The sequence below is a fragment of the Lontra canadensis genome, unplaced genomic scaffold (genome assembly GCF_010015895.1).
Source record: "Lontra canadensis isolate GAN:19392208 unplaced genomic scaffold, GSC_riverotter_1.0 scaffold88, whole genome shotgun sequence".
Lineage (NCBI taxonomy): Eukaryota > Metazoa > Chordata > Mammalia > Carnivora > Mustelidae > Lontra > Lontra canadensis.
In genome coordinates this window covers 5,983,885-6,044,832 of record NW_022631082.1, presented here as the reverse complement: position 1 = coordinate 6,044,832, position 60,948 = coordinate 5,983,885, and the positions used below count along the sequence as shown (strand labels likewise).

General features: G+C 56.7%; 3 protein-coding genes across 8 annotated transcripts in view; 2 read left to right on the top strand and 1 right to left on the bottom strand.

The window, feature by feature from the left end:
• The first annotated feature begins 13,030 nt into the window (after positions 1–13,030).
• Positions 13,031–54,888, top strand: DOCK6 (dedicator of cytokinesis 6). 6 transcript variants are annotated; one of them, XM_032884048.1, is made up of 50 exons: positions 13,031–13,096; positions 19,865–19,952; positions 20,503–20,678; positions 20,948–21,016; positions 21,230–21,359; positions 22,214–22,426; positions 24,490–24,575; positions 25,905–25,971; positions 26,073–26,222; positions 27,087–27,167; positions 27,288–27,441; positions 27,600–27,727; positions 27,835–27,928; positions 28,555–28,717; positions 31,741–31,858; positions 31,946–32,016; positions 32,217–32,355; positions 32,451–32,552; positions 33,323–33,409; positions 33,843–34,074; positions 34,347–34,508; positions 35,173–35,336; positions 35,882–35,986; positions 38,031–38,123; positions 38,369–38,464; positions 38,895–39,035; positions 41,743–41,856; positions 41,964–42,134; positions 42,479–42,618; positions 42,717–42,886; positions 44,718–44,878; positions 45,241–45,423; positions 45,740–45,866; positions 46,195–46,279; positions 46,400–46,496; positions 46,636–46,770; positions 47,069–47,221; positions 47,401–47,559; positions 47,723–47,823; positions 48,364–48,556; positions 48,648–48,791; positions 50,941–51,072; positions 51,165–51,179; positions 52,460–52,585; positions 52,686–52,775; positions 53,099–53,335; positions 53,568–53,711; positions 53,794–53,900; positions 54,150–54,311; positions 54,715–54,888. In XM_032884048.1, exons 1-50 carry the CDS (start codon positions 13,053–13,055, stop codon positions 54,755–54,757), a joined length of 6,342 nt encoding a protein of 2,113 aa, XP_032739939.1. In that variant the 5' UTR covers positions 13,031–13,052; the 3' UTR covers positions 54,758–54,888. The 6 variants fall into 6 exon arrangements, 5 of the variants coding, with proteins under 5 accessions (XP_032739939.1, XP_032739941.1, XP_032739940.1 ...); XM_032884050.1 differs by lacking the exon at positions 35,882–35,986; XM_032884049.1 differs by lacking the exon at positions 38,031–38,123.
• Positions 28,814–30,672, bottom strand: ANGPTL8 (angiopoietin like 8). Its single transcript, XM_032884053.1, has 4 exons — positions 30,178–30,672; positions 29,835–29,996; positions 29,196–29,305; positions 28,814–29,091 (listed from the first exon to the last, which is right to left on the bottom strand). Exons 1-4 carry the CDS (start codon positions 30,472–30,474, stop codon positions 29,064–29,066), a joined length of 597 nt encoding a protein of 198 aa, XP_032739944.1. The 5' UTR covers positions 30,475–30,672; the 3' UTR covers positions 28,814–29,063.
• Positions 54,889–57,232: 2,344 nt separating the features above from the next.
• Positions 57,233–60,948, top strand: part of KANK2 (KN motif and ankyrin repeat domains 2) — a 22,432-nt gene continuing 18,716 nt past the window's right edge. Inside the window, exons 1-3 of the mRNA XM_032884046.1 lie at positions 57,233–57,382; positions 58,331–58,445; positions 58,886–60,097. Of these exons, the coding sequence (XP_032739937.1) occupies positions 58,409–58,445; positions 58,886–60,097 (1,249 nt within the window). The 5' untranslated portion in view covers positions 57,233–57,382; positions 58,331–58,408. The remainder of the gene's footprint in view (positions 57,383–58,330; positions 58,446–58,885; positions 60,098–60,948) is intronic.

Genomic DNA, 60,948 nt, shown 5'->3' with positions numbered 1-60,948 from the left:
GTGGGGGGGCAGCCTTGCGTTCCAGGCCACACTACTAAGATCTGAAGCTGTCTTCTGAGCCCAAAGTGAGGGGTTCCTTCCCGATGGGTGGAATCTGCCTGTTCACTAATGCATTCAACTTTTCATTCAGGGACATCCATTGAGGCCCAGTAGATACCAACCGTTGTACCAAACCAAACAGTCGCTATCCCTCCCGTCACAGACTCAGATACTCGAGGGACACAGACGTGTAAACAGAAATGACAACATTGGATCGGGGACGACAAGGATCTCACTACCCAACAAAGCAACCTGGTCCATTATTGGTGGACCCCAGTGTAAGCCCCTTATTCCTTGGGCCTGGAAGTCCTCAGACATCCATGAGCCAAAGGGGACTTTGACCTTCCAGCTGTCCCCTTGGAATTCTGGCCTTATATCCACATTGCTGTCTCCTTCTCCTGGGCCTGGCTTCTGGAGTCTGCCCTCGGTGGCCTCTGACCCTTCATCCTCAGTCCTTCTAACACCTGAAGACCATCAAGACATCACTTGATACTTTTTAAAAATTATTTTATTTATGTATTTGGGAGAGAGAGAGTGTGCACAAGTGGGGGCCGGGGCAGGGGCAGAGGGAGAGGGAGAAGCCAGCTCCCCCTTGAGCAAGGAGCCCGATGCGGGGCTCTATCCCAGGACCTTGGGATCATATGCTGAGCAGAAAGCAGATGCTTAACAAACTGAGCCACCCAGGTGCCCTAACCTGACACTTTTATGTGTTTAATGTGGGCAGGTGTGGCAGCTGGCACCAATGCCTAGCTTCTTTTTATTTTTAAAATTTTTTAAATTTTTTCAGTGTTCCAAGATTCATTGTTTATGCACCACACCCAGTGCTCCATGCAATACGTGCCCTCCTTGATACCGACACCAGGGCCAGCTTCTTTTGTTAAAAAACAAAATGAAGGGAAGCCTGGGTGGCTCAGTGGGTTAAGCCTCTGCCTTTGGCTCAGGTCATGGTCTCAGGGTCCAGGGATCGAGCTCTGCATCAGGCTCCTTGCTCAACAGGGAGCTTGCTTTCCCCCCACCCCTGCCTGCCCTTCTGCCTGCTCGTGATCTTTCTCTGTCAAATAAATAAATAAAATCTTAAAAAAAAAAAAAAGAAGAAGAAGAAGAAGTAGAAGTAGGGGTCCCTGGCTTGCTCAGTGGGTTAAGCGTCCAACTCTTGGTTTTGGCTCAGGTCATGAGCTTGGGGTCCAAGGATCGAGCCACACATCAGACACTGTGTTGCTGGCCCTGGAGCCTGCTTGGGATTCTCTCTCTCCATCTCCCTCTGTCCCTCCCCAGCTTGCTTGCACTCTCTCTCTAACAAAAGAAAAAAAAAAAAAAAAGATTTAAAAACCAAAACGAAGTCTGGCCATTTTTCTTCACACAAGTAGGCTGTGCTTTATACTGTCACAGATATGAATACCTAGAAGAGGCTGGCTTACAGAGACAGGGTAGAAGAGAGGGGGAGCGCAGAGAATGGGAAGTCATTGCTACAGGAGAGCAGAACTGCTTGGGGCAATGAAAAATTTTGGAAACGGGGTGTGGTGGCACAGCTCTGTGAATGTAATTAACGCCACGGAATTACTTAAAATTAGTTAAAATGGCCAATTTTATCTGATATATACTTTACCAAGATTTTAAAAGAGCGTTAAAAGTAACCTACGCTGAGTGTAAAAACATCCAGACGTCATAGAAATTGATTGCAACCTAGTACAAGTCCCTTAGTCCCGCACAGTCTTCCAGATTTGTCTACCTTACTTTAAGCTTTATAACTTCTTATTTTGAACCATCTGAGTCCTCTCCATGCCCACCTCACAATCACAAGTTTTTCTGTCTACTCTGTTTAGTGCTTGGTACACAGCAGGAACTCGAAAAATACCCATGACTCTTCATTCGAGCGTCTGGCTGTGGGACCGTGATCCATTGCTTGGCCTCAAGATACCAAAGTCTTATCTGCAAAATGAGCTCAGGAAGTGTTTTCACATGAGGGTGTGGAGAAGTTCCCGCATTCACTGCTGGACAGGTTGTGCACTGGGGCAGCCCCCAGGAAAGCGGTCCTGCGTTTCCTCAAGGCATTAAGTCTAGAATTACCATAGGGCCTGTCTGGATATGCACCCACACATACACCACAAATACCTGTACTTGAATATTCTGAGCACTATTATTCATAACCAACAAAGGGAGAAACAATCCAGAGGTGTTTGGGTAGCTCAGTGGGTTAAGCATCCAACTCTCTTTTTTTTTTTTTTTTTTAGATCTTATTTATTCATTTGCGAGAGAGACAAACAGAGAGAGCGCGAGGATGGGGGAGGAGTGAGGGACAGAGGGAGAAAGAGACTCCCCGCTGAGCTGGGAGCCTGACACCGGACTCCATCCCACCACCTGGAGATCATGAACGGAGCCAAAGGCAGACACCCAACATCTGAGCCACCAGGCGCCCCAAACATCCAACTCTTGATTTCGGCTCAGGTCATGGTATTGGGATCATGAGATGGAGCCCCACATTGGGCTCCATGCCCAGTAGAGAGTCTGCTTGAGATTCTGTCCCTCTGCTCCTCCCCCTCCACCCATCCCCACCCCCATTCTCTCAAATAAATAAAATAATAAATAAATCGTTAAAAAAAAAGGTGGAAAAGGTGGAAACAACCCAAATGTCCCTCCATGGATGATGGAACGTGATTTAGCCACAAGAAGGAAGGAAGCTCCCGCACAGTGAGAGTGAGTCTTGAAAACATGACACTAAGTGAAAGGAGTCAGACGCAAAACACCACATATAACACCGTAGTCTTACAGGAGTCCAAAATAGCGGGCTAGGGGTAGCCTAGAGCTCAAGGGACAGGGGATAGGAGAATGACAGCTAATGGGTACAGGACATTTTTCTTTCTTTCTTTCTTTCTTTTTTTAAGATTTTATTTATTTATTTGACAGAGAGAGAGATCACAAGTTGGCAGAGAGGCAGGCACAGGGAGAGGGGGATGCAGGCTCCCTGCCGAGCAGAGAGCCCTATGTGGGGCTCGATTCCAGGACCCTGAGATCATGACCTGAGCCGAAGGCAGAGGCTTAACCCACTGAGCCACGCAGGTGTCCCTCAATAAAGCTATTTTTAAAACGATCTTGTTTATTTCTTCGAGAGCTAGAGAGAGAACATGAGCAGTGGGGAGGGGCAGATGGAGAAGGATCACAGATTCTCCACTGAGCAGAGGAAGCCCAAAGTGGGGCTGGATCTCTAGGATTCTGAGATCATGACCTGAGCCGAAGGCAGAGGCTTAACACCAGCCACCCAGGCGTCCCTTAATAAAGTTATCTTTAAAAGGAATTGTGTTTTGCTTCTGAGCTGGGTGTCAAGAGAGGCTGCGCGATGAAGACGGCCAAGGTCAGCTCTCCGTCCGTGGGAATAAATCAGAAAGACCCACGAAGGAGGAGACGCCCGGAGGCGCTTAACGCCCGCCTGCTCAGCCCAGATGGCTGAGGTCAAGCCCGCCCAGCCCCGAACCAGTAACCAGTAACCGTTTCCTTTGTGGCTGGGAAGAAATGGGCTGCAACCTTCCTTTGTGGCCTGAAACCGCAGAGGAGGCTTCTGGGGTGGCATCGCCCCGCCCACATCCGAAGCTTCTCTTCATGGGTTTTTGGGGCAAACACTGCGGCTTCCGTGGCTCTGAGGTCTGGCCGCAACCGGGCAGAGCACCCTATCTTCTCTCTGCATGGCTGGCAGGGGACCTCTAATCCCAGATGGCCAAGACTCTCTACCTGTACCATCTTCTGTACCCTGAGAGGGTTTTGTCTTAATGTGACCTTGTTTTAGCTTAATTACCTCTTTAAGCACCCTATCTCCAAATACAGTCTGATTCCGAGTTACGGGGGGTGGGTTACGCTTCAACATACAAATTTGGAGTGACATAATTCAGTCTGTGAAAGGAAATGAGACTGAGAAGGGGAGGCAGCCTGTAAGGGGGGGTGTTTAAAGCAGGTTAGCCCAGCAAGCAACTGGGGGTTCAGTCCCCCTGGGGACCACTGCGAGACAACACAGGACACACATCTTGGTCATCTCACCTGTGGGCAAGGGAGTGGGGGTGTTTATCCATCCACCCCCACTGGCTGAAGGCGACTCCCAGGGGGTGTTTGTTCTGAAACCCCACCCCCCCCCCCGGTTCTGTGCACCCTCCAGAGAGAAGTCTCCAACAAAGGCATCTGGATTTTGGAGTCGTGTTTGCCAGGATCTCAACTACAAGGTCCACATCTACCATGCTCCTTTTCATCCCGCAGCCTCTAGGGTCACCTCCACAGGCAGGCTTCCTGGACTTTCCCACCCTTTTTACATGCTCAGCAAACCTGGACCTGTCTGATCCAGAATCTGAGTGATTAATCCTGTGCAAAAGTTGTCCTCAAGGTCACATCAGGTGATAAAGGACCTCTTCTCTGAGGGTGGGTTTCCTCGTCTGGAAAATGGGCATGGTTGCGATTACTGGGTCATCATCATCTGCTGTCCTGCTGGCTCCAAAACTCCACACTATCCCTAAACTCCCTCACGCTGCCCCTTTGTGTCAGCCCCTCCCCCCAGCCCCAGCCCAACACCGATCTGCGCTCCCACACTAGAGTTCTGTCTTTCTGAGAATGTTCTATAAATGGAATCATACAATATATAGTCTTTTGAGTCTGGCCTCTTTCACTGCAGCATAAAGCATTTAAGCCCAAAGCTTTGTGGCCTGTATCAATAGTTCGTTCCTTTTTGTTACTGAAGAATATTCCATTGTACCCATGGACGCCTGTTTGTTCCACATTCGCCTGTTGAGGGACAATTGGATTGTTGCCAGCTATTGGTGATCATGAATAAAGTTCTATAAATAATCATGTATAGGTTTTTATGTGGACATAAATTTTCTCTTGGGTTTTATTATTTTTAAAGATTTTTTGTAAAGATTTTATTTATTTATTTGACAGAGAGAGAGATCACAAGTAGGCAGAGAGGCAAGCAGAGAGAGAAAGAGGAGGAAGCAGGCTCCCCACTGAGCAGAGAGCTGATGCAGGACTCAATCCCAGGACCCCGAGATCATGACCTGAACTGAAGGCAGAGGCTCAACCCACTGAGCCGCCCAGGCGCCCCAAGATTTTATTTTTAAGTCATCTACAGCCAACACGGGGCTCGAACCCACAACCCCAAGATCAAGACTTGTGTGCTCTACTGACTGAGCCAGCCAGGCACCCCTGAAATCTTCATTTATTTTTTAAGATTTTATTTTTTTATTTGACAGGAAGGAACCACAAGTAGGCAGAGGGCGGGGGGGGGGGGGGGGGGGAAAGCAGGCCCCCTGCTGAGCAGAGAGCTGGATGCGGCTGGATCCCAGGACCCCTGGGATCATGACCTGAGCCGAAGGCAGAGGCTTTAACCCACTGAGTCACCCAGGCGCCCCTTCATTTTTATTTTTTGCTTTTTAAATATTTTTTAAAGATTTTATTTATTTGAGAGAGAAAGAGAGAGAGAGTGGGCACAGGGGCAGAGGGGGGAGATGAGAAGAAGAGAGACTCTCAAGCAGACTCTGTGATGAGCTCAAAGCCCTATGCAGGGCTCGATCCCATGACCCTGAGATCATGACCTGAGCTGAAACCAAGAGCTGGACGCTCAACCGACTGAGCCACTTAGGTGCTCCTCAGTTTTCATTTTCAAGTATGTGGCAGTGGGATGGTTGGGTCATGTGATGACTGCCCGTTTAGTGTTTTAAGAACCACCAAACTTTTCCAGAAGGGTTGCAGCATCTTGCATCGCCACCCGCAGCCTCTGAGACGTCCAGTTTCTCTGCATCCTTGTCAGCATTTGGTATTGTCGGTATTTTCAGTTTAGTTGTTCTCATAAGCATAAAACAAAAATCGTTTAAGCCTGGTGCCAGGAGTGGGAGTGCAGGATTCGAACTCAAGCATCTGAGCATCTAACCTCCTTTTCTTGGCACAGCTGGTCTCTGAAGATAAAGGAACAGTCTGGGCTGAGAGAATTGGGTCCCTCTAGAAGATGGGTTCAAACCCATTGTGTCCCACTCGTCAGCTGGGTCGCTGGAACCTTGCAGAACCCCAGCTGTGTTACCTGGTGAATGCGTCTCGGAAGTCCCATGTCACAGAGGCGAGGTGTCCCCTGGAGCCCTGGGAAGCCAGGGACAAAGTTCCTGCAGAGTTCATCCTACACACGGGACCCACACTTGGGCTTCAATGGTGAAAGAGATGGCACAGGAAACTCAGGCAGAGAAAAAGTCCTTTAGGGACCAGCCCAGGGGAAGGAGGACAGCCTGAGGGCTCTGGGGACTTGGGGCAGCTCGCTCAGTCTCAGTGTCCCCACTACCAAAGGGATCGAGAATCTGAGCCCAGACTGCGGCTGAAGTAATGATGGACGTCAGGCAAAAGTGCCTGTCCCTGGAATTTTTTTTTTCTCCCTGGTAACCGCCCCGGAATATTATTTAGCAAGAAACAAATGCAGTTTCAAACCATGAAAAGACAGGGAGGCTGCCTGTGATTAAGTGCAAGAAGCCAGACTGAAAAGACCACGTATGGTATGATCCCAAACATGTGACATTCTGGAAAAGGCAAAACTAGGGAGACGCTAAGAAGATCGGTGGTTGCCAGGGGTGGGAGGGAGGGTGGGGTGAGCCGCGGAGCACAGAGGATTTTCAGGGCGGTGGAACCATTCCGTATGATCCTGTTAGGGTAGATACGTGTCATTCTGTCAATCCAGACCCACAGATTGTAGGACACGCAGGGTGTATCCTAATGGGGACTACTGGACTTCAGTGCATAATGACCTCTCCGTTGCAACAAACGTGGCTCACTAAAGCGAGATGTTACTAATGGAGGAAACTGGGTGGGGCGCGGGGAACACACGGGAACTCTCTGCACTATTTGCTGATTTGCTGTTTCCTGTGAACTGAAACCTCTTTTAAAGAAATAAAATCTACTGGGGGGTGGGGGAGACTGGATGGCTTGGATGGCTCAATCGGTTAAAAGGCTGAGGTCGTGATCTCAGGGTCGTGAGATCGAGTCCCGTGGGGGGGCTCCGCACAGGGCGGGGAGCCCGCGTGAGATTCTCTTTCACCCTCTCCCTCTGCCCCTCCCCCCACCCACCAAAATAAATAAATAAATCAAGTCTGTTAATTTAAAAAAGAAGAAGAAGAAGAAAAGCGTCCTTCCTGCCCTCTACCCCAGCCCCGCCAGTTTCTTGGAATTTTTTTTTAAAGATTTTATTTTTATTTATTTGACAGATAGAGATCACAAGTAGACAGAGAGGCAGGCAGAGAGAGAGGAGGAAGCAGGCTCCCCGCCGAGCAGAGAGCCCGATGTGGGGCTGGATCCCAGGACTCTGGGATCATGACCTGAGCCGAAGGCAGAGGCTTTAACTCACTGAGCCACCCAGGCGCCCCTCTTGGAATTTTTTTAAGAGAGTATCTAGTAAATCAAGTAAAGATGGTTATACACATACATTTTTCCTTAACATTTGACGCCCAAGGCAGCTTTCTGTACACCCTGATCTGCACCCTGCTTTTCTCGTTCCAGGCCATTCTTTGCACTGCATAGATGCCCCTCCTCACTGTGTCTTTTATTGAAAGAGAATTCCCACTCTCCGTAAGGCCGTGCCCTACTCCGCTGCGCATGCGCCGTGGACCCAGACCCTTGGGGATCGTTATTTCCAACCTTGACTGTTCCGTCAACCTCGTTTAGTCATGTGTGTCCTCGTCATTTCCAATGTAAAGACTGGATTTCTAGGAAGGGACTTGCTGAGTCTGAGGGTTCGCAGGTTTGTAATTTTTAAATACCCAGCCAATTTGTCCTCCGTTTGGCATTTACCTAAAGACACCTCCGCCAGTGATGGACAGGAAGGTTGGCTTTTCTGGAAACAAACCCCAGGGTGTCCTTGCGGGGCTCTGCGCCCTTCCACGGCTCCCCACTGCTTGAAGGGCTATGCCCGGGCTCCCACTGGGAGGCCTTGGAAACCCACCACCCTCTCCCCCTTGTCCTCCACACAGGTGACTTCTACTTCTCCTCCCAGTCTCTGCTTTGCTGGTCCCTCTGCCTGGAACTCCCTCCCTCCCTAACTCAGCCTGGCCAACACCCTCTTGACATGCCCTTCAGCACTGACATCACCTCCTTCCGGAAGTGCCCCATGCCTGGCACACAGCAGGCACTCAGCAAATGCTGCTGGCACAAATGAATGGATGAAGGAATGAGGTGGGAAAAGGGAGGGGGCGGGCTTATAGAGCAGCTGAGGGGTCTATAGGTCACAGGGAGGAACAGGGCTCACTCCTGGGGTAATGGGGAGCCAGAGCAGGCTTTGAGCAGGGGAAGGCAAGTTGAGAAAATGTCTCTTATTTGCAGGGGCACCTTTTTGGGCCATGAGCCCTTATTAGCAGAAGTTTTTAAGGTCACAAGATCACACACCTAGGATGGTGAAGGAAGCCCATCAGAAACCCATTACACTGGGATACAGTTATCAAAACCTGTTTTAATTAGGATGGAAGGTGGGCATTTTTTTTAAAGATTTTATTTATTTATTTGACAGACAGAGATCACAAGTAGGCAGAGAGGCAGGCAGAGAGAGAAGAGGAAGCAGGCTCCCCACTGAGCAGAGAGCCTGATGCGGGGCTCGATCCCAGGACCCTGGGATCATGACCTGAGCTGAAGGCAGAGGCTTAACCCACTGAGCCACCCAGGCGCCCCGAAGGTGGGCATCTTTCTTAACACATTAAATAGGAAGGCGCAGGGCAGTTCCAATGAGTAGAAGCAGGGGGAGCAAGTGCGATTCACGTTTTTCCTTCTAAGGAAGAGCTCCGGAATTCTATTTGCAAACCCCTTGGGTGTCTGGGGACCCTGGTGAATCCCTCCCCCAGATGTGGGGATGTGGTAAGAGCACCGGAAGGTGAGCAAACTCCACAGAGGTGTCACTGAGAGAGACAGGAGTGATTTCCAGGGATGATGGACAAGCATCCAGACAGACAAGCATCCGGCGGCTGGGCCATCTGTTCAAAGAAAAACAGGAAGACTGCGCTTTGCCCTTCTGGCCTCTCTGGGCCCAGCCCAGCCTTTGTCTTTGTGACTTTAACTCCCAAAGGCAGGCCGGGAGCCCCTGAGCAGGCTTCCAACTTCCTTCCCAGCTCCAGAAGCAGCAGGCAAAACAGCCTGACCAGGCGGCATCACCCAGGTTCTGTGCTGTCCTGACAACACTTCATGGTTCCCCATCACAGCCCCTTAGGGCCAGCTCTGAAGGTAATATCCCATTTCACAGGTGAGGAGACTGAGGGCCATAGAGGCCCCAGGTCAAGGTCACCCAGTCTGGGTGTGGCCAAGCTGGGACTGGAATTCAGGTCTCTTTGGATTCTGAGTCCTGCCTGTGGTCGTTCCTGCTTGGAGTTCACCACCTGCTTCAGGACACCTCTGCATTCATTCAACAAGCGATTCACCAAGTTGCCAAAATCATCTGAAGAGCCAGGGTAGAGAGTTCCTTAAATACAACAGACTCAGTTTCGAGTTTTATGACTCAAATGTGTGCTTTGAGAGGGTGGCTGCTTCTCTTAGCCTCAGTTTCCTGCACCTGCAGGCTGATGACCTCGTGTGATGAGACCACCCCTCCCCCACGAGGTGGGGGCTGGTTAGTAGGAGCCTGCATACAGCAGGTGCTCAGGAGATGCCTGTTGAACAGATGGCCTTTGCATCCTGGGCCCACCACCCGGGCTTACCCGCACACTACCCCCTCCCCCACCTACCTCTCCTTGTGGCAAGAGGAGGGCTTTCCTTGTGCCTGTGGGCAGAAGAGCTGAGGGCAGGGCGAGGGTCCTGAGCGGGCTGAGCCTGTCATTCCTGTTATCGGCACCAGGGGGCAGTGGGTTCCCACGTTCAGCTTTCCTCTACCCGCCCCCGGCACCCCTCACTCAGCTGGGGAGGTTGAGACATTTATCCTCCTGCTACGGGGCTGGCTTCTCCCACCACACTGATGGTGGACATAGTAGGCACTAGGGGACAGGGAGGTGTCAGAGTCCCCTGACCACCAGACCCCTGTACCACTCTGCCTCATTCATTCTCTTATTGAGCACCTAGTATGCACACAGCCCTATGCTGGGTGCTGGGGACATAACCAGGAATAAGGCAGAGAAAAGTCCTCGTTCCTTGTGCACGAGCTGACATTTGAGTGAGACAGATGGGACACCAGGGAAACAGGGATTTACAACTGAGTGTAGTCGGGGCTGTGATGGGGAACCCCAGGGGTTGGAGGCAAGAGGACCCAGAGGAGCCCCTGAGCCAGCTTGGGCAGGGAAGGGAGGGGGTCGGGGAAGACCTAAGAACCAATAGAAGTTCGTTCAGGTAAAGAGCAGGGGAACCAGCATTCCAGGCCAAGGGTATGCTGTGCCAAGGGCTGGAGGCAGCTGCTCCTTGCCCCCACACAGAAAGACAGGCAAGCATACCAATAATGCTGCACAGACTCAGACGGTGAGATTCTAGAACAAGCACTGAGCAGCCACTCAGGGGAATGGAGGAGAGAGAGGCCGGAAACAGATCTTCATGGAGTGCCAGAAATCAGAGGAGGGAGGGAGTGGAACAGCATTCTGGGCAGTGGGAATAGCAGGGGTGCTGGTGTGAAGAGAAGCTATCTTGGGCTCCACTCCATCTCTCACGGGAAGGGAGGCTCAGCCCCTGCCCGCCTCCTCAGCCCCACCCCCACCCGGCCCAGCCATGTCCCACCTGGACAAGGGCAGTCCCTCCTCCCTGGTACACAGGCACTGTCCCCATATCCTATAGTTTATTCCTCCATGCAGCCAGAGGAGGCCAAAGTCCCCGCCAAGCTTGGCCTCTGAGCAGCTGCCGGGTCACCCTCACCCCGCCTGGCTGAGTCAGGCCTCGCGTGCCCTGAAGAGGAACTGTCTCACCAATCAGGTCTGGTAGGCACCAGGGCAGGTAGCAAGCTCCAGGCGGCGGGGGCAGGGCCTTTCTTTGGAGGGATCTTTGAAGCAGGCCTTCCACCCAGATGGAGCTTGGAGTCACGGGGCTCGCAGCCCCCACCGGCTCCTGGGAGGAATCAGTTCCCACAAGGGCCAGGAGCTTGGCACTCCCAAGCCAGGTCTGTGTCTAGTGCTAGGACGGGCCTCAAGCCCCCCGTGGAGAAGATGAGGAAATGGAAACTCGGAGATGTTGAAAGATCGTCCCTGGGCCCCACAGCCTGGCCCGGGCTGGGGCTCTGGGGGTATTTGGAAACACACATTTCAGGATCAGGCTCCCCCAGTAACAAATCTGCAATCACAGATCGGACTCTGGCTTGCCGGGTAAAATTGGGCAAGTCGCTCTGCCTCTCTGGGCCTCAGTTTTCTCATCTGCAAAAGTGGGGTGGTAATGGCAGCCCCGTGTGGGAAGGGGAACAGCATGTGCGAAGCGGGAGCTGTGCTCTAGGGCTCAGAGGACACTGAGGATGTGAGCAGCTGGAGAGGTGGGGGAGGAGGGAGGGGACGAGGGCGGATCATGCAAAGTCTTGTGGGCCTTGGGGAGGACTTTGGCTTTTACCCTGAATGAGGTGGGAGCCAGGGAGGATTCTAAGCAGAGGAGGGACCTGACCTGGTTCAGGTGTTTCTGGGCTCTTTCTGGACACTGAGGGGAGAACAAACTGTAAGGGCCAAGAGCAGGAGCCGGGAGACCCGCCATGATGGGGTGTGGGCTGGAACGAGGCAGAGCGGAGGGGAGAAACCCACCAATTTTTGCTCATCTTCATGTTTCTTGCCCAGCCTGGCTCCCAGGAGCCCAAAGGTGAGGCAGGGACTTTAGCCCAGGATGGCTGCTGGCTGGGGTGAGGGTGACATGGGGTGGGGCACAGCAGAGGGATGGGCGGGGTTACACCTGGAGTCTCCTGGTGGAAGTGGCTGGACCACTCAGACAAGTGCAAGTGCGTGGGCTGCTGATAGATACACATGTCACATGCCAGGCTGGGAAACAGCCCTGCTGTGCCCTCTAGAGCTTGGGGTTGAGTGGCAGGGTATGAGGGCTCCCGGGGAAATCCAAGCCTCCCTTCTCTGGGCTCAGGATCTCATACTGATCCACTTGCTTAGGTAGGGCAAGTTCCTCTGCTTCTCTGCCTCAGTTTACTCACCTCTAAGAAGGAGGAGAATGCTAACACATCCATGAGAAAAAGAGCAGCATATCCAAAGCCCTGAGGTAGAGCTGTGCCCTCGTATCAATCAGTCCCCAATTCTGCCTGGGACATTTTCTGACCAGGGCTGGAAGGGCCGTCGGGAGGAGGAACCCGCCCCTTGCAAAGGCTTGGGGATGAGCAAGGGGTTGGCACATCCGGGGTACGAGTGAGGGCTGGAGAATTCTCGAAGACCGCTGCACTGGAGCTGGGAGAGGAACCACTGGGGAGAGATTTGAGACCACAAGTAAACTAAGACATCCCCACATCCTCCTTCCAGTGGAGGCAGCCAGGCCAGTCCAGCCTCCCGGACTGGCTTGCTCAAGCCCCAGTTAAATCACCCGGCATCTCGGAGCCCAGCTGGACCCCTCTGCTTCCCTCGTCCTTTACTGGGGAACATCCCACAGTGGCCTTAGAGACCCCCCGTGATCCCTCAGGCCTAGACAAGCGTCTGAGCAGCTCTGTGCCTCAGTTTACCCATCTGCAAAATGGGAAACCGGTCGTTCCTTCCGCACCTGTGAATTGCAGGGCCGTGCTTCATAAACGCTTGACATTATACTTATTACGGATGGTCGTGGTGATTAATCAGAGGGCAGAAAGAGCATCCCCCGGAGTCTGAAACCCCCGGCCTCGGTCCCGGCGTCTCTCTTCCCCTGCCCCCTGCAGAGCCTCAGTTTCCCCACCGCAGACCCGAGGGGCGCGCGGAGGTGGCCCGGGGTCCCCGCGCCCCTCCGGCCGGCAGGGGCAGCACGGAGCCGCCCCGCACACCCGGAAGGGCCCCGCCTCCGGCCCCGGCCCCGCCCAGCCCGGGCAGCCCAGAACCGGGAGGCGGCGGCGGTGGCGGCCACCACAGCGGGGACGGTGCGCGCGGCGGCATCGGCGGGACCCGCGCGGCGCCATGGCGGCCGCCGAGCGCCGCGCCTTCGCGCACAAGATCAACAGGTAGCTCGGCCGCCGGGCCCCTCCCGGGGACACCCGCACGTGTCCGGGCCCCGCCCCGGGGTGGCCCGGCCCTCCCCGGCCCCGGCGTCCCCCTCACCGTTCAAGCCCCTTCCGCCGGCTCCGGCCCGCTTCCTCTGGCGGGGTCCGGGGGCGGCGGGAGGCGGGGAGGGCGGCGGGGGTCCCCGCTGGGGCCGCGGCGGGGCTGCGAGTGCGATGGCGGCTGAGCGGAGGTCCGCCCTGGGCGCCGCTGGGGGACGCGTGGGGGCGTGTCCGGGGGCCTTCCTGGAGGCGGTGGCGCGGGGAGAGCAGGTATCGGGAGCCCTCCGCGTTCCTCGCCATCTCCGGGTCCTTCCTGGGTCCCCGAGTCCGAGGGCTAGGGCGCAGGAGGGGCTTTGGCGACCCATCCTCTTGCCTGGTGCGGGGCTGGGATGCTCCTGGGGCCGGGATCTGGGAACAGGGATGGTACTCTTGGAGGCCTTGGGAGGCCCCTCGGGAAGGTTCCCGTGCTCTTCCCCCACTGCCAGGGTCCCGTGCCCAGCTGTCTGGGGAGCAGGGGACAGCTGTGGATGGCCCCCCGCCCCCCGCCCTGCTTCAGGCTCTCCCAGCACCGGCTGGACGCGCTGGAGATGGATGGGTGATTGAATGGAGGGAGTGGGGGCTGGGGACCCAACCAGCTGGTGGGCAGACGGGGGAGGGGACAGGCGCCAGGCGCTGGGGGATCCATTTCCGTGGCCACTGGAGATTGTAAGAGACTCAGCCTGGAAGGGGGAGGTCAGACCAGGGCTGAAGAGTCTCTCCCCTGTCTTTGCCTCCATGGCCAGTCGGAGTTGGCCCCCCGGCGGGTCCTCTCCTCAGGGGGCTTGTGCTGGCCACGCCCAAGTGAAAGAGCTCCCTGTCCGTCCAGAGCTGGCCTGATGGAGACACAAGGAAAGATCCACCCTTGGTGGCAGATACAATGGGGTAGACAGAGGAGTAGCACAATCAAGTAGATTATATATTAATGATAAGTGCCAGTGCTATGGGGACACACATGGTAAGGAAAGGAAATGGGTAGGATGGGGACCATTTTAGATATGGGAGGCAGATCAGGAAGGCCTGGATGCTAAGGTGACATTTGAGCAAAGTTCCGAAGAGGTGATGGAGGCATCTGTGCCCATATGTGGGGGAAAAGCAATCCCAAAATGGGGGAAGGGCAAGTGCAAAGGCACTGAGGCAGAAGCAGACATAGTGTATTTACAAATAAATCATCTGACTGTCTGGAGCAGAGTGAGGAAGGGGACAGTTGGAGCAGATCCCTCAGGGTCTTGTGGGTTGTGGGGAAGACCTTAACTGGTATCCTGAGTGAGGTGGGAGCCATGAGGAGTTCTGAACAGAGGTCACACATGTGACCATGTGTCTGGAGCATAACAGTCGGGAAATTTTTATGTTCTTTTATTTTTATGTTCCCGAATTGCCTCTCTATCTTGGACCTTTGGCTTCTCTGAACCTGTTTCTTTGCCACTCAGTCTCTGTGTTCTTGGTTCCTGGCTTCCACTCCAGTAAAAAAGAGAGGTCCTAGGGTCCTGCCCTGGGGAACAGATACTATAGAGCCCAAGGTAAGAAGAGCAGAGAATGTTCCTGGGACCCCAGTGAACCACAAGCAAAAGGTTCAAGTCTTCCAGCCATCCTCTGCCAGGGCCTCCGTAACGGCCTGTTGGACACCCAGGTGTCTACATGCTCAGATCTGGGCCTGAATTCATCTAGTCAATCATTCAGTCATTCATTCCGCAGTGCCATATTGACCCGGATATTAAACAGCCCCCCAGTTTCCTAATGAACAGATTCTTAAAAAAAAAAAAAAAGATTGGGGGGACAACTTAAAACTACAAACTCTTATAAATGTAAATAACATGGACAAACATTACTGTAGTGATATAATGTGCTCATTTTTTCACAAATAAAATACAATATGGAATGGCAGTAATGGCCAGCACTCACAGTATGTTTATGGCTGGCTTGTTCCCAGTGGAAATGCCATTTGTGTGTCACCAGAGCCTGTCGACATAGGTATAACTATGGAAAGTGGGACTCAACAGTGGTTAGGTGGCTGTCGAGCATCTCTCGTGGGGAAGTGAGCCCAGAAGCGTGGGGCCACAGACTTCAGAACAGTCTCAGCAACCGTGTCACTCTTCCTGTCCTCACGTATCCCCCGTTCTTCCAGGCATCTGATTGTGGCATCTTCTCTCGCCACCCCCTCCCCCCCACCCCCCGGTATCTGATGCGGGGCCGGTGGCATTTTTCACTCAAGGAAATAGTGACTTCGTTGGAGGCGTAGGAGGACAGAGACGTGTATTAACCAAATTCCAAAGGTGCCTCTGGGATTTCAAGGAAATGGCTCCCTCCCACCCCTGTCCCCAAATATATCTGCAAACTTGAGCACACACACGTATTATTATTTTCAACCTTCATTTTTTAAAAAGATTTTTTTATGTATTTGAGAGAGAGAGAGAGAGAGAGAGAGAATGAGAGTGAGTTAGCATGAGAGGGAGAGGGTCAGAGGGAGAAGCAGATCCCTCCTGAGCAGGGAGCCCCATGCAGGACCTGAACCCGGGCCTCCAGGATCTCGACTTGAGCCAAAGGCAGTTGCTCAACCAACTGAGCCACCCAGGCGCCACTATTTTCTGCCTTTAAAATAATGGTGACATTTGACATGCATCTAGAAAAGTCCAAAGTTTAAAGAGTAGTTATAGAACCAATGCCAGGGTTCAGCCAACCGAACCAACCTGGCTGGCTCGGTTAGTGAAGCATGGGATTCTTGATCTCGGGGTCATGGGTTCGAGCCCCACACTGGGGGTAGAGTTTATTTTTAAAAGAATTAAAAAAGCAGGGGCATCTGGGGGGCTTAGCTGGTTAAGTGTCTGCCTTTGGCTCAGGTCATGATCCCAGACTCCTGGGATCAAGCCCTGCATCGTTCTCCTCACTCAGCAGGGACTCTGCTTCTCTCTCTGCCCCTCCCCCTGCTCATGTTCTCTCTCTCTCTCTCTCTCTCTCTCTCATTCTCTCCCTCAAATAAATAAGTAGACTCTTTTTTTAAAAATTAAAAAACAAGGGGCACCTGCTTCCCCCTGCCTCACTCTGCCTGCCTCTCTGCCTACTTGTGATCTCTGTCTGTCAAATAAATAAATAAAATCTTTAAAAAAAATTAAAAAACAAAACAACAACAATAAAACAACAAATGTCAGGGGAAAAGTCCCTCGGGTCAAGACAAAGGAAGTCTCGATCTCCTGGGCCACCCAACCTAGCTGCCTCTCCTGATCTGCACCTAGTTCTGTCCCTTAGCCAACTGCACACTGATGGTGGCTACCCTCTCTTCCTCACTTGAGTTATGATGTCTCCTGCTGAGCTGGGTCCCTCTGTGCCATGGGCTACTCTTGCCTGTTTAGAACGTCTCATCAATGGAATCACGTTGGGTGTCGAGGCTTGTGTGGCCCAAGTCTCTCACCTAAGCCATTGCCTGCGGCCGGGTGCATCCTTTTTCATTGCTGCATACTATTCCTCCCACTCACATTGTCTCCGTCTTTGGTCAAGGAACATGTGCGTCTTTTCCTTTGGGGTTGTCATGACCGGGCTGCCAGGAACATTCCCAGCCACGTGTTTTATCCCGAGTGTCTACGCCTCTGAGTGGAATTGCTGGACTGGTTTATCTTCAACTTTGCTCCGTCATTCCAGACGATTGTCCAAAGGGCTTTCCCCAGCAGCAGATGAGAGTTCCTCTTGCTGACAGGCAGATCATTTGTCTTTAAAATGTGCAGCCAATCCAGGAGGGCTTGGGTGGGATATAAAGAGAAATCTCCATGGTTTTATATGGACTCATCTTACCTCACTTTTTTATCCAAGTGGGAACACATAGCATCAGAGCCTTATGTCATTATCATTTCTGGTTTTATTGTCCTCCTCCCCTGGAGGGTGTAGACCTCTGTTAATCTGCCCAGCCTTGGGGTGAGGTCTGCAGTCTCACATGAATTCCCAGTGATGCCACTGCTTCATCTTTCCCCTCCGAGTGTCTGTGTAGTGTCCCATAGGATTGCTGACTTTCAGCTTAGGAGGATTTGTTTCCCTAGTAGCTCTAACCCACCACCTGATCTCAGCAGTTTCTCTCATTGCAATCCCAAGATCACTTCCTGAGGAAAACCAGTATATTTAGACCCACATTTTGCCTCCTTCTAAAAAATGTGCTCCCTGGGGGTGTCTGAAGCAGATCTGATGTGGGCATGAGAAGGAGAGTGGAAGTGGGGATGGCTCCCAGGCATGGGTCCTGAGCAGGGCTGCCCTTAGGCTGCCCTTAGGGAGCTGGGGAAGATGGCAGGAGGGCAGGTTATGTTCAGGGTACATGCCTGCATGACCCCACATGGGCATGCAAAGGAGGCAGCTGCCACCCAGAAGGGATCCAAGGATTGTCTTTGTTTGGGTGCTCCTGAAACCTGGAGGCTGCATGGGACCACTGTGGGGGATGGTAAGTGTGGACATGGGAGAGATAGGTTCTAGGACCCCTGTTCTTGGCCCTGCTTCCCGTCATGGGCAATGTGGAGTACCGTGTGCTGGGGGGGCACAGACTCACTTCTGGCCCACAGGGGTTTGATTCTGGGCACCTAACCACGTTCAGCTCTGTGAGCCCAGATGCCTCCTGCCCCTCTCTGAGCCTCGCTCACCTCCTGGGCCCCTTCCGGCCCAGCAGAAAAAGCAAGGCCAGAAATTCCAGTTTCCCAGGATCCTTTTAAGACAACTTAGTGACAGCAAGCCTTAATCGAGCACTTACTGTGTGCCAAGCCTTAAACTCAGAACAGTTCGATAAGATGTGAGTACCGCATTGAGCCCAGAGGTCCAGAGAGGGGATGGCACTCATCCCTGCTTGCCCAGGTCCAACTGCAGAGCCTGGTGACACAGGAAAGTGGCTCCTGTGGCCACAGTGGCGAGGACCTAGCCTTTTCCCACTCAGGGGCCATCTCTCCAAGGCCAAAGACAAAATGAAGTGGGAGGCCCTGCCCTCCCTCCTCCCCTCTCCCTGCTCTGGGGCCGCAACTGCAGAACAGCTGGGACCAGGGCACCGATGGGTGCCCTGTCCCGGCATTTTCATAAATCATCCCCCAAGACCCTGTGTGCCCAGGCTTCCAGAGGAGGCAGCCCCAACTTTGGGAATTTGAGGACAAATAGCTTATTTGGGACGCCCTTTGAATTTCCTGGAAGATCCTCCATTCACTCGCCCCAGACCCCCAAAACAATAGAAGCAAGACTGGGACAGTTGAGAGAGGAAGTAAATAGAATACAGAGGCAGAAGAATGAGGCTGAGGTCTCAGCTGGAGGCCCCCACGTTGGATCAGGGTCATGGTCAAGTTTTGTTTGACTTCAGAGGCTTCCAGATGACCCGCCTTAGCCCCAGTCTCCCCGACCCTGACCTGTCTTCCCCTGAGCGCACCACACACATTAATTTCATCCATGGTCCGTGGTTTGCAGTCAGCATAGCACTTTTGAGGGGGGGTTACAACTTTTCATTATGAAACTTCCAAGCACACAGAAAAGTGGAAAATGGAAGGGAATAATACCCAAACACCCAGACAGTTGCCTTCTCAATTTTAAGAGGGATTGAAGCCCAGAAGGGGTAGCCTACCTGCCCAGAGCCACACAGCTTAAAGGTCTGGGACTTCTAACTCACGATGGATTTAGGCAAGTTGAACCAGGAGGGAAATTGGGAGGGATTTGTTTCCTAAGAAAAATGTATTGGGTACCTCCTGGGGGTGGGGGATGCTGGTGTTTGGGCCTCCGTGGGGACCACATAGCCCTATTCCTGCTGTCATAGAGACCCGGGGAAGCGGGAATCTCCATGCTCCGAGCACAGAGCCTGGCCACAGGATCTTTGCACTTGCTGTATCCTTTGCCTGGGATCCTCTTCTCCAAATAACAGTGCAGCTCTCTCTCTCTTTCCCCTCCTTCCAAGCTCAGTGGAAGGAATTGAGGGCCTGGGGGTACCAAGTCCCAGTTTCCTCTGCTGGCCCCCTCCACTGTGGGTCTTACCTCTTCAGCCTCCTCCTCCCTGAATTGCAAGACCAGCACAGATGCAGGTGGCCCAGGAAAGCCACAGCCCAGATTTTGGCTACTGGGTGTGCTCTGTGAGTCATGCTGGCCTCTTAACACGTGCTCAGCCTGGTCTCTGGCTCCCTGAGAATGAGGTACGGAGTGCCCCCCTAACGCCAAGCCCCCTGCTCGGCTCCCCACTGCAAGGCTCGTGAGGTCACTTTAAGTACAGTTGGGTAAACTGAGTCTCAGAGGCAGGAGTAACTTGCCCAAAACCCCATAGCAAGGAAGGGACACATATTCTGGATGGAAGGTAGGGTGGGTAGAGGTCCCCAGATGAGGAAACCAAGGCAGGGACAAGGGGGAAGGCCAGTCGGACTCGGACCTAGGCTGGGCATCTGGGATAAAGAAGGATTTGTGACCCTCATGCCCTGCAGGGACCAAATCCTTCCATCTGTGCTTGGTGGGGGTTGGAAGGGCCCCAGGCCCAGCTTGGGGGGTGGGTCCTGGGATCTCTGTATCAGCCACAGCCCTGGGACCCCAAGCCTGAGATCTGCAGATCCTGAACCCAGGGTTCTCCCAGTCCGTGGCTTGGGGTTTTCCCTTCCATGACCAGGATTTTCCTCTCTGAGGATGAATTTATGGGCCTGAAGTGAAGTTCTCAGGGCCCCACTGCCCAAGTTGTCATGTCCTCAGTGACCCCTTCCCCTGTCCCCTCAGGACGGTGGCTGCGGAGGTGCGGAAGCAGGTGTCCCGGGAGCGCAGCGGCTCTCCCCACTCCAGCCGGCGCAGTAGCAGCTCCCTGGGGGTATGTGTTTGGGGGGTGCCCCCTCCAGGACCCTGCTCTCTAGCAGATGTGGGGTTCCCCTCTTCCCTGGCCTGGGTGGGAGTGTCCCCACTCCTCTCTCCCTGTGGGTAGGAAGGGTTGTCCCCTTCCTGCAGTGCCTAGCGGTTGGGGGTGCTCAGTGGCAGCCCCGTGGGTGGTCAACCTGATGTCACCCCACCTCCTGCTGCTGGGACCACCCAGACTCTGGGGGGGGGATGGGAGGTTCTCCCAGCTGCAGCGGAGAGGGAGTGGGGCCTGAGCAATTGTCTTTCTCTGCTGCGCTGGCCTTTCCTTCCAGCCTAACCCTGCCCCTCCAGGCACAGGGTGTGATTTCCTGCCTGGAAAGAGGGGCGGGGCAGCCCTGCGGGGAGGGGTAGAGAGTCTGAGGTCACTGTCCTCCCTGGCTCCTCACAGCTCCAACATTCTCCATGGCTCCCACCGCCCTCTTACTCGAGCCCAAGCCCATGCTCCCACCCCCTCGCCCCTCCTCAGCCCCCAGGGCACGGCCCATAGTCACCTTGCTCCAACCCAGGTCCCACTGACTGAAGTCATTGAGCCCCTGGACTTCGAGGATGTGCTCCTGAGCAGGCCACCAGACGCTGAGCCCGGGCCCCTCCGGGACCTGGCTGAGTTTCCAGCTGATGACCTAGAGCTCCTGCTACAGCCCCGGGAATGCCGGACCACGGAGCCTGGGATCCCCGAGGATGGGTGGGTTCAGCTCCCTGCCCTCCTCGTCTATAACCCCGATCTCCCTCCATGCTCCTCATCCACACCTTCTTTCCATCAAGCTCCCAACAGCCCCCAGTTCAACTCCTGGCTTGGCTGTGTGACCTTGGACAAGTTACCCTCCCTCTCTGAGCTTCCATCTCCACATCTCCAAAACAGGCAGACGGGCATGCCTCCCCCGCCCCCGCAGGCCACTGGAAAGATGAACACTCTTGCCCTGCCTCTGTTTACCCTGATTTTATATTGTACAGAAAGCTGGATGCCCAGGTGAGGGCTGCGGTGGAGATGTACACGGAGGATTGGCTCATCGCCCACAGGAGGTGGGTCTGGCTCAGGGGCAGCTCTGGGCAGAGGGTTGAGAGGCCAGGTCTGAGCCCTTTGGGCCACTCCTCCTGCTTATCTGCCCGCGCTCCCTGCAAGGGCAGCTGGACTTTCCTGGTGGGTCACAGGGAGGGCGGGTGGCCGTGCAGGCATCACATGCACCTGTGGGTGTGCCTTGATCCCTGCCGCCAGCCAGCCCTGCTCCCTCCTAGGTACCAGCATCTGAGTGCAGCATACAGCCCCATCACCGCGGAGACCCAGCGAGAGCGGCAGAAGGGCTTCACCCGCCAGGTCTTTGAACAGGACACTTCGGGGGATGAGAGGTCCGGCCCAGAGGACTCGGTGAGGGAGCCCGGGGCACGTGTGTGGGGGTGTGTGTGTGGGCTCTGGCCCCAGCTCTTGGTCACATGGGACGGGAAGCGACCCCAATGGCCTTGGACCCGAAAGGAAATGTGTCAGCCCAGTGAGCTAAAAGTTCAGGGTCATGATTATGCACATTTATTAAGGGCTTAGCGTGTACGCAAGGCTTTATACTTGTCCTCGTCTTTTATCCTGGGAGGCAGGGCCACACCCATTTTGCAGATAAACTGAGGCACAGCAAGGTGATTAGAGGAGCTTCACAGGCCCACTGGGTCTTGAGCCAGTATTCACCGGGCTCCTACTTTATGCCCACAATAATCCTACCGAGAATTATTGTTATCGCTTCCATTGTTACTATTTTTGGATGGAGATGAGGTTCCCGAGGCCCCTCCTGCTGGATTCAGGGACACAGGGTCACGGAGCTGAGTCGGAGTTTGGACCACGGTGGTCTGCCTCTGACCATATAGCTGAGTCGGGGCGGGGAGGTCAGGCGGGATACCCAGAGCCAGCGACAGTCCCACTGGGAAAAACTCTCCCTCCCCTGGTGACAGTAAGCAAAGCCCCACAGAAGGTTCTCACCCGCCCAGCCCACACATGTCCTGACCTTGGTGCCAGGAGTAGCCTCCCTGAACGGTAATAAAGGAGGGCCACCCCTCCCAGGCAGAAGGTTCTAGAAAGAGTCTCAGCAAAGCCTTAAAGTGACCCTTGTAACGGTGAGCCCGCCCCACGCGCCTCAGCTTTCCCATCTATGGATTGGGCATGAGGACAGTCTCACTGGAGCGGGATTGAAGGTGCATTTAGCTGACGCTCCGTGTTTGTACCTTCTCCACCGGCAGGATGACCCCCGGCACTCCTCGGGCTCCCCAGAGGACACCCCGCGAAGCAGCGGTGCCTCCAGCATCTTTGACCTGAGGAACTTGGCAGCTGACTCACTGCTACCCTCGCTGCTAGAGCGCACGGCCCCTGAGGATGTGGACCGGCGGAACGAGGCTGCGCGGCGGCAGCACCGGCCCCGCGCCCTGCTGGCCCTCTACCCGGCACCTGATGAGGTGGGAGCCCACAAGCCCACCCGGGGCCCATACCCACGCACCTGACCCTATGGTACCCCACAACATTCGCTGGGTGCCTACTGTATACCCTGGGGTTTTTCTTTTGTTTTTGTTTGGGGGTGGTTAAAGATATTTATTTATTAGAGCGCATGTGCACATAGAGGGGAGGGGCGGAGGGAGAGGGAGAGAGAATCTCAAGTAGACTCCCGCTGAGTGCAGAGCCCATCCCACAGCCCTGAGATCTTGAGCTGAACCGAAATCAAGAGTGGGAGGCTCAACCAACTGAGCCACCCACGCACCCCTGTACACCTCATTTTTTTATTCAGTTCCTTTTATTGAATGTCGACTATATGCCCTTGGATTTATCCCAGTAGTGTTTATTAGATACCTAGCGTTTTTTTGTTTTGTTTTTTTTTTTTTTATTTGACAGACAGAGATCACAAGTAGGCAGAGAGGCAGGCAGAGAGAGAGAGGAGGAAGCAGGAGGAAGCTCTCTGCTCTGCAGGGAGCCTGATGCGGGGCTCCATCCCAGAACCCTGGGATCATGACCTGAGCCGAAGGCAGAGGCTTTAACCCTCTGAGCCATCCAGGCGCCCCTAGATACCTAGCGTATACTCCTGTAGTCTTTCGACTGATACTTAATGTATGCGTGTGTATAGTCTCCTTAATCAAACAACTTAATCAACTGATATTAATTGAGAACCTCCTATATATGCCTATATTGACCCATATAACATTTATTGGACACCTAGTATATACTCTGTGCTTTTTTTTTTTTTTTAAGATTTTATTTATTTATTTGACAGAAATCACAAGTAGGCAGAGAGGCAGGCAGAGAGAGAAGAGGAAGCAGGCTCCCCACAGAGCAGAGAGCCCGATGCAGGGCTCAATCCCAGGACACCAGGATCATGACCTGAGCCAAAGACAGAGGCTTTAACCCACTGAGCCACCCAGGCACCCCTGCTCTATGCTTTTATCCAGTAGATTTTATTTTATTTATTTATTTATTTATTTATTTTTTGCAATCACATGAGGGTTTATTTGACAAGCTTAAGCTTGGGCCCAAGTATACCCGACACAGCGGAATAGGGACTTGGACCCAGTAGATTTTATTTTATATACACTCCTGTATTTATCCACTAGCATTTTGGGGGCACCTATTATATACTACTCTGGTCAACCAACATTAATTATGTGCCTATTGTATAATCCTTTATTTAATCAAACAACATTGAAGCAACTCAAATATCTTGAGTACTTACGTTTACCCAACCAAGTTTTTTTAAAGTAATGTCTGTGCCCAACACGGAGCTTGAACACACAACTCTGAGATCAAGGATCATGGGCTCTACCAACTTAGCCAGCCAGGCACCCCTACCCAGCCAACTTTTATTGGAGACCGCTGTTTTCATTCAGCCATTTATTGAGTGCTTGCTGTATACCCATATGTTTATTCAATCCATACTTACTGGGGGCCTAGAATATATCCCTCTGTATGTCCAGTCAGCCTTAATCAAATGTTTTCTGTAGATAGCTACGTTTATCTAACCACCTCTTAGTAGGTACCTACTGTGTACCTCTGTACTTATTTGACCAACATGCATGGCAAGACTTGGAGGTACAGCCATGAACAGGATAGACTTGGTCCTCCTCGCCTTCAGAGCTTACAGTGTAGTGGGGGAGAGGCCCTCCTACCAAGAAATCGCAACCCAGGCCGAGTGGTGCCGCAGTGAGTTGCCGAATATTGGCCTTCACGTGGCCCTCTGGGTCCCAGCCATGTGGCCCTTTGCAATAGGGCATGGAGAGCACCTGGATGAGGAGCCTGCTCAGGCCTCAGGAAGTCAGGGAGGGCTTCCTGGAGGAAGTGCCAGCTAAGCTGTGACCTGAACAGGGCAAAGGGAGAAGGAGGGGCTTCCAGGCAGGGGGACTAGTGTACACCAAAGCACAGAGACAAGGAGCTGCAAGAAACTTAAGTCAGGCTGGGGGTAGAGCTGGTCTCACGCCACGCATTCCAAGCCCTTCTTGAAGGATGTGTCCCAGCTGCCCTCCCTGGCTCTTGGCAGGACGAGGCCGTGGAACGCTGCAGCCGCCCGGAGCCGCCCCGTGAACACTTTGGACAGAGGATCCTGGTCAAGTGTCTGTCGCTGAAGTGAGTGTGCATGCTGCCCCACCCCTCCCTTCAGACGTGTGAGGCCCCACGTATGTTCCGGTGCTTACGTGCACTGGGCGCTCACCGCCCAAGCCAGGCCATGACTTTGTGCGGCCCTGAGACCGATGAGGCCATCCAGGCACTTTTAGGTGGGAAATAAGACTTCCTTTTCTCGTTCTTCAAAGCCACCAGGCCTTAAGCACCAACTGTGTGCCAGGCTCTGTTCTCAGCCCTTCACATGCATTACCCCTCATCTTCACGACGTTGTGAGACAGGCACAGGTGGGGGGAAACTGAGGCACAGAGCGGCAGTCATTGTGCCCGGGATCACATGACTTGGGAGGTCAGAATCTGGCCCTCGCTCTGCTAGGACCCAGGCTGGAGGGGGCGCTGGTGACCCTGGACCTGGCTTCCAGCTGCCCAAGGCCCTCTCCGCATCAGTCCCTGGGAGCAGCCAGAAGTGCGTGGGAATGGAGTTGAACAGGATGTGGCCTTGGACCTAAGCCCAGCCCCTCCCCTCCCCACCCTGAGTTCCTGCCTGGATGGGGGCAGGAAAGGGAGGCCCTGCTCTGGCCTGAGGCCCGGGTGGGCTGCCTGCCCCAAGCACTAGGGATGGGAACCAGCTCTGCAAGTATCCAGTCATTCAACAAACACTCATTGAGCACCTACTATGTACAGGACATGTAACCGTGGGATGACCACACAGGGCTCTCTAGGTGGGGGGACATGACATACCCAAAGCCTGAGATGTGTCTGAAGAGGGAAAAATGAGGCCAAGGGGTAGGCAGGGCTGGACCATGTAGAATTTTGTTCTGGGCACACTGGGGAGCCTCAAATTGTAAGTTTTAAGATGCTTTCCTTAGGACTTGCAGGATGAGTGGGGGATAGCAGGGCAGAGTGAGATGGGGAGGTGGTTACAGGGACTGTCAGGTGAGTGAAGATGGGACTCAGCACAGGGAGGCAGAGGACACCCCAGAAAGGGGGGCAGGAAAGCCCAGGAGTTGAGAACTTCAAGATTGGGGGCATTGTTGTGCCAAAAGCTTCTCTTATATCAGCTAAACAAGGGGCATAGTTTCAGGGGAAGGGCTCTGTGGGAGTTATATGGCTGAGGGTGGGGGGAGGCTCTCTGTGCCTCAGTTTCCCCTTTTGCAAAATGGGTCAGGCCTTTCCTGCAAGCCCTTCAGTAGGAATTTTGTGTGGCCCAATGGAAATTAGTCCCCACCACCATCACAATGCACCATGTCTGGGCTGGGTCTCAAGAGGGAGTGGGGTGTGTGGGTGGTGGGAGTGTTAGGGACGGCCTCTGCCAGGAAGTCCCCATTCACTGTAGGTTTGAGATCGAAATTGAGCCCATCTTTGGCATCTTGGCCCTGTACGATGTGCGGGAGAAAAAGAAGGTAGGAGCCCCTTTCTTCCCTTTCCTACCCCAACCTTCCTCCTTGTTGCAGGGCAGTGGGCTTCCTGGAGGTGGTGGCCCAGCTGCCTTTCGTGTCCCCAGATCTCAGAAAACTTCTACTTTGACCTGAACTCGGACTCCATGAAGGGGCTGCTGCGGGCCCATGGCACCCACCCTGCCATCTCCACCCTGGCCCGCTCTGCCATCTTCTCCGTGACCTACCCTTCACCTGACATCTTCCTGGTCATCAAGGTGCCCGCTGGGGCTGGGTCAGGGGGTGATAATGGTAAACGCCAGAAGTGTGGTCCCTGCTTTCATGGAAGAGGATGGGCAGGTCACCAAGAAGGGTGATAAAGTCTGGTCACGGAAGCACAGGCAGTGGGGCAAGCCCAGAGGAGGCTCCTGACCCAACCTAGGTGATGAGAAATCATGGAGGGCTTCCGTGGAGAAGCGATAGCTAAGCTGAGGCCCATGAGTGGGCGGCCTGGCATGTGCAAATGGACATTTAGAATGTTCTTTAAGTTGAGAGTTTTTCAGTTTATTAGGGGAAGAAAGACCTAGTTGGCACATTTGTGTGAGATTTTCTAGTTCTAGGACTGAGCTCAAATTTCCTTCCCCCAGACATTCAGTTCGGTTACATTAGAGACATTGACCTGCAGGCAGGCACTGCTCACGGTCAGTCAGACTACACAGAGATTCCCACCTTTAACCTCACAGCAGCCTCAGGAGGTGGGGGTTGCCATGGCCTCCATTTTACAGATGGGGAAAACTGAGGTACAGAATAGGTTAGGGACCTATTTAGGCTCCCACAGCCCGCGAGTGGTAGGATTGGCCTCCGGCCATGCTTGGAGTAGCCTCTTTGTATACTAACAAAAATATAAATGTAGAGAAAATATGGAGACTTGGGTTTGGAGTGGGCTCAAAGGGTGGGGGAGGGAGCAGCTGGCTGGGCAATCCAATGGCTAGCGCTCAATCCCGAGGACAGTGGGAGCCAGAGTGTTGGAGCGAGAGCCCTAGCTGGATGGAGTGTCTGAGGACCGACGAGGGGGCCAGACAGTTGGAAATGGGGTGGGATTGGGGTCCCAGCAGCGCCTCACGATCCTGCCTGCCCCTCAGCTGGAGAAAGTATTGCAGCAGGGGGACATCAGCGAGTGCTGCGAGCCCTACATGGTGATGAAGGAGGTGGACACGGCCAAGGTAAGCATATGGAGGCTGAGTGAGGTGGTGAAGGGGTCACTGAGCAGAACATATCCTGGGATCCGTAGGTCTGGGGCACTGAGCTTGTGGGGTGTGCTGGGGGTGGGTTCTCCCCCACAGAACAAAGAGAAGCTGGAGAAGCTGCGCCTGGCGGCCGAGCAGTTCTGCACCCGCCTGGGCCGCTACCGCATGCCCTTCGCCTGGACCGCGGTCCACCTGGCCAACATCGTGAGCAGTGCGGGGCATCCGGACCGGGACTCCGACTCCGAGGGAGGTGAGGAGGCGGGGCTGACCAGTCAGGGGAGGGGCTACTGGAGAGGGCGCGCCCTCTGCTGGCCGGACTTGGTACAAGGTTGACTCTTTCTGTCCCTCTGGCCTTCCCCGCCTCCCTTTCATCTCCGCCCCCTCCATCACCATCACTGCCTCCCCTAGAGCGCAGACCTGCCTGGACTGACCGCCGCCGGCGTGGACCCCAAGATCGGACAAGTAGTGGGGATGACACCTGCAGCTTCTCCGGATTCCGCCCAGCCACGCTGACTGTCACCAACTTCTTTAAGCAGGTGTCATGGCCGTGGGGCTGGGGGAGGGTTTCCCAGGGACAGATCGTTACCCCACTGTGGGTACACGGGACCCAGGGACCCAGTTTACGTGGGTATGTCCTGTGCAGGAGGCCGAGCGGCTCAGTGATGAGGACCTGTTCAAGTTCCTGGCTGACATGCGGCGCCCGTCTTCTCTCCTGCGGCGCCTGCGGCCCGTGACTGGTGCGTGGTGTGCCCCGTAAATGAAAGCTTGCCCTTCCATGCAGTGGCTCAGCAAACCCACCCTGAGGACCTGCTGGGCCAGGCCCCGGGGACCCGCTGGTGACCGTGATGCATAAATCCCCTGACGTTAGGGGTGGATCTTTTTTCTTTTTTAAGATTTTATTTATTTATTTGATAGACACAGCGAGAGAGGGAACACAAGCAGGGGGAGTGGGAGAGGGAGAAGCAGGCTTCCCACAGAGCAGGGAGCCCCATGCACTACTCGGTCTCGGTCTTGGTCTCGGTCTCGGTCTCGGGATCGTGACCTGAGCTGAAGGCAGACCCCTAACGACTGAGCCACCCAGGCGCCCCAGGGATTGGATCTTTAATGGGCGTCACAGACAAGAAACATAAGACAGTGGGTGAGATGGAGGACACGGTGTCAGTGGGGACGTGGGTCCCGAGGGTGGAGCTGATCAAATGTGGAGGCAAGATACAGCAAGCAGGGGTGACTTCTGGCCTTAGCTCCTGAAGGACAGCCACTAGAGGGCATCATGGAGACATCAGAGCCCCCGCCCTAAAGCCCAGAGGGTGGGGCCGGGGTTGGAAGCTCCCAGGCCCTTGCAAACACTCCCCTCTCTCTCCAGCCCAGCTCAAGATCGACATTTCCCCGGCCCCTGAGAATCCACACTTCTGCCTCTCCCCGGAGCTGCTTCATGTCAAGCCCTACCCAGACCCCAGAGGCCGGCCCACCAAGGAGATCCTGGAGTTCCCTGCCCGTGAGGTCTATGCCCCCCACACGAGCTACAGGTACAGCCCCTGAGGCCCAGCTGGGCATTTGAATGAGGGATAGTCGTGGCCTCTTACAGAGCAAGGTACTTTTTCTCCCAGACACTCACAGACAGCCAAAGTATCTACTCCGCTTTAATGGAGGGGTGTATACATGGGAAGGGTCCCATGTCCTGCCCCCGTCTCCTCAACAGCGCCATGTCCTCTGCCTGTGTCCCCGCCTGCTTCTGTCTCTTCTCCAGGCCAGAAGCAGGGCCCAGCGCCCTGGCGACCCCAAGGGGCAGGCAGCTCCTCCTTGTGTGGGGGCCACGGCCATGGCAGCGTCCCTCAGTGTAGACTGGTCCTCAGTTCCGCCCCCCAGGCGGACTCAAGCCGGGAGTGCCGCTGTATGGAGTCTGGAAGGGAGACAAGGCTCAGCCAAGGCAAAGGGACCCCCATCTGGGTGCCCTGCATACCTCCTCCCCAGCGGCCCCGCCCATCTGACCCCCTCCAGCCTCACCTCTCCTGGATCTGTCGTAGTCGATGCTGCTGGGCCACCATCTCCCGCCTCTGTTGCTGCACGTGGCCTGTGAGCGCCCATATGATGTGGCTCTGCTTGTCTGCGTGGGCCTGTGGGGTCGGGACAGAAACCTCAGCTGGGGCTGACTCACCTCCTGTCCCCTGGCCCTGCCCAGGGCTGGCCACCCCCCAGCTGCATCTGTGTGCCCTAATATGTCACTGCTGCTCCGTGGCCTCAACTTCCCCATCTGTTAAATGGGGATGACAGGACTTGTGCCATGGGAGGGCTGTAAGCATGATACGGATTATTAAGAGGCATGGCTGGGGTAGTTCCTGGGCACTCAAGAAATACTACCAGTTACTCTGATAGTATGTATACACTTATTAACTTCCATATCCCCTGCCCCATACAGAGTATTTTATCTGTGTTGAGTCCCTGTCTCTACTCTGAGATTGTTGTCCTTATTTGCAAATGGGGAAACTGAGGCACAGGAAAGGATAAGGGTTTTGTCCAGGGTCACCTAGGTCAGAGGCCATGGCCCTGCGAGGCTGATCCAGAGATGCCCTGGGACTCAAGGCTGAGAAGTGAGTTCTTTGTGGGAAATCGGTCTCCACTCCACCAGGGTTGGGAACTTCTTACCTTTAAAGCCTCAAATTCCTGCTGGGCATGGCCCAGCCAAGCTCCTCTCAGCCGGACTTCCAGCCGTTGCATGCTCTCCCGTAGCACCTGCTGTCCCTGGGTCACCTCCCCTAGTGCCCGGGCTGTGGCCTCTGCTTGCTGCTTTAGGGCATCCTCCTCCATCTGTTCGAGAAATAGCGGATGTTAATAGGATGACCAGCTTGTCTTTGTTGGCCTATATAAAGTCCTATATTCCAGGGACACCTGCCACCAAATTCCTGGGCAAACCCAGACAGTTGGTTACCCTAGACAACTCTATTGCAAACTCCTATCCACCCCACAGTGCCCAAGCTGCAGTGCCCACCTGCATCTCCAGCAGGCTTGTGCGTAGCTCCTGGGCTGCATCCCGGCCCCGGCTGACCTCCTGCCCCAGAAGGCCCAGCACACGGCCATAGAGGCCCAGGCTGTGCCCAGCCTTTGTCAGCCGTGCCTCCGTGGCCCGGTACACACTGTTGAGGGCCTGACCCAGCTGCAGGGCACCGTGGAAGAGGAGGGTCAGTTCCTCGTGTTGGGCTGGCTCCAGGCCCCTAACAGGAGCTGCAGAGGCAGGCCGGGCGGCCGTGGCCAGAACGCATAGTAGGCACAGGGTGAGCGTGGGCATGGCTGAGGCTCTGAGGGTACGGCCACGGCGCCACTGCTGCCACCTTTTATGCCCCAGCGCCCTGTTAACCCCCGGTCAATCGTTAACCGGCCAGCTGGGCGCCCCGGGTTGTGCAAGGGCCTGGCGGTGGCGCGAGAGTTGCATCAGGCAAGTGTCCGGTGAGGCCACGCTGAGATCACGCCGGCTAGGGTTTGGGCCAGCTGTGGACTGGTGGGGGGCACAGGTTGAGGACAGGCCCAGGCCCTGCTGAGGGGAACCTGAAGCTCAGAGCCTCAGTTTCCCCACCCGTGGAAGGGACAACCACAGTAACAGTGACCACAGCAGCAAGGGTCGTGAGTGTCTTAGTGCTGGTGGTTTGCCTGGCTGGCTTTGAGCGCTCTGGCAGTAGCTGGTTTCCTTCCCACAAGCCTGCGATGCTGGGGTCTGTGCTAGCCTGGTTGAAAGCTGGGGAGTGGGGCCAGGACCCATGTGTGGCACGGATCAGTGCTAGCTGTCATTTCTGCTGCTGGATTAATGTGGGAAAGTGTGCCTCTATCCCCCCCCCCCATAAAATGGGAGGAACGTTCACCCCCTCTCTTCAGCTGCTTGGAGAGGTAGATGAGTTGTTTCGTGCTGAGCGCTTAGAACAAAGCTGGGCCTGCAGTAGGTTCCATGTTAACATTCGGGCCAATCCTTGTCACTCCCCTGTTTCTCGTGACTGGCATTAAGCTGCAAAGGCTGAGCCAGGAGGCTCGATGGCCCCATTATATAGATAGGAAAGCTGAGGCCCAGAAGGAGTATTGGGCTTGCTGGGAGAGACAGGCAGAACTCTGACTTCAGCCCAGCCCCACTTCTGATGCTGGCCTCAGGTTCTCCACCTGAGACACAGGCCTCATAACTCTAGTGGCGTCTCCTGGGGGAAGGGTAGTCAGGCCCCTGAGCCAGGAGAGGGGCGGGTCAGCCCCAGTGGGGCTCGGGCTTGACTACTGGCCACCTGGGCCACCTTCTTGGAACCCCAACCCTGAGCACCCATCTGTCCCTGCTCAGCACCTCCCCATGCCTCATTAGTGACCCCAAAGCCCCTCTGTGTCCCCACCCTCTGCTATACTGTTCCCCCATCTGTGCTCCGAGGGCGCCCACCTGTCCCGCATCTCTCCCAGTCACACCTGGTGCCTGTAATAGCTGCATCCACCGCCCTCAGTGCCCCAGCTGTGTGGCCATCACCGCCCCCCCCCAACCCCTGGTCTCCCAGTCCCACCGGTTCCTCTGATGCCCCCGCCCCCACAGGAACCTCCTGTACGTGTACCCGCATTGCCTGAACTTCAGCAGCCGTCAGGGCTCCGTGCGCAACCTCACTGTGCGCGTGCAGTATATGGCGGGCGAGGACCCCAGCCAGGCCCTGCCGGTCAGTGACTGCGCGTGGGGAGGGGGGTGAGGGGCGGTCCTCGGGGGTGTGTCCCAGGGGGGCCCCCTCATGCACACCATCCCCCAGGTCATCTTTGGCAAGTCCAGCTGTAGTGAGTTCACCCGCGAGGCCTTCACCCCGGTGGTCTACCACAACAAGTATGCAGGGTGGCGGGACGGGGCCGGTGGTGGGGACACGGTAGGGCAGCAAGAGGGGAGGAGGCTGCCCCCTGGGAGAGCCGGCAGGGACCCCGAGGCAGAGAGCAGACCATGGGGCCAGGCAGTGCTGGGGTCTGACTTGCAAGAGGGGGCGGGGAGGGCTGGGGGGGCGCCACACCCCCAGCAGAGTCCCCTCCTAGGTCCCCAGAGTTCTATGAGGAGTTCAAGCTTCGTCTTCCAGCCTGTGTGACCGAGAACCACCACCTGCTGTTCACCTTCTACCATGTCAGCTGCCAGCCCAGGCCGGGCACAGCCCTGGAGACTCCCGTGGGCTTCACTGTGAGACTCCCGCCAGCCCTCACCCCCACCCTGAGTCCTGCTGACAGCCCCCCACCCCCGTCTGGCCCCAGACCTAACCCCCCGGCTCTCCCCAGTGGATCCCACTGCTGCAGCACGGCCGCCTGAGGACCGGCCCCTTCTGCCTCCCTGTGTCCGTGGACCAGCCCCCGCCCAGCTACTCCGTGCTCACACCAGACGTATGTGCCCTGGCCCCCTGCCTCCCCTCCCAGTGCCTGGTCCCCCCCCGACAGCACTCCCCGGGCTCCTGCCTCATCGTCCCCCATCTGCGCTGTGCCCTCCTTTCTCATCAATACCCTTGGGAGCCTTGTTGCCCTCTGTTAGGGTCCCTGGCTGCTCTGTCTCCCCCATTACTGCCTTTATGTGTCCTACTATCCCGACGTGTCCCTTCCTGTACCCCACTAGCCTGGCCTCATTACCCCCCCCACCAGCCCTTGCGCTCACCATTCCCCGCTGCCTTTCTGCTCCAGTCCTCCGTTTGCAGCCCTGCCTGCATCCCTGACCACGATCCCCCCAGTAATTCTTCCAGGGCCCGTCACCCCCATTAATACTGTCACCCTCCCACTTACCCTTGAGCTGCCGTGAATGCCCTGGGCCCCTCAAGTTCTCCCACCGTGCTCTTGCCCCATTCATTTCCTTTAGTCATGTATACCCCAGGCTTCCATTGTCTGCTTCTCTGTTTGTACCCCAGGCTTCCAGCCTGCCCAGGGGAGCCCCATAGTACTCCCTCCCGTCTGCATCCCCCTGGGGTTGGTGCCCTGCTGTGCAACCCCTCCCCCCCCACCCCACTACTATGTTGCACCCTAGTTGCAATGGCAGAGAGCAGACCATGGGGCCAGGCAGTGCTGGGGTTACTACTATGTTGCACCCTAGTTGCAATGGGGGGCACCGGTGGTGCGATCAGTGCAGGGCAGGTGGGCCAGTGCCCCCTGGCGTGTCCCTCCTGCAGGTGGCGCTGCCAGGCATGCGCTGGGTGGACGGCCACAAGGGCGTGTTCAGCGTGGAGCTCACTGCCGTGTCCTCTGTGCACCCACAGGTAGGGGGCAGGGGGTGGGGGGAACCCAGGAGTCTGGCCCTGGGGTTGAGCAACAGTGTCCGCTGACCGGGAGGCCTGGCCTCGGGCCACGGACGTGACTTTGATCAGCGAGGCCCTGCCACCCAGGGAAGCTGCTGACTCAGGCGGGGGCGGCTGTGCGAGTGGCCATCCTGGCTGGGGCTTTGGCCTTCTACGTGGTCTTCTCCTCCCCGCGCGTTCCCCTTGCTGCTTCTGTGGTCACTCCCCCTATCCCTCTCTCCTCCCTCCAGCTCCTGGCTCATCCTTTCCTCCTTGGTAGTCAGTTCTTTGATCCCCGACCTTGGTTTTCTGCCCACTGAGCACCACCCCCCAACCCTCCAGGGTCTTCCCAGCCATGGAACCCTGGCTCCCCCCCAATACACCCCCGCTCACCCCAGGTCCCCCCCACCCTCAGGACCCTCACCTGGACAAGTTCTTCACTCTGGTGCACGTCCTGGAGGAGGGGGCCTTCCCATTCCGCCTCAAGGACACTGTGCTGAGTGAGAACACCGTGGAGCAGGAGCTGCGGGCCAGCCTAGCAGCCCTGCGCCTCGCCAGCCCTGAGCCCCTTGTCGCCTTCTCCCACCACGTGCTGGACAAGCTTGTCCGTCTAGTTGTGCGGCCTCCAATCATTGGTGGCCAGATCGGTGAGCAGGCATACAGCCTCAGACCTCAGTTTCCCTATCTGGAAGGGGGGCCCCTGGTCCCCTGGTCCTGGGTGACCTCCTCTAACCCACTCATCTTTCTGGCCTCAGTTTTCCTTTCTGAAAAATGGCTCCCAACCCCCCTGGGCCCAGAGCAGGTGTGCTGTGACCTTTTCATTGGCCCCACAACCCCTTGGAAAGGTGGGAGATAAGGGGTTCCTTGGAGAGGTAGAAGGCCGTGGGCTTTAGCACTTGACCTCTGTTCTGCCCGGCAGTGAACTTAGGTCGTGGGGCCTTTGAAGCAATGGCCCATGTGGTCAGCCTTGTCCACCGGAGTCTAGAGGCTGCCCAGGATGCCCGCGGTCACTGCCCGCTGCTGGCTGCCTATGTCCACTATGCCTTCCGACTGCCTGGCACCGAGCCCAGCCTCCCAAGTGGTAAGTGTTGGTGGGAGGGCCCTGGACGATAGGATGTGTCTGGGAGGAGAGCATCCCAGTCAGTGGGAATAGCATGTGCAAAAGCCCAGAGGCCATACAGACCTTGGCTGATTTGGGCAACTTGTGAGAGAGACTTGATGTTCACTCCTTCCCTCACCCCCAGGTTGGTGGTCTTTGTTGCTTGACTGGTGGGTCATTCAGGCAGTCAACAAGCATCTGCTATAGGTTGAATCAGAGACGCAGTTGGGCTGCCCAAGTTTGAATCCCAACCCTGTCTCCTACAAACTCTGTGACCCTGGGCAAGTGGCTTCACCTCTCTGGGGTCTGTTTTCCATTTGTAAAGCAAGGGTATTAGTGGTCATCCCTTCATGCGGGTGCTGGTAAGAGTAAATGAGATAGTAATTCGTACAACAGGTTTGGTTCAGTGAACGCTCAATACAGTTGGATTCTTTTCTATTTGCTAAGTCATTAATACTAACCTCTAAGCCCTCTGGGCACTTAGTGCATGCCAGGCACCATCTCCCCTGAATCACTGTGAGGCAGCAGCCACTAGTGTGCCCATTTTATAGGCGAGAAGCCTAGAGGCTCAGAGGCAGAGAGTGATTTCACCCAGGACAGCCAGCCGGGAACAGGCAGGGGCTAACCATCTTGCCTCCATCCTCAGGGGCCCCTCCAGTGGCCGTGCAGCCTGCCACGCTGGCCCGTGGCCCTGGCCGCCCCGCCAGCCTCTACCTCGCCCGCTCTAAGAGCATCAGCAGCAGCAACCCTGACCTGGCCGTGGCCCCGGGCTCTGTGGACGACGAGGTCTCCCGCATCCTGGCCAGCAAGGTAGGGTGAGGGTAGGCCCCGGGGTCTCTAGCCTCAGTGGCTCCGGCTGGCAGGTGGGGCGGGTGAAGGTTCTTAAGGTGGACGGAGGTACAGGAAATGCCGGACAGCAGCACGGACTTGACTCTGGGCAGGAGGGTTGGTCTGCAGCTGTCACAGCTCGGGAGCGGCAACTCAGACTTTGCCCTGGGCTCCGCACTCCAAGGCTGACCCAAGGATGGGTGGCCGGAGGTTGGCCCGGTAGACAAAAGCTGTGTGGACGTAGCGGAACAGGTGTGTATGCGCGCGTATACCCACGGATGTGTGTACTCACAGACCACACGCATGTGTGTGCACTGGGCACTTGCACACGTGGACCCCACGCCCGGCCGCCCATAGGGAGCACATGCGCGTGGACCCCACACACAGACGTGCACAGGCGCTTGCCAGGGTTGCGTGTGGGCACCCGGGGGGCGTGTACAGCCCCGGACAGGGCTCCCACTCGGTGATCTGCGCCGTTCTCCCTGCCTTCTGCCCATGGATTCTACCACTTCCCTGTGTGTCTCCAGGGTATCGACCGCTCACACTCCTGGGTGAATTCTGCTTATGCTCCAGGAGGCAGCAAGGCTGTGCTGCGACGGGCACCTCCTTATTGCGGGGCCGACCCCAGACAGGTGCCCTTCCTACCTGCGCCTGCACGCGTGTCACTCTATCTCGGCATGAGCTCCTTCCACCTTCCTGGCTGTGGCCCACTAACCTAGGGGGGCTGCCTAAAGGAGGCAGCAGACCCCTCCTGCCTTTGTTTAGGGGCTGTGGAGTCATTGTTATAGGCTTCGTGGTCATCTTAACCAGCCTTTTGCCTCCGGACAGACTACAGCCTCAGGCAGAGACAGGAGGGAAGAGGGTGGTGTGCAAATCGCATGCAAAGAACATGCAAATCCAGCCACTCTAACCTCACTGCGGCGCATGGCCTGTCACTCCCTTTAATCCACTCTGTTCAGGAGACTCTCACCCTGACGTAGCAATCCGAAGGATGCCAAAGGGCTGGGACTGACCCTCTGGGCTCTCCCTCCCCTTCTGTTTCAGGCCCACAGACCTCTGCGGGCAGCTGCCGTTACTCTGCCGCTTCCCAGGGATCTGGTCTGGGGAGGGGCTTTGCCTTCAGACCCACCTGGGTCCGAGTTCTCGAGGACTCACTCTGCTGTGGGCTCACCCTGTGCCCGAGGCTCTGAGTTTTCAGTTGTGGTCAAGACTCAAAAGTGTTTAGTGCAGTGGTCCCGAACCTGGGAACGCGTTAGGGCATCACAGGGAGGATTTTGTGGGGATAGATCTCAGTCCAGCCCAGTCTCTGAGCTGCCAGGTCATCTGGGAGATAGGCAGCGATCACACAAACACACAAGTGTGTAAGTGCAGGGTGTGAAAATGCCTGCAAAGAAATGAACAGGAGGGAGGCCACCAGCCTCCTCTGAGTCATCTAGAGGGGGCCTATACAGGGAGATGACATTTTTGCTGGGACCTGAAAGGTGAGACAGAGCCAGCCAGGGAAAGGTACCTGTTCCAGGTGGAGGGAAAGGCACATGCAAAGGTTGGCCCCAAGCTCAGAGCCCCCGAGGCACCGAAAGGAGGTCACCGAGGTGGTTTCCCTGCACACTTGGCCCCTGACCTTGTTCCAGCTCTGTGCCCACTGCCCAGGGAGCTGCATTGAAGGGAGGTCGGGGGACTGTTAGCAGCAAGGGACCTTTTGGACAGTCTTCTCCTGAGATTGCTGGAAATCTGGGTTCATGGGCCCTGCCGCCCCCCTCCCAGCATCTTTAAGAGGGCCTCCCCCCAATGCCCTCAATTCTCTGAAGTGTCAGCTGGGCCTTGAAGAGCACCTAGGAGGGGTCGAGGTGGTGGGAGGGTGGGCATTCCAGGCGGGAAGGGCCCCTTGAGGCTGGCCTTTGCTAACGTGAGTGCTAGGGAGCCGGGTCTTGCCGGGGCTGTGGGAACCAGGGGTCCCTCAAGTGCCAGGGCCCAGGTAGGTTCCAGGGGTCAGGCTAACTCCATCTTTGGGCCTCCTCTCCTTGCCAATGGCCTCACCTCCCAACCAGCAAAGGAGGAGGGGAGAGTGGAGCATGGGTGCCCATCCCCATTTCACAGATGGGGAGCACTGAGGCAAGCAAAGCTGGAACAGGGCCAGGCCTGGAACCCGAGGCTCTCAGCTGCTCCTGCCGCATCTCCTCAGCATCTCCTCTCACCTTCGTCCTATCTCTTTCTCTCTTCTTTCTCTATCCTCGCTTGGACCCCATGTCTGTGCTCCGTTCCCCTGTCTCCGTTCCCTCCACCATCTCATTGCCCTGCTCCTCCATCCGCCCGACCTCCCGGACTCTCTCCGGCTGTCTGACTTCACCCTTCCTCTTCCCTGTGTCCACCCGTACCCCCCATCGCTCCACCACCTCTGTCCGGGCCCATCCACCCTCGCCGATGGGCTCCTGTCCCCATTCTCACCTCTCATGTTCCCCCTACTGGCCATCCCCTTCTCTCTTCCTGTTTCTCATCCCCCATCATCTCCCCACCTATATCCTTATTCTCTCTGCCCTCTCATCCATGCCCCTGGGACCTGTCCAAATGGACGCATCTGTGCCCCGTTCATGCCAACCATGTCCTCCCCACCTACACCGCTGGCACCCTCACTAACCCCCCTCGCCATCCCATCCTCTTCGCCCCATCCCATCATAGGCCATCGACCGCAGCTCTAGCCGAACCTCTTCCTACCTCGAGGGCTCCTCCTTGGCCCCACCAGCCACCCAGCCGAGACCCACTGTGCAGAAGGTAGTGGGAGGCAGGGGGTGGGTGACTCCGTGTTGGCCCCGGAGCTCCCGTCTCCCCCGAAGCCCAGCAGGGTCTGAAGGGCCTAGGGAAAGGGTGTGCTGACTCCTTCCGCTCCCTCTCCTGCATGGTCTCCAGCTGCGCTAACCCCAAGCCATCCCACTGCTTCCAAGCCCCGTCATGCCCCCTCCAGAGGAGGGCACAGGCTGGGCTCCCCGGCTCTCTGTGACCCTTGCCCCCGCCCCCAGCTGCTGCACGAGGAGCTGGCCCTGCAGTGGGTGGTCAGCGGCAGTGCCGTGCGAGAGGCCGTCCTACAGCACGCCTGGTTCTTCTTCCAGCTCATGGTAAGACCCCCTCCTCCCTGCCCCGGGCTGGTCCTCTCCTCTGAGATTGTAGCTAAGACCCCGGAGCCATGATCCCAAGAGACACCTCCCCATGTCGAGAGACACTGAAGAGAGAGACCCCCCTGAAACTCACCTGAAAGCCCCTCCATGGAGAGGTGACGCCCCCCTACCTTCTCCCAGGCTCTCTTACCGTCCCCACCCCTGCACCCTGCCTAGGACCCACGCAGACTCCGCCCATTGCCTGCTCAAGCCTTGTGTTAAGAGTCAGGGCTCTGTCTCCACCCAGGACCCCTTAGGCCCACCTCTAGCCCCCGTGCCTTGCTGCTAAAGCACTGCTCACAGCCCCTCAGGCCCTGTTCCCCTCTGGTGGGCCCCCCTGTTCGGTCCCTCAAGCCCTGTCCACTCTCACCACCGCCCCCCCCCCCGCCAGGTGAAAAGCATGGCGCTGCACCTGCTTCTGGGCCAGCGGCTGGACACGCCCCGCAAGCTTCGCTTCCCTGGGCGTTTCCTAGATGACATCACGGCCCTCGTGGGCTCTGTGGGCCTGGAAGTCATCACCCGGGTGTACAAGGTGTGTGGGAACAGGCCTCAGTGGGAGAGGTCTGAGAGAGGACCTGGAGCCAGCCAGGCAGGGGCACCATGAACCCCCTTGCTAGATCAGGCTGTTGACTCAGCATCTCTTGAGCAATGACTGTGTGCGCAGTCTGGATGCTAGACACAGCAGTGAACCAAACAGACCCAAATCCACATTTGCACGGAGCTGACTTTTTAAGGAGACTTGAAGGAGGGGAAAGAGCTCCCTGTGCCATCGCTTGAGCAAGGGCCTTCCAGGCAGTGGGAACAGCAAGGGCAAAGGCCCTGAGGTAGGACCATGCCTGGGTTGTTAGATGGATGACATCATTAAATTCTCCCAACCACCCCATGAAGTTATCTCCATTTTACTGATGGGGAAACTGAGGTAGAGAATGGGTAACAATCTGATACCACACATCTGAGAAGGGGCAGAATATGGATGTGAACCCAAGCCATCAGCTCTAGAGCCCACACCCTCACCATCTGGGTGTGGCTAGAGTGGACTGAGCAAATGTGGGAATGGGAGTTGATGAGGATGGGGAGAGAGGACAGAGATCCCTTAGGCCTTAGCACAGTGCCAAATACAGTAAGTGCTCAGTAAATGAACACTGATGTTTTGAGACCTTGATCATTGGTTGTCCAGGTCCTGGATCACTAATTCCAGTGTTCACAGGAGCTAGGCAGGCAATAATAATAAGTTATTACAATAGTAATAATAATAATATTGAGTATTTATTGAGCACTTACTGTATATCTTAAACACGTTAGATGGATGACATCATTAAATTCTCCCAACCACCCCATGAAGTTATCTCCATTTTACTGATGGGGAAACTGAGGTAGAGAATGACTGGGTAACAATCTGATACCACACAGCTAAGAAGGGGCAGAATGTGGATGTGAACCCAAGCCACCAGCTCTAGAGCCCATACCCTCACTACCTGAAGGAATGGGGCTTAGGGTGGACTCGGGGGCATGTACCTATTGGCTGTGGCCGGAATGCCTGATTTCTCAGGAGAAATGGGACTTCCGGTTTTGATAGGAACTTTCGAGATTTTTGAAATGCCGGCCCAACCCAAGTCAGCCCTTGTGCAATCTCCGATGACTTCTGGGCTGGGCTCAAAGTTCTCGACCTTGTTCCACTGGAGCCTCCCCAAGGGCTGATATTCTCAGGGGCTGAGCTGGACTGTGAGGAAACCACCCTATGAATGGGCTGCAGGGGGGAACAGTGCCCCCGAGAAGCAGCATCCTCCCAGCTGCGAGTGGGGCATCAGCGATGGGCCACAGTGGTTCCATTGCTTCGCTTGACATTTATCGAGCACTGACTTCCAGGCTCGGTGTATAAGGAAGACCCAGTCTCTGCTCCCCTATGGACTCAGAGCTAAGGCAGGTTTTATATCTTGTTTCTCTGGGTTGCAGGGAACTGAGGTCCACTGAGCCTAACCACCCTGTGGCTTATGGTTGTGTGAGAGCAGACAAGCATCAACAACCCCTCAAGGCCAAGCAGCCTTCTTGATATTCCTCAAGGTTACCAGGCACATCCTGCCCCAGGGCCTTTGCACTTGCTGTTCTCTCTGCTCAGGTTGCCTTTCTTGTCTTGGCTCTTTCCCATCTTTCCGGTTTCTCTCAAAACCATACCCCAATCAGTTTTCTTCAAAACATACGGAACTATCTCCTGCCCTTTTATTTATTGTCTGCCTTCCCCTCACACAAGACTGTGAGTTGGACAAGCCACAGGGACCACATCTGTCTCATTCACAGGGTATGGCACATAGTAGATGTTTAGTATAGTCTTGTTAAATGATTACTGAGAGCGCATCAGTTAAGGCAGAGGTTACTTTGCTGGAACATCATCACACGTGGTTTAAATGTAACCAGAGTTTGTTTCTGAGCATAGGTGGGTTGCAGGGTGTTCTACAGTGTGAGCCTGGCCATCGCGGTCCACCATGGTGCCTGCCCCATAAGGCCGGACTGGTGGTGGGAACAGAAGACCAGCCCCTTCTATCTAAGTGACCACATCACTCTTCCCAAAATCCCATTGGCCAGGTTGTGGTCACATGGTTATTCTCAGCCTCAAGGGAAGCTGGGAAATGTGGTCTTCACCCAGCTCTGAACTGTGAAGAAGGGTTTCAGTACTCTGAGTGGGAGAGGATTTGGAGGAAGTCAGTAGCCAGTTTCTGCCATCCATATTGTGTTGTTCCCATCTAATGAAAGGAAAGAAAACAGTGTTCCTTTTTTTTTTTTTTTTAAGATTTTATTTATTTGTCAGAGAGAGAGGGAGAGAGAGCAAGCACAGGCAGACAGAATGGCAGGCAGAGGCAGAGGGAGAAGCAGGCTCCCCGCCGAGCAATGAGCCCGATGTGGGACTCGATCGCAGGACGCTGGGATCATGACCTGAGCCGAAGGCAGCTGCTTAACCAACTGAGCCACCCAGGCGTCCCGAAAACAGTGTTCTGAACCAAGTCCTGAGAAGTGTAGACATACAGCCGTGGGAAAGGGGCGGGACAGAGGGAAGAGGACAACCGCGAAATCCAGGTGTATCTATCTGGAGGCCAGAAATGAGAGTGTGTCGAGAAGCCGCAAGGCTTTGGGCAGTGACGCGGCTCCTGGAGGTCACTGGTGGCCCTAGGGAGAGCCAGGCCCAGTGTGGAGACTGAGGCTCCATGGGACAAGTGGGCGTGGGCTGACCGGCCCTGTGCCCCCAGGACGCAGAGCTGGCCGAGCGCCTGAACGCCAGCCTGGCCTTCTTCCTCAGCGACCTGCTGTCCCTGGTGGACCGCGGCTTCATCTTCAGCCTGGTCCGGGCCCACTACAAGCAGGTAGGGGTGGGCAGGGTGGGCGTGGCACAGCGGCAGTGCCGAGGGTGGGGTGGTGGGCGGGGTGGGTGGAGCCAGTGAAGGTCGCCGCTGACTCCCCTCCCCCACAGGTGTCCGCGCGGCTGCAGTCAGCCCCCAACCCTGCGTTGCTGCTGACGCTACGCATGGACTTCACCCGCATCCTGTGCAGCCACGAGCACTACGTGACCCTCAACCTCCCCTGCTGCCCCCTGTCGCCCCCGGCGTCGCCCTCGCCCTCTGTGTCCTCCACCACCTCCCAGGTGCGCTGGCCTCACTTCTGGCTCCTTCTCTTGACCTTCGACGACTCGCCTTCAGCCCCTCTTCCCTCATTTGCCCATTTCAGAGTGGGCCGCTGCCCAGGTAGTCGGCCCTTCACTTCTGACCCCCACTCTTGGTAATTTCTTGTGTGGGAGTGTGGAACCAGCTTCTTATCTCCCACCTCTAAATCCTAATTCCCGCCTGGGGTTCCATTTGGTGTTTTTCTGACTTGTAACTTGCCTCCAGGCCCTGTCACCTCACATGTGGTAGTTAACACCAGTCTCTCCCCTCTGACCCTTGACCCCTGGCTCCTGCCATCTCTGCTTTCTCTTCCTGCCCTCTGCAGAGCTCCACCTTCTCCAGCCAGGCCCCGGACCCCAAGGTAACCAGCATGTTCGAGCTGAGTGGGCCGTTCCGACAGCAGCACTTCCTGGCTGGGCTCCTGCTGACAGAATTGGCGCTGGCCCTGGAGCCCGAGGCCGAGGGGTGAGCACAGGCCCTCTCTGGCCCCCAGGCTGGTGGAAAGGTCCAGGAGACATGTCCGCTCCAACCCGAGCTCCTCGCTCCCCACCCCCCCCCCACAGGGCATCCCTGCTGCACAAGAAAGCCATCAGTGCTGTGCACAGCCTGCTCTGTGGCCACGACGCTGACCCCCGCTATGCTGAGGCTTCTGTGAAAGCCCGTGTGGCCGAGCTGTACCTGCCACTGCTGTCACTCGCACGGGATACGCTGCCACGCCTGCACGATTTTGCTGGTCAGTGGGCTGGGGCCAGCCAGGGCTGCACGATCCAGGGGCTTCTCTGATCACACCAGTTCAGGTCGGGAAGGGCGGGGAGCAGGGTTAGGAATAAAAGCATGGGTGGTGGGGGCAGAGGAAGAAGTTCCAGTGTGCTGCTGTGGGGCCCCAGGCAAGGCGTTAACTTCTCTGAGCCAAAAGGTTTCTTACCTATTACATGGGGATAGTGGTCGCATTGACTACTTCCTAGAGTTATGTGAAAATCTGGGGAGCAGCGTACTGGGACACTGTCACCTCCTGATAGGTGAGGAGGGACAGGTGGGGAACATCGGGATGAGGGGAAGTTCAGAGCCCCGTGTTCATTCAGTCACTCCCCGTTAGCATTCCCTGGCACGGGGGGGACAGGGGACAGTTGGAAGCACAGACTGAGGATTTCTGGGTGGATCCCCTTTGTCATTTGGGTGAAATTCTCAGTCTTTACCTCTTGGATTTTTTTTCTGCCTCATTTTCTCGCTTCTCTCCTTCTGGGACTCCAATTGCACGTATGTTAGACCTATGGAGTGCATTCACGTGCCTGCTGTGCTCTGTTCCGTTTCTGTTCCGTTTTCGGTTGGGAAACTTTCATTTTACCTGTATTTGAGCTCACTGCTTCTGTCTTCTCTGGCTGTGTCCAGCCTTCTGTTAACCCCATCCACGAGTTCCGAATTTCAGAGGTTAATATTTTTCAGCTATAAAATGTTCGTTTGATATTTTGGTGTGTTTTTGTAGATCCTAGTTCTCTACTGAAATCTCCCATCTATTTACCCATGTTGGTCCATCTTTTCTGCCAATTCATACATTAACATCCTTTTTTGCTAATTCCAACATTTGGTCATCGGTGTGCCTGCTTCTGTTGTCTGTTTTTCTCCCTTATCAATTATATTTTCCTTCCTCATCCTATGTCTTACAACTCGTTATGGTATTTTGGATGTTGTATGTGAACAAATCGTCGGGACTGAGGCAGTGTCATCCTTTCCCAGTGATGGCTCCTCTTTCCCTCCCATATGAAGAGAGGAAAATGGGAGGGTGACCTCAGTCTGGTCAGGAACTGAGCTAGGTTAAGCCGAGCTGGAGATTTCATTAAATTCAGTTAACGCTTTGTTTCAAGACGCTCTGGAGTGCTACTGGTTCTGTATTTGTTGGCAGTTCCTGTCTCTGGTGAGACCTTTGGGGGTGGGGGCAGCTATAGGGGTGACTCTTAAAACCCCAGAGTTTGGAAGCAGGCTCTTTAGGTTAAAATCCCATCTCTACCATTTACCTGCTGTGTGACCCCAGGCAAGTGACATAATCTTTCTGTGCCTCAGTTTCCTCATCCATAAAGTGGGGACACTAAAAGCATTTATCTCATAGGGTTGTTTTGAAGATTAAGAGTTAGTATTTTCCAAGTCCTTAGAATGGCACCTGGCACATAGGAGACTCTATCTAAGTGCCCATTGATGGCTATGATCATAGCGACAGCATTTATTATTAATTATTATTACTGTTATTCCTGCCACTGTTCCATTATCATTGTAGTCGACATTTACAGCTCCTGTGGGCCAGGCCACATTCTGAGTGTCGAACATGTAGCAGCAGCCAGGGCAGATAGAGTTCAGACCTTTGTCATCTTACAGACAACGGTGTGATAGATGTATCTAATCATAGGCACAAAAAGTGAGCTCTGAGAATCGATAACTGGAGACCTCACCCTGGTCTGGGGGAGCAGTAGCAGGGAAGGCTTCCCTGAGGAGGCGAACTTTGAGCTAGGCTGGGAAATCGAGAAAGTACTTACCAAGGGTTCATTCTTCTGTCCCCCTGTCCCTGCCCCCAGAGGGCCCAGGTCAACGGTCAAGACTGGCCTCGATGCTTGACTCAGACACAGAAGGGGAAGGAGACATCGGAGGCACCATCAACCCCTCAGTGGCCATGGCCATCGCTGGTGGGCCCCTAGCCCCCGGCTCCCGGGCCAGCATCTCCCAGGGTCCAGTGGCAGTGAGTATGGCGCTGGTCCCCAGAGTCACCATCCAACCTGGTAATAGAAATTATGTAAGGATATTTGTTTGTTTGTTTGTTTGTTTTAAGATTTTATTTATTTATTTGACACAGAGAGATCACAAGTAGGCAGAGAGGCAGAGAGAGGGGGAAGCAGGCTCCCCACTGAGCAGAGAGCCCGATGCGGTGCTCGATCCCAGGACCCTGAGATCATGACCTGAGCCGAAGGCAGAGGCTTAACCCACTGAGCCACCCAGGCGCCTCCATAAGGATATTCTGATAGGCCAGTGCTCATCACAGTGTGGAGGACATGAGAGTCAACTCCGTCCCTTCTGAGCACCCTCTCCTCTGTCTGGCCCCAGGCTTCTCGCTCAGGCTGTCCCCTCTCTGCCGAGTCCAGCCGAACCTTACTGGTGTGTGTGCTCTGGGTACTGAAGAACTCCGAGCCAGCCCTCCTGCAGCGCTGGGCCGCTGACCTTGCCCTCCCTCAGCTAGGTCGCCTCTTGGACTTGCTTTACCTTTGCCTGGCTGCCTTTGAATACAAGGTATGGGGCTGGGGGGGGATGGGCCTGGGTATTGAGTGGGTGGACAGGGCAGAGGTGAACCATCTTCACGCACAGGTGCCTGTGGGTTTAAGGGTCAAGGGGTGGGCCGTTTCTGGGCTTAGCCAAAGAGCGAAGGGAGAATTGTCTTCGTAAATCGAATTGGGAATGGGCTAAGACCTTGCAGGAAAGGGGGAGAGCCGTGTCTCCAAGCACATGATCCTGGAGGTCAGAAAAAGCTGAATGAGTGTGACCAAGCAGCCCAGGTCCCACAGGAAAGGGCAGAGTCAGCCCTGAACCCTGTTCTCTGTCCTCACAGGGGAAAAAGGCCTTTGAGCGCATCAACAGCCTCACCTTTAAGAAGTCACTGGACATGAAGGCTCGTCTGGAGGAAGCCATCCTCGGCACCATTGGGGCACGACAGGAGATGGTCCGGCGGAGTCGTGGTGAGAGGGAGATAATACCCTGTGCACGTCCTCCTGCCCCGGCTGCTCCCAGCCTTTGTCTAACGGACCCCAAGAAGAGGGCATCCATACCTCTGTGTCTGCCTCACCTTCCCCAGAAAGAAGTGCAAACGTTGTCCCCGTGCACGCGCATCTGTGCTCCCTGTCCATTTTCATGTCATTCATGTTTAACTGTGTTTCCTTAGCATGTACATGTGTCACTCGGTGTCCTCATGGGTTGTCCCACATGTACCTTAATGCCTGAGCACGTCTCATGGTTGCGTGTCCTTATGTTTTTGCGCATCTGGGAACACGCACCTGCGCATCTCAGAGAGGAGCCCGTTTGGAAATCAGGAGAACGTACGCTGGCGGAAGAGCGTCACGCACTGGAGACAGACCTCGGACCGTGTGGACAAGTGGGTGTCGGCAGGAAATCGTTTGCTGGGGTCCGACCAGTTTCCAGAGAACGGGGGCCCCTAAAGAACTTAAGGGAGGGGGAGCGAGCTCAGCGCCCAGCCGTGTCCCATCCCCTCCAGGACCAAGGATGAGATGGAACATGAGGCCTTGGTGGATGGGAACCTGGCAACTGAGACCAGCCTGGTGGTTTTAGATACACTGGAGATCATCGTGCAGGTAGGGCTTGAGCCAGCATGTCCCTGACCTCTGACCCCACCACTGTGCCTTGTGATCTCTGGCTCCTGACCCTGGAAGCAGCTCAGTCCCTAACAGCTGGATTTCTGACTCCCTTCCCCCACCCCCGACCCCCCCGCAGACAGTGATGCTGTCGGAGGCCCGGGAGAGCATCTTGGGGGCCGTGCTGAAGGTTGTGCTGTATAGTCTGGGCAGCGCCCAGAGCGCCCTCTTCCTGCAGCACGGCTTGGCCACACAGCGAGCCCTGGTGTCCAAGGTAAGCCCCGCTCCACAGGCAGGGCTCTGAGGGATCGGTGTAGCCCGCTGAGCCCCTACCGTGTGCTTAGCCACTTCGTGAGACACACTCCGTAGCCATCATTTACAGAGGGGGGAGCTGAGGATCAGAGTGGCAGAGTCACTCACCCGGGGTCACACAGCGTCAGCTTCTGAAGCCCACTGTGCTTGACCAGAGGAGGCAGGACACTGATGCCCCTGCCACAGTCCCCATCCAGGACCTTCTGTGCCACAAGGGGAAGGGGCTGACCTGTGCCTGTGTGGCCCTGGGGGGGGGACAGTTCCCAGAGCTGCTGTTCGAGGAGGACACTGAGCTGTGCGCTGACCTGTGCCTGAGGCTCCTGCGACACTGTGGCAGCCGCATCAGCACCATCCGCACGCACGCCAGCGCCTCGCTCTACCTCCTCATGCGCCAGAATTTCGAGATTGGCAACGTAAGTGGGAGTGGCAGGCGGAGGGCATGGCTGGCCGGCCCGAGGCGCCGGTGAGGGAGGGCGGCCAGCCGGAGAGGGTTGGTGCCGTTGATGGGGGCCGGGAGGGAAGAGGAGGAGCGGGCCCCAGGGGTGAGGGTCCCGGGCTCACAGGTGTGCTCGTCCCTCCTGGCTCCTCCTAGAACTTTGCCCGTGTGAAGATGCAAGTGACCATGTCGCTGTCGTCCCTAGTGGGGACGACGCAGAGCTTCAGCGAAGAGCACCTGAGACGGTCACTCAAGACCATCCTCACCTATGCCGAGGAGGACGTGGGGCTGCGGGACAGCACCTTTGCCGAGCAGGTGACACCGCCGGGCCCCCGCCATGCCTTCCTCAGCCGGTGTCTTTGCCCCGCAGGCTTTGCCACCCGCACCCCCCCAGCCCTGCCCCACCAGTGAGGCTGTCGGGCATGTCGCGATGCCCTCATCGTGCCCGGCTGTTCCCCCCCTGCCCCCCCCATTCCAGGTCCAGGACCTGATGTTCAACTTGCACATGATCCTGACGGACACAGTAAAGATGAAGGAGCATCAGGAGGACCCGGAGATGCTCATTGATCTCATGTACAGGTGAGGGGGGCTGGGTGGGCCCTCCAGCGTTCCCACCCATGGCAGGTGGGGAGAGGGAGTGGTGAGTGGGCAGGAGGGGGCACAGGCAAGGGGAGGGCAAGGTGAGTGAACGCTGCAAAGGGTGCCAGGCGAACATGACTGGAGAACAACAGAGGAGAGTAAGGACGAGTGAGGGGGCGCGGGTGGGAGAGACAGGTGAGGTGCTGACGGGTGACGGGTCTGGGAACAAGTGATTCAGAGGAGAGGTGTGGGGTGTTTGGGAAGAAGTAGGGGAGTGGGAGGCGGGGAATGGGTGATGATGGAGCTAGGGAAGGCGTGGGGGGGCGGACGGGAGGTGGTGGCCTGGTGCATGGTGGGGGGGGTGGGGGAGGCGCCAAAGCAAGGGGAACGGGGGCGTGGCCTCCCATTCCAGCTGAGGAGCCTGGCTGGTGCTCGGCCCTGAGGTGGGGGTAACGAGTAAAGGGGGTGGACCCGTGAGGGGCCGGCAGTGGGGGCTGGGCGAGTCCCTATCCCCCTCACCACCCACCACCTGAATGCCAGGATTGCCCGCGGCTACCAGGGCTCCCCCGACCTGCGGCTGACGTGGTTGCAGAACATGGCGGGGAAGCATGCGGAGCTGGGCAACCACGCGGAGGCCGCCCAGTGCATGGTGCACGCCGCCGCTCTGGTGGCCGAGTACCTCGCCCTGCTGGAGGACAGCCGCTACCTGCCTGTGGGCTGCGTTTCCTTCCAGGTGAGCTGCTGGGGGTGGGGGAGTGTGGGGGGTGCGATGGGCAGGGGGTGGCACCCGTGGGCTGGGGGCCTGATGCCACCTCCCACCCCAGAACATCTCATCCAACGTGCTGGAGGAGTCTGCCATCTCCGACGACATCCTGTCGCCCGACGAGGAGGGCTTCTGCTCCGGGAAGCACTTCACAGAGCTGGGGCTGGTGGGTCTGCTGGAGCAGGCGGCCGCCTACTTCACCATGGTGAGGCCTGTAGGGGGCCGTAAGATGCGGGGCTCGGGCCGGGCTGGTGTCATCAGATCCACCGATGGGCCCAGTACCTGCTCCTGGAGGCTCCAGGTGAAGCTCCTGCCTGCTCCCTTTCTGGGCCAGGGACTGCCTGAGGACAACGGGGACCTGCACGAGCTCAGGTTACCTGCCTCTCTCCCTGTAAAACCCTTCACACATGGCCTGGACATAGTTAATTTCCGTACATTCAGCTGCTGTTTAATTTTTCTTATTAGAGAAAAGTTTGAGCACATGGAAAAGTTTGCACCTCCCTCCGTCCCCACAGCCAGTGCTCGAATTCAGCAACCACCAGTCTTGACTCTCTCGTTTCATCTCTTCTTTGCCTCTTTGGTTTTGGTTTTTGGGTTTTATTTTTTATTTATTTTTTAAGATTTTATTTATTTATTTGACAGAGAGAGCTCACAAGTAGACAGAGAGGCAGGCAGAGAGAGAGGAGGAAGCAGGCTCCCCACTGAGCAGAGAGCCCGATGTGGGGCTCGATCCCAGGACCCTGGGATCATGACCTGAGCCGAAGGCAGAGGCTTTAACCCACTGAGCCACCCAGGCGCCCTTGTTTTTTTTTTTTTTCCAAACCTTGCCTACTCAGTGTGGTCTGAGGACCAGCAGCATGGTCATCGGCTGGAGGCTTGTTATAAATGTGGAGTCCTGGGCCCTGCAACCCTCTGAACCCTATATTTCGACAAGATCTCAGAGATCTCTGTGTGTGTTGGGAGTCAGAGAAGTTCCAGCTTAAAACAAACCCTACCCCTCACACTGTCACCTGCACAATACCTCTCCATGCAGCCTCACTGATGAAATCCTTTGTATTTTTTAAAAGATTTTATTTATTTATTTGTCAGAGAGAGTACAAGCAAGCAGAGACAGAGAGAGAAGCAGGCTCCCCACCAAGCAAAGAGCCCAATGTGGGACTCGATCCCAGGACCCTGGAATCATGACCTGAGCCGAAGGCAGCAGCTTAACCAACTGAGCCACCACTCAGTTGTCCCTGATGAAATCGTCTTACGCAACTCTTTAATACCAGTCCGGGCTTAGATGTCCCTGACAATCTCGAAACCATTTTCTTTTTGCAGTTGATTTGTTCGGATCAGGATTCATGTAAAAACCCACAGTAGCTGTGACTGACAAGTCTCTTAAGGCTCTTTGAATCAAAGAAAGAAAACAAGAATGAGAGACAGGGCATCAGTTCCCCACTTTTTACAGTAGGGTTTTTAATGTTTTCCTTAATAGGTCGAGGCCCAGGTGTTGTATTGTCCACTGCTCTAAAAAGGTTTTCTCCAGTTGGATTGCTTGTGTGAAAGCAATTGGGTTTTCCCCCTGCATTTCACTTGTTGGGACCTCGGCTTTGTTCCAAGGGGTTTTCTGGCCCAGCCAGGGCTCTGGCTGCGTCCCTCTGGTGTTGCTTTACTTGTTCCTCACTCCCCCGTGTTTATGGGAACTGGTGATCCACAGCCCTGCTCAGATTCAAGGTCAGGTTTTCCAGCGAGAAATCTTTCCTATGCTGCCAGCCCCGTTAGTGGGGTTTTCATTATAGTTATTGTGTTAAAGGCTCAGAAACAGAAGCCTTGGGAATAAATCAGACAGTAGACTCAGATCTCTCACAGTTGGCCACCAAATGTTCCAGAGTGTCTGGTGTGTGCCCGGCTCGATGCTGTTACCAGCTGTGGGTGAGGGGCACTTAGGAGCAGCCATTACCATGTCCCAGGAGGTAGCTGAGTGTGGAGGTCTTGGGCACCAAACCAAACGGGCTGGTGTTCATGTCCTGGCCCTGGGGAGCCATGTCTCTGAGTTCTAGCTTTCCCTCTGAGAAATGAAAACAAAACAAAACAAAAAAAACTCCTCCCACAGACGAAGGAACATGGGTAAAACACAGATGTACACGGCACCCAGTCCATAGTGAGCATGGTAGAGACCACTTAGGGATCTGTGGGGGTGAGTGGAAAGACTGGTGTCCTATCTAGGACGGGGTGGTCAGGGTGGGCTTCCTGGAGGAGGTGATGAAAGATGGAGCTCTAGAGCATGGGTAGTTGTACAGATGGTGGGCTGTTCCAGGCAGGAGAGAGGGCTAGGGAGGATGCTATGAATCTTGATGTGCCCCCACCATCAGGGCGGGCTCTACGAGGCAGTGAACGAGGTCTACAAGACCCTTATCCCCATCCTGGAAGCCCACCGAGACTACAAGAAGCTGGCTGCCGTGCATGGCAAACTGCAGGAGGCCTTCACCAAGATCATGCACCAGGTGGGCCCAGGATGCCCTCCCAGACCCTGCCCTTGGCCCCACCTCCCGTCTTACCACAGCTCAGCTGACGCTGATCCTTCTCTCCCCCACAGAGCTCTGGCTGGGAGGTGAGTCAGCCCAGTGGCCACCTGCCTCTGGGGCCCCCATGATGGCTGGTCAGCAGTGGTCAGGGACCACCAGAGGGTGCTGGAGGAACATGGCTGCCTGGCCACAGGGGTTGGTGCTCAGTGGGCAGTGACGCACCCTCTGCTTCCCCCATTCCCCCCTCCCTACCCCAGATCCCGAGGGCAGCCTGTGACTCACCCAGCTGGGAGCTCTCCAGAGACACCCCTCCCTCGGGCAGGACCAGCTTGGTCACTGCCTGTGAGGGGGGGCTCTGACTCCCTTCTTGTCTGTCTCTGTGTTCCTTCTTGTCTCTGTCTTGTGGTCTCTTTCCCTGTCTCTTTGCCTCCCCGTCTTGCTCACACACTCTCTCTCTCTCTGGGTCTCTGTCTCTCACGGTCTCTCCTAGCTTCTCCCAGGATCTCTGCTCCTCATTGCCATCTCGTGCTCCCCCTCTCCCGCCTCTCCCCCCCTCGGGTCTATTTTTAGGCATCTCCTAGTTTGGGGAGAATTTTCTGGCCAAAGAAGGCAGGAACCTAGAGCCAAGATGGGAGGGCTGGGTGGGGGCCGGGTAGGACGGGCAGGTCCCCTCCTTCCCTGGATCTCTGGCCTCTGCCCGAAGAATGGTACTCATGGGGCAGCATAACCAGGACCCTGGGGGGTTGGGGGCTCTTACCTCTGACCTCTCCCATGACTTTGTGTCTCCCTTCCCTACCAATACCCTTGTGCCTGCCCCATTCTGCCTGGATCGGCCTTGGTGAGTGAACATGGAGCTACCCTCTTCCTTTCTGGCAGAGGGTGGTATACCTGGTTGGGAAGGGAGGTGCCCTGGAACTAGGGAGACAGAGCCTCTGTCCTAGAGGGCTGTGCATTTCCTCAACCACTTAAGCATTTATTGAGCTCCTGCTGTATACCCAGCACTGTAGGCATTGAGGACACAGTGGTAAGCAATAGAGCCTTAGTCCTGATTTCCTACTGAGATTCAGACTCTGAAGAACTGCATGGGACGAGAGGGATAGTCAGAAAGCAGGGGCTTGTGTTGAACGAAAACAAAGATTTGGGGGAGCCAGGAAACAAAGGGTGGGGAGAAAGAGGGAGGGTGTGGGCAGCTGGCCGTTGTCTGGGTCTCAGGGTCCCCCTGACTATGCCTATGACCGAATGTTCTTAGGGTTTCCCTGGCTCTGCCCATCTCTTCAGCCCATGGGGCTCAGGACCATGCATCCCTGAGGCAAGGGGGCCTCTAGAGAGGCGTTCCGAGCCACAGCTCCCCTTCTCACAGATGCAGCGCGTGTTCGGGACGTACTTCCGCGTGGGCTTCTATGGTGCCCGCTTCGGCGACCTGGATGAGCAGGAGTTTGTGTATAAGGAACCATCCATCACCAAGCTGGCTGAGATCTCGCACCGGCTGGAGGCACGTCCCGGCGGTAGGGGGTAGACGGGCACTGGGCTGTGCTGGGGTGGCATGGGGGCTGCTGCTCCTCTGCGGCTCCGACTCAGCCCCATGTCCCCAGGAGTTCTACACGGAGAGGTTTGGGGAGGACGTGGTCGAGATTGTCAAAGATTCGAACCCCGTGGACAAGACCAAGCTTGACCCACAGAAGGTGAGGGCTCCTGACCATCCCAGGAACCCCCAAATCCTATCTTCAGGGAGACTCAAAAGTACTACTTCCTGGGGACCCTCAAATCCTATATCTGGCACACTTCAGAGCTTATCTCCCTGGGGAACCCCAAATCCTTCTCCTTTCTCGGGAGTTTCTCGAACATCAAGGCTTTGGGAGTTGTGGGAACCCCAGATTTAAAGCTCCCAGACCCAAGGAGGTCCAAATCCCCTCTCTCCAGGGATGGGGCCCTGCAGGGAGGCTGGCAAGCCCCAAGTATGTGTACTGGGGCTGTGGGAGCCTCATACCTGAGCCCCGCGTCCCAGGCCTACATCCAGATCACTTACGTGGAACCGCACTTCGACACCTACGAGCTCAAGGACCGGGTGACCTACTTCGACCGCAACTACGGGCTGCGCACCTTCCTGTTCTGCACGCCCTTCACGCCCGACGGCCGTGCACACGGGGAGCTGCCAGAGCAGCACAAACGCAAGACCCTGCTCAGCACAGACCACGCCTTCCCCTACATCAAGACACGGATCCGCGTGTGCCACCGGGAGGAGGTGGGCAGAGGCCCCGGGCCCTGGGAGGGGAAAGGCCATGACCCAAGATCAGGGGAGGCCCGGTTACCCCAGACCCAGGCAGGCAGACATCCCCACGCCCTGTTCATGACACAGCCTCTTGGAAGCCCTCTCCACCCCCAGCAGGGGGCCAGGCTGCCCTGGGCTGGCTGGGGTCAGGACATTGGCAGGCCACAGCCAGTGCCTGCCAACCGCCCGGCCTCCCTCCCCACAGACGGTGCTGACACCGGTGGAGGTGGCCATCGAGGACATGCAGAAGAAGACACGGGAGCTGGCTTTCGCCACTGAGCAGGACCCGCCTGATGCCAAGATGCTACAGATGGTGCTACAGGGCTCTGTGGGGCCCACGGTGAACCAGGTACAGCCAGTGGGGCGGGCAGGCCACCCGAGGCACCCCCGGGGCTGTGCGGACACCCTCATGAGCCCCTCTCACCCGGCAGGGTCCCCTGGAGGTGGCCCAGGTATTTTTGGCAGAGATCCCAGAAGACCCCAAACTCTTCAGGCATCACAACAAGCTGCGGCTCTGTTTCAAGGACTTCTGCAAGAAGTAGGCCTGACCCCTCCAAGCCCTGCAACCATGGGCTCTTTGCCTTCCTGACGTCATACAGCCTCTCTCTAGCCCGGATGTCCAATATGGCACTCCCGCCTCTCTGGTTCTCCTGAAGTCTCCACCTAGCAGACCTGCATTATAGCTCCTGCCACCCCTGTCCCCGTGCTGGGACCGCCCCCCCACCTCTCCAGTCTTGCTTTCTCCTGACTGCCAGCCCCTGAGCCTCTTCTGCCATCTGTCTCTCAGGTGTGAGGATGCCCTTCGGAAGAACAAGGCCCTGATAGGACCCGACCAGAAGGAGTACCACCGGGAGCTAGAGCGGAATTATTCCCGCCTGCGGGAGGCTCTGCAGCCGCTGCTCACCCAGCGCCTGCCCCAGCTGCTGGCGCCCACCACTGCGGGCCTCAGGTGCCTGACCCGGCCTCCCCCAGCCATCGAGAGGGCAGAGGCGGGCACAGACGGGTGCTGTCCTACACATGCCTGTCAACACGCATGCTCACGGCTTGGCACAAACATGCAACTATGGGGACATGCATGCAGGCTGGGCAGGCTCCTGGCAGCCACCTGGGAACCCTAGCTAGGTCATTTCCCAGACATCTGACTTCACCTTCCTGGGCCGCGATTCCCACTATAAAATGGGCACAATTATTAGCTTTGGTGGAAGATTCCAAAAGAGATTCTGTGAACTCATGGCCAGAGCAGAATGGATGGGAAAGGACCAGAATCCCTAGAAGGATCTTTAGAAAGGGGTTGGGGAGGCTGATGAGTACTATAGAGTTGGCCATGTTGACCCACCTCATCCCTCCCCCAGGAACTCCTTGAACAGAGCAAGTTTCCGGAAGGCCGACCTCTGAGCCCAGGTGGCCTGAAGCCACACCCAGAAGAGCTGTCACCCTGGCCTCCACTGTCCATGCCTTCCTGGCATTCTCCCCCAACTGCGCACTGGGCTCTGGGGTGATCATATTTACATGGGGCTGGGCCCTCTGTTCCCATCTGTGTGCACTGATGCCTCTTAACCTTTTCTAATTTAAAGTGGTTTTCATAAGCAGCCTCTTTGATGTGAATCCTGGGAGCTGGGTCATGGGCGCAATGTCTATCCACACACCCTGATCTTTGACAGACTCTGAGACCTCACTGGGTGCCAGAAACACTGCAGTGACACCAGATGCCAATTCCTGCCCTCCTGGGGCTGACATTCTGGTGGAGAAAGCAACACACAAATAATGTCACATCCCCATGGGGAATAATAGTAACATTAATTATGCCCTTGGGCCAGTAGTCAGCCCTGCACTAAATGGCTCCTAAAAAGCCATCCGTCCCATTTACGGGGCCTTTTCGCCTGAGGGAGGCCCCTGCCTCCTAGTAAGTGAATTTTCTTAATGCCATTATCAGGTAGGAAGCATTCTTAACCCCGTATTACAGGTGGGGAAATTGAGGCACCAGGCAGGCAGAGACTTGGTGGGGACTGGGGCCCAGATCCGGTTTAGCCATTCCCTGCGCAGCCTCGCACTGACCCAGCCCCACTGTCCACCCCGCGGCAGTCACGCCACCACTCCGTACCAGGCCTGTGCTGGGCAGCTTCCAGCCCTCGGGCGGCGGGTTGGTGGGGGGGAGGGGTGACCTCCCGCCGCCGCCACCGCCCGCGCCCTCCCGGAGCTGGGCCTCGGCCAGCCCCGCCCCCTCCCGCCCCCCGCAGCGCCCAGCTGCAGCGGTGGCGGGGACCGTGCCCCTGGGACTCCGGGAGGAGGGGCGAGAGGACGACACCGGACCCCTTGCACGCGCGCGCGCGCGCGCACACACACACACACACACACACACCTGCGGTCCAGGTGCGATCGCCTTCTCCCCACATCGCCCCCTCCACGGCGGCCGGGACAGCAGGCGGCCGGGGGTGGGGCCGGCCCGGATGGGGCAGGGCGGGGGCGGAGCCGCTGCCGAGGGCCGGGCGGCCGGGCGGTGGCGCGCGGAGGACGCACGGGCGGCGGGACGCAGGGACGGCGGCGGGCGGCCGGAGCGCGCGAGGCGAGTAGGACCTGAGGTTGGGTCGGGGTTCGAGTCCGCTTCGGGGTTCGAGCGTGGTTCCCCATCCCACCCACCCCCAATCCCGGGGCGCGACCTCGCCGTTCTCTATGAGCCGCTGCCTCCAACTCCACCGTCTAAGTCCAAACTTTTCGGACTTTGAATGTCTGGTTCCCCGCATCTCTGTCCCCTCCCAGTCTTTGACTCCGTCCCTGCTTCTCTCCCCCGGCCGCATCCTCCTCCGTCTGTACTTCTCGCCCTGCCCCTTTCCCGCATCACTGTCCTTCTTCTGCCTCTTTCTCCCATCTCGGTCCTCCTGTCTATCTCTCTACCCCCGCTCTGTCCCCTCTCGCCCTCCTCGGTGGCCGCGCCGAGCCAGGCCCCAGACGGCGGGAAGGCGTCCGGGCGTCCGGCCGGGCTGGGCCTCGGCCTGGCGGCTGGGCCGGCGTGGGGAGCGGCAGCTGTTTGCCATTAGCCCGGGACCCCGCAGGCCCCGCCCCCCAGGCACGGGGCGGGGCTACCCTTGCCCCCATCTTTGGGGCGGGGAGACCCCAGAGACGTCCGGGTTTGGCTGGGAGGGAGGGCTTCAGGGAGACCCCGCGGGACATTCGGGCCCACCGGGGACCCCGCGCCTCTTTCCGTGTCCCCTCTTGGAGTGTCCCGCCTCCCTTTTTCTCCATCTCTCCTACCCGGTGTTTCCTTTTCTGTATCCCTAGGGTCCCATACAGGGAGAGGGGCTTCAGCCGCCACACTCCCCACCTCCATCTGCTTTCTAGACCTGCAGTCATCCTAGCACATAGAGGGTGGTCAGATGACTGGAGACCCTCAGTCCTCAGTCTCGGTGGGAAATGGGCAGAGGGATGTGGAGTTGGGGGTGAGGGTTGTGTGGCCCTGGCAGTGGAGAATCTGCCAAGCTTAGGTTCAAGTTCAAACCCAGCCACTAACTCCTGTGGTGACCCTGGGCAAGTCACTGAACATTTCTCTGCCTCCAAAACGGGGCAGTAACCGTGTGCCTGATGAGAATGTTGTGATCAAATCAGTGGCTGGGGGGGATTATTACGGTTATTACTCTCATTCGCCCCGCCGCTTTTCACCTCCAGGGGCCACCACGGGCTGTTTGAATTCTTCTTGCCACCAATCTCTCTCAGGTCTCCAGAAAATACTTTTGATCACTTCCTGGTGTGTAGGGGTTGAACCTCAGGTGAAAACTGAATTTCATACAATTGGTGACTGTGCTTCAGGCGTTGGAAGACAGAGACGTGGAAAGAGAGGGAGAGAGAAGTGGAGCGAGACCCAGACGGACGTGGAGGGACTCGGAGAGAAAAGGAGAGACGCAGAGAGACGTGGAGAGACTAAGCAAGAGGCAAACAGGGTGTGAGACAAGGACAAGCTTGGCCGCCCCTGGAGCCCCAGCCCCGCCTTCATGCCCAGCAGGTGCCCCACCTGGCCAGTCCTCCCAGGTACCCACTGCCCTGGCACCCATAGACCAGGAAGGGTCCTCCTTGGTGGGATGGGCTGGGGCCTCTGGAGCAGGGCAGCTAGAGGTCAGACAGCAGAAAGGACTGGCCAAGCTCAGGCTGAATGTTGGGGACAAAGGGGTCCTGGCTGGCCTCCAGGGCTGAGGAGGGGTTAGTGAGAGGCTCTGATTGTCCCTCCCTTTCGCAGCCTCCAGGCACCCTCTCTTACTTCCTCCCCCCCCCACACCCACCCCCATGACTTCCCTGGCCACCACCCGGCCTTCTATCCCTGCTGCGCCCCCGAGCCGGACGCATCCTGGGGGGCAGGAAGTTCTCGTGTAGCCCAGCAGCGAAACTGTTTATTTTTAGAGAAAATTGTTTCCATAAAGAGGAAAGGCTTTGCTCCTCACTGCCTCCCCCCAACTTTCCCTACCCACCCCCACTCTGGCTGGCCTGACCCCGCTCTGCTTTGGGGTCCCCTACCCTGAGCCCCATCTCTCCTTGTGCCCCTGTGTCTCCGTGTTCTCAGATCCTTGCAGGAAGACTGTCTCCCACTTAGTGCCCCAGTCCCCTGCCCACCTCAGCCTCTATCTGTCCCTGTAGCCAGCTTCTGGCCTGGGCTGAGAGGAGGGGTGCAGGAAGGGTGGGGCCTGTCGGGCTTGGGGCCCCCCCAGCCCAGGGCCTTGTGGAGGCGGGGCTGTGGGAACAGCTGGAGCCTGTCCAGGGGCCGGACAGATGTGCGGGCGGCCGGGAGGTTTGGTTTCTTTGTTCCAGGCCGCAGGGACCCTCCCCTCCCCAAAACCCTTTCCAGAAGCCCAGCCGGGTGTGTTCCTATGCGTTGGGGGGGAGGATTGAGAAGGAGACATTTGTGGGGGAGGGGTGGCCCCATCACTTCCCCCCTTCCCCTGCAGACTCCCCCTGACTTCAGGCTCCCATATCTGCTCTCCCCAGGTCCGCCTCAGCCCGCGCTGCAGGTGATCTGAGTCATAGGCCCCAGGTGACTCTTGAGGAACGTCTGCAGAAGAGAGGATGGCCCAAGTCCTGCATGTGCCGGCCCCCTTCCCAGGTCAGGGGACTCAGGAAGAAAGGGCCCTGCCTGGGTGTCTGGGGGAAGGATATGGCCCAGCCTCTGGGGGAAGGGGTGAGGGGAGGGGTGTTGAGGGTAGAGCACAGACAGCCCTGCCCTGAGGGCCTGAATGAGGGTTGGCTCTGCCTGGAGGGGCTGATGGGGCCCAACAGTCTTTCAGGGAAAGGGGTGGGTCCAAGTAGAGAGATGGGGGAAGAGATGGGTCCCCATCGGGGGCTGTGGAGGGAGGAGGCACGGGCCTGCCCTGAGGGTTTCCACGGGGGTGACCGGGCCTTGCGCTGACACTGGAGTCACAGCTGAGCACCCAGTGGGCTCCCATCCCTCGGGCAAAGAGGCCCGGACCCTCCCCGGGGCGTGAGTCTTCGCCCCGAGGAGGGGGCAGCCGTGTTCAGAGGCTGTGGTCTTTCTTCATGCCCCAGGGACCCCCGGCCCAGCCTCCCCGCCCGCCTTCCCTGCCAGGGAGCCTGACCCACCATACTCCGTGGAGACGCCCTACGGCTACCGCCTGGACCTGGACTTCCTCAAGTACGTGGACGACATCGAGAAAGGCCACACGCTCCGGCGTGTGGCTGTGCAGCGCCGGCCCCGCCTCGGCTCGCTGCCCCGGGGTCCCGGCTCCTGGTGGACATCCACCGAGTCTTTGTGCTCTAATGCTAGCGGGGACAGCCGCCACTCGGCCTATTCCTACTGTGGCCGCGGCTTCTACCCGCAGTATGGCGCCCTGGAGACCCGGGCCGGCTTCAACCCGCGCGTGGAGCGCACGCTGCTGGATGCCCGTCGCCGCCTGGAGGACCAGGCGGCCGCTCCCGCCGGCCTGGGCTCCCTGACCCCCAGCGCAGCAGGCTCCACGAGCTCCTTGGTGGGTGTGGGGCTGCCACCGCCGACCCCACGGGGCTCGGGACTGTCCACACCTGTGCCTCCTAGCGCCGGGCACCTGGCCCACGTGCGGGAGCAGATGGCAGGTGCCCTGCGGAAGCTGCGGCAGCTGGAGGAGCAGGTGAAGCTGATCCCCGTGCTCCAGGTGAAGCTCTCCGTGCTGCAGGAGGAGAAACGGCAGCTCACAGTCCAGCTCAAGAGCCAGAAGTTCCTGGGCCATCCCACAGGGGCCCGAGCCCGCAGCGAGCTCTGCCTGGACCTCCCAGAGCCCTCCGAGGACCCGGTGACGCTCGAGACCCGGAGCGTGGGCACCTGGGTCCGGGAGCGGGACTTGGGGGTGCCTGACGGGGAGGCAGCCCTTGCCGCCAAGGTCGCCGTGCTGGAGACCCAGCTCAAGAAAGCACTCCAAGAGCTGCAGGCAGCTCAGGCTCGGCAGGCTGACCCCCAGCCCCAGGCCCGGCTACCACCAGACAGCCCCATCCGCGTGGACACTGTCCGGGTGATAGAGGGCCCTCGGGAGGTGGAGGTGGTGGCCAGTACTGCCGCTGGGGCCCCTGCACAGCGGGCCCAGAGTCTGGAGCCCTATGGGACAGGGCTGCGGTCCCTGGTGACATCTGGAGGGGTCGAGAGCCCTGCTGTGTTCCGGAGCCATGAGGTGGTAGAGACAGTGTTCCCAGCATCCACTGCGCCCACTGGCAACGTCCACCTGGTGAAGAAAATAAGCATCACAGAACGAAGCTGCGATAGGACAACAGGTGAGCCATAGTGGATGGGGGGAGGATGGTGGAGAGGTCCTCTTTGTTCCTGTGAATGCCAGGGTCTAGCCCCAGCTGGGGCCTTCCATCAGACCAACCACTCTGACTCTCAGAGCCTCTGCTTCTTCACCTGCAAAAAAGGGGACAGTTTGCCACTAATTCTGGGCTGTAGGGAGGCATGCAGAAAAATCGGTATCTGATTAAGTGTGCATTTTCATGTCTAGTACATTGTACATATCCAGAAAACAGGAAGTATTTGAGAGAGGGTCCCTAAGACTGTTGATTTGTTGGGCCGAAAAGCTCACCCAATTTATTCAGTAAATAGCAGAAACCAATTTCAGACTAGTGTAGGCAATGAAAAGGAAATGTATTACTCATGTAACTTAGAGACCGCTTCAGGTATAGCTGGATCTAGGTGCTTCAGTATCATCAAGGGTCTTTAGCTCTCTTCTCTGCACCTTGGGGTCTTCTTTCTCAGATGAGTGAAAGTAGTCCCACCACTCCAGGCATCTGTCCTTCTATCTCAGCGGAAAGAGAGCCTCTCAGTCCAAATAGTGCCAATAAAAAAAATCCCACGGGTGCCCCTCATTGGCTGGTGGCAGTCATGTGCCCGTCCCTGAGCCAGTCATGGTGCCCCTCACTGCCCAACCCCAGATCTAAGGGTAGAGGCATTCCACCCAAGTCCTGTGGCCTTTGAGGGAACAAAGGGGTGCCCCCCTCCCAGAGGAAGTGCTGAGTCCTCATGCCAGAAAAGAGGATGTGGGATCTGCAATATGACAGCTGCCCCACCATTGCCACCCTTAGGCTCCTGGGAGAAGCTGTCGGAATGATTCATAATAATGACAGCTGTT

Excerpts from the sequence above, each read along its gene's own strand:
- ANGPTL8 (XM_032884053.1), bottom strand. The coding sequence starts at position 30,474 with ATGCCCACGCTCACCCTGTGCCTACTATGCGTTCTGGCCACGGCCGCC. Across the intron at positions 29,306-29,834 it reads AGGAATTTGAGGCTTTAAAG|GCCCACGCAGACAAGCAGAG; the intron begins GTAAGAAGTTCC and ends CCGACCCCACAG. Across the intron at positions 29,092-29,195 it reads CTACGACAGATCCAGGAGAG|ACTCCATACAGCGGCACTCC; the intron begins GTGAGGCTGGAG and ends TCTCCCTTCCAG.
- DOCK6 (XM_032884048.1), top strand. The coding sequence starts at position 13,053 with ATGGCGGCCGCCGAGCGCCGCGCCTTCGCGCACAAGATCAACAG. Across the intron at positions 38,124-38,368 it reads CGAGACCCACTGTGCAGAAG|CTGCTGCACGAGGAGCTGGC; the intron begins GTAGTGGGAGGC and ends CCCCGCCCCCAG. Across the intron at positions 39,036-41,742 it reads TCATCACCCGGGTGTACAAG|GACGCAGAGCTGGCCGAGCG; the intron begins GTGTGTGGGAAC and ends CTGTGCCCCCAG.